The sequence below is a fragment of the Mastacembelus armatus genome, chromosome 6 (assembly GCF_900324485.2).
Source record: "Mastacembelus armatus chromosome 6, fMasArm1.2, whole genome shotgun sequence".
In the NCBI taxonomy this organism is placed as follows: Eukaryota; Metazoa; Chordata; class Actinopteri; order Synbranchiformes; family Mastacembelidae; genus Mastacembelus; species Mastacembelus armatus.
In genome coordinates, this window is record NC_046638.1 from 24,443,378 (window position 1) to 24,515,466 (window position 72,089).

Consider the following 72,089-nt stretch of genomic DNA (forward strand, 5'->3'; position numbering starts at 1 on the left):
TTTACCGTCCCTCACACAAATGCAACAATATGACCTACATTGTCTCTTGCAGGCAAACATGCATTCAGATTCTCGTCCCTCTCTAGTTTTCTTCACTTACACATTCACAAACATGCATGCTTGTGCATAACAAGCAGCAGATGACTGGGTAACCTTCACCATTTTGAGCTCGCAAGAAAAAAAACCCTCATCACCACAATCTCATTACTGACTCTGCGAGCAGGAATCCAGTGGGTGTTTTCACTGTGTCTGAGCTAAACGACTTCTGCTGGAAGGTGGAAATTAGAGAGACCCAGTAGCCCACTGCCTCGCTCATATGAGTGCTGTCACCATTCAAGACTTCTCACATCTGTGCTTGGTTATTACCAGAAACATCATATCTTCATGCAGCTGGTAATAGAGGCAGGAAATGCAGTGGGAGATGGAAGTATAAGATATGGAGAATGAAGCAGTTGATACACAGAGAATAGATGACAAGCAAAGTAAGAAATATAGACTGACTATGGCAGGGAGGTAAAGTACAGACCAGTGTACTAAGGGCTGGTCTGTGAGAGTTCATATTTCTGGACTGTGTAGAATATTAATAAACTTCCTGCAGATCTGTTTGGAAGTCTGATGTGCGTTGTGTAAATCGTGTATGTGTGTATGTTATTGTTTGCGCTCATATGTGCAAGTTTTCATCTGCAGCAAATTAGTTGGACTTCACTGTGACCTTTAATCGTTCCAGCCTCTGTTTCATCCATATGACCTTCTGTACGAGGATGAAGTGGAATGGAAAATTAAAAGAAGGCAGGAAGAGGCGACAGACAGTGTGATACTTTGAGTGAGACAGAAAAAGATAAGGACAATGGAGAGCTGGAGTCAGATTGAGAGACCGTGGAGAGGTGGCCCATCTGTTTCACTCTAACAAGAAAAGAGGGAGGTTTAGTGGGTCTGTGTGTGTGTGTGTGTGTGTGTGTGTGCGTGTGTGCGTGTGCGTGTGTGTGTGTGTGTGTGCGTGTGTTTGTGTGAGGGTGTGTGTGTGTGTGTGTGTGCGTGTGTGTGTGTTCAGTGTTAGCGATGACACTGGTAGGCCTAGATGCTGTAAACACAGATACTGTGTCAAAAGATCCTCCTTTAAATAAACACATACTTCCTGTTGTCACTGCATGTGACTGTAGTCACTGCTCGTAATTGAGATGTGCTGACAGTTACGGGTAACACAAATAAACTACACACACCCGCAATCTGTCTGTGCAAACATTTGCAAAATATGGCTTCACAGATTCTTTATTTATTTTTAAAGTCACATTTCCATTAAATTTGTTTTTGTCAGATTGTGACTGTGAAAGAAAGAGAGCTGGAGGAGAGTGGGCAACAGTCAGAAATACAAAGGTCATTATCATACACATTATTATAAATATAATCAGAGGACCTTATCAGATATAAATCACTCAATATGAGATTGATTTTCTCTCCCATAATTTATTCTATAACATCAAACCACTGTGTTTGTCATTGTCACAGAGAGTATAACGAACTCTATCCATCACTGTAAGCAGACAGTTTAAGATTCAGTAATGATTCTTGTTGGATGTGGTCAATCATTTCAAATCTATCAGAGTTGTCATGTTTGCAGACGCGTCTTGGAAATCGCATAGTATTTTCTTTTCTTTTGCAGAAGTGATTTTGCTTTCCACACAAGAACATTTTGTGAGTAAACCTTGGAAACAATATGCTGAGTCTGCAGGCAGTTTCTCATTTTGCAGCAACTTTTCAAACAGACCTTAACAAGTGCTAGGTTTGGGGATACTGAGTCTCAAGGCACAGTTTCATTCAACACAAAACAACCAGATCACTTGTCATGGTCAAACTGAGCCTTTTGTCTGTCCCTCCTCCTGTGTTTATGGGTGTTGATATAAACGGCTGAGACACAACCTTGGAACAATTCATGCACAAAATGGCTTCGTTAGTTTGTATATCCACACAAATCATAACAGTTTAAATGACACATCCTTTAGCGAGGTGCACATGAAATCACATCAGCATCCTCCACGCACTCTATTGTGCCAGTCCTTTGACTGTAGATGTCAGTCACTCATACGTGCACGACACTGAAACAAACTGGAAAACACACACAAATAGGTCATGTTTACATGCACGGCCTATATTATAAAGGATGGAGTGTTTTGTGCTATTGTCTTGCTTTCACAAACAAGTGTTTCTTTTTTTAACAGCCTTCCTAAAGTCCTAGTGTAATTACTGAAATAATTATTAGATTAGCTACGTGTTCCACCTGAACACAGACTATCCTTTTAAATGAAAATCTAAAAACGCTGTAAGATTCCAGGAATTTATCATTACAAATATTTAACTACAACATGGTCACATAATATAGTCTTCTTCGTTTCCTTTTGGCTGCTCCCTTCAGGGGTCACCACAGCGAATTATCTGCCTCCATTTAACCTTGTCATCTGTATCCTTCACACCGACACCAACTATCCTCGTCCTCCTTCACTCCTTCCTCTAGGCCTTCTTCCTGGCAGCTCTAACCTCAGCATCCTTTTACCAATGTATTCACTGTCCCTCCTCTGAACATGTCCAAACCATCTAATCTGGCTTCCCTGGCTTTTTCTCCAAAACATCTAACATGAGCTGTCCCTCTGATGTCCTCATTCCTGATCCTGTCCATCCTCGTCACTCCCAGAGAGAACCTCACCATCTTCAGCTCTGCTACCTCCAGCTCTGCCTCCTGTCTTTTTCTCAGTGCCACTGTCTCTAAACCAGACAACATTGCTGGTCTCACCACTGTCTTGTCCACCTTTCCTTTCATTCTTGCTGACACTCTTTTATCACACATCACACCTGACACTTTCCTCCACCCGTTCCAACTCGCTTACACAAGTTTCATTTCTTTTCCACACTCTCCGTTGCTCTGGACTGTTGACCCTAGGTACTTAAAATCCTCCACCTTCTTCACCTCTACTCCCTGTAACCTCACCATTCTACTTGAGTCCCTCTCATTTACACACATGTACTCTGTTTTACTGCAGCTAACCTTTATTCCTTCCAGAGCTGTTAAGTAGCCCAGTGAAAAACTCTACTCCCACCTCTCCTAAACACTTCCTTACCTCCACAGGTATGTCGTCAGGACCAACTGCCTTTCCACTCTTCATCCTTTTCAACGCCTTCCTCTCTTCATCGTTACTGAACTTTGCTACTTCCTGCTCCACAACAGTCACCTCTTCTACTATGTAACATTTTCCTCATTCATCAACTCTTCAAAGTATTCCTTCCATCTATACATATATACCTTCACCTTACGCTGTATCTCCCTGTACTCCTGTATGTTCTCTTCTGTCCTCTCAGTGTCCCACTTCTTCTTATCTAACCTTCTTCATTTCTTCATAAACTTCTTCATTCCACCACCAAGTCTCCTTATCTGCTTTCCTCTTTCCAGATGACACACCAAGTACCATCTACCTGTCTCCCTGATCACTTTAGCAGTAGCTGTCCAGTCATCTGGAAGAACCTCCTGATCTCCCGGAGCCTGTTTCAGCTCCTCCCTGAAAGCCACACAACACTCTTCCTTTTTCAACTTCCACCACTTGGTCCTCTGTGCTGCCCTTGTCCTCTTCCTCTTCCTAACCACCAGAGTCATCCTACACACCACCATCCTATGCTGTCTGGCTACACTCTCCCCAGCCACTACTTTGCAGTCACTGATCTCTTTCAGGCTGGAACATCTGCACAAGATGTAATCAACTTCTGTGCTCCTGCCTCCACTCTTATATGTCACCCTGATCTCCTCCATTTTCTGGAAAAATGTGTTCACTACAGCCATTTCCATCCTTTTTGCGAAGTCTACCACCATCTGTCCTTCTGCATTCCAGTCCTGCATACCAAACTTACCCTACCCATCACTTCCTCGTCACCTACAAGTCTGTTAAAGTCTGCCCCAATCACCACTCTCTCACCACTAGGGATACCCTGGATCACCTCATCCATCTCCCTCCAGAATTTCTCCTTCTCTTCTAACTCACATCCTACCTGTGGGGCATAACCACATTCAACATCATACCTTCAACTTCCAGCTTCAGACTCATCACCCTATCTGACACTCTCTTCACCTCCAGAACATTCCTAGCAAAATCCTCCTTCAGGATAACTCTTACTCCATTCCTCTTTCTATCCACACCATGATAAAGCAGCTTGAACCCTGCTCCTAATCTATGAGCCCTGCTATCTTTCCACCTGGTCTCCTGAACACACAACATATATACCTTTCTTCTCTCCATCATATCAGCCAACTCTCTAGTTTTCCCTGACAAAGTCCCTACTCTAAGTCCTACACTCCTGCCCTTCCTTTTCTCTCTTTGCCTACGAACATGCCTTCCTCCTCTCCTTCTTCGACCAACAGTAGTCCAATTTCCACTGGCACCCTGTTGGTAAACAGCGCCAGTGGCGGTCGTTGTTAACCCAGGCCGTGACCGATCGAAATCGTATTTTTGATTCGCATGTTTGATTTGTCTTAAATTTTACGTTGGATGCCCTTCCTGACACAACCCTCTGCATTTATCCGGACTTGGGACCGGCACATGAAGACACTGGATTGTGCCCCTCTGTGGTCACATAATATAGTCATGATAGTGAACCCCATACTGACTGAAGAATAGGGGACTGGAGAGAGCAGGTCTTAAAATAGTGCCTGAACCTGTGTTTCCTCATTTCTTTCACATCTGTTAACAGTCAGCTCGTCCTGTCTGCTGTTCATTGTTAATTTACCCCCACCTGACTGATGCAGAACTGGAGACACACTGGGGAGGGAGGGAGTGTAGTCGGGAAAATTAAAGAAATTGTGGGGTGGTGGTGGAGGGGAGCTGCTTCGGGGCAGCAGGTACATTTCATTCCACATGTGCTTTGTGTCAAACCTCATATGTGTAATTAACGTGTTGGTGGTGAACATGGAGTAAGGCAGGCGGAACAGCATGGAGCCTGGGTCTGCAGAGCCCACCTGAGTGATTATCCAGACATGCACACAGGTAACATGAAGCATTAAACACACATACATGCAAATGTTCTCTGTGAAGTTTAAAATTCATCTCAGGAAAACACTCACCGAAGTGTCTCCAGCCACACTCTGTGACATTTTTTTACTCTCTCTTTCTGTTGATCTGTGATGTATAATATATATGTAATGTGAAATTTGTGAATAATGGCTTTATTAATGAATCAATAGCCCGTTTATTAGTTACTGAATCATTGTTAATACTTTATAAACCAATCATTCACTCAGTCCATTAGTTATAGCCTTATTTGGGTTGCCAAAATTCCCCTTGGCAGGTTCATATCCTCCTGTTTCTTTTAAGAGCAATTTAATTTAGTTAGTGATTTATTGTACATGAATTACCTGTATGAATAACTTAATAATGGTTCTAACTGCAGGCCTAATTGGTTAATTATACAGTGGAAAAAATGTGACCTTTCTTTGAAGTCGTAGTCTCAGTCGTCAAACTGCAGGACTTAATTGGTCAGCACAATGGTGGTTAATTGTCTTTTGAATAGTGGAGGGATTCTTGATAAGCTAAAGAGATAAAATATGCGTGAGCTACAAGTCCACATATTACGGAGTACTTCACAAAAATAGGATAAACAATACAGACAATGGATGGATTTAAAATCTGGACTGGCAAAGTTGCGTTTTTCAATATTTGAAATCCTGCTTTGATGCTTTAGGTTACTGTATTGCTGTGAGCCTTATCATCAGTGACAGGAATAGTCTGTAAATCTAAAATTAAACAGGGACTTGCTCATAAAAAGTTTAGTGCACAATGCTCAAGGTGGTCAAAAAATGCTCAGGGTGCACTGACATTTTTAGTGTTATTATATTTTAGTGTGATTATATGAAGTGATAGAGTTTAAATACCTGATCCCATGCTGAGGACGATGTACACTCAGTGACTGTAACCTTGGTGAGTGTCTGTCCCCCCAAACCCTCCACCAAACAAACACCTCATGTTACAGGTTTATGTGTGTGAGGCCCTACGATAAACAGTGAGAAAACCCACAAAATTAAGCCCCAATCTGGGCAGCAGTGGAACATGCCCCATTGAGCATGTTGACCTGGACAGAGTTTCAGCGTTGCACCTACCAATCATTCATGTGTGTTTGCTGTTCTTTTCTGAGCCTCAGCTTGTCTAACACCGCTTCTCTCTCACTGTTTTGCTAATATATTTAAAGGGTTTGTTTGGCTTATGTGGTTTCCAGATTGGGTAGGGATTTGTAAGGTGCCACCACACAATGCTTAAAGTGTCCTTTTCTGTGGTTAAAAGCTGATTTGATGCTATCTGTATTTAGTTTTTTCAGCAACGAAAGCTCATTTGGAATTCCGAATGGTCAGGAACAAGATAGGAATTATGGACAAAAACTGCTTGATCCAAGCCTGAGGAGAAAGAGTCTCGTACAGGAAAACACAGTTGATAATAGCAGGAAAGACTGAAATCCACTATAGAGCCATAACGACCCTGATGCCACTGCCCTGCTGTGACGCAAAACCTGTGACCTCTCTGTCACTGCTAACAGGAAGTGTATACAGTTTTCAAAATAAAAAAAAATACAAATGGTACTAATTAAAAATGTTGCAGCTAATGTAAACTACATTATAGTTACCAGATTCAGGGAAGTTTATTCAGACGTGGGTTGATTGCCCTGAGAGTGTCGTGACCCAGAGGATAATGAGACCGCTGGGGCTAAAATTAGAGCTCAAAGTGTCATTGAGTTGCAATATTGTTCCAAAAATACCATTCACTGGTAAAAGTCTATGCAAACGGATGTTACATTACCATCAAAATAAAGTTAATGAACTTTAGAGAGGTTTACTAATGCAAAGTTGACTGAGGCAGATCCATTCACGGGTCATGATGTTGATGCAGCATCATGTGTCACTTTCTGAAGTTAGTGGAACAAACCCAAAAAAGCCATTGTCAGACTTTAATTGAACCTCTAGTGAGTCATACGGTTCCAGCTTTGAAGTCTTTAAATTGGATGAAGTACTAAGACTAACAGCAGAAATAGGTGCATTAGAACAGCAGTTGAATAGAAATGCTGTCAGGGCAGAAAAACATCAGCTGCATTTGAAAAGGGGTACTTGGTAAAGAATTTAAAAAACAGTGCTGTCACTCAAATTAAAATGCCTCTAGTCTATCAGTCATTGTTCTGTTTGACATCACATCAATACCAGAACAATAGCATCAACATCTAACAAATCCCAGATTTGTCCCAATTATCTAAACCTTTTATTTAGATGTAAAAACAAAGGTAATTGTCTGTCCTTTGAAGTGTAAATTCGTATGTGCACACATTACGCATGACATACGTGCAGTAGAGTGAGACAGAGTCAAACCAGTAAAAATGATTTTGCACAGGCAGATGAAGTAATGATTTTAATTTTGGCTTTATTTTCTTTTCCAAACTAATGTTGAGCAGGGTAGAAATGTGGAGTTGTTTTGTGTTTGGGAAGCAGAGCTTGATTGTGTCCCGAAACCTCTACTGCACGTCTTTGCTCTCTTAACACATCTCTTGTGCCTTTTCACTCCCAACTATCTAATTCATTAAGAAACAAAACATACAACAAAAAAAATGGCTCATTGAAATTGGTAAATTCTCATAATTAAGAAAACTGATGCAGTTACAGAAAAAAAGGCACAAGTTGTTGAAACACCCCAAAAGTTCATATATGATGGGACTTTTATGTTAAGTGCAGTTTGGTCTTTTATTGTGGTTTTTTGACTTAAGAATTGCTCCAAATTACAAATTGAAAAGAGCTGTAGAACATTTCCCTGCGTCTGTAACTTCTTAAGCCAGGCATGTTAAAGGGTATGACCTCGGCCTCGTTTACAAGAGTATCCTGTTACAGCCTCCACTATATAGAACACATACAGAGATTTCCCAGTCTGACAAATCTCCAAGAAAAACAAATATCCTTATACTCCCTACTCAAAACTGTGGCTATATTGACTCTTAGATTACCATTAGATAAACACAAATACCATCAGGTGAAGCTCAGACTATGTACAACCAGATCAGGTGTTAGACTGTGGCTGTGCATTCCTGCTCCAGGCCTGAGATGGCAGAGCTGTCTGCGTCCATACTGATACCACAGGCATCATGAAATTAGAGGTCCTCAGTCAAGACTCTGCTGTGTTGTGAGTCATCATACATAGAGCAGTTAATTGCTTTTCATTTGGAGCGAGCTTCTGTTTTTCATCTCACTCTGAGTCATATACGCGTGCTTGTAAACTAGTTTGTACTCCTGGATGGAAAGAGGAGGAGGAAATCAGCAAACAGGAAGAAAGCTCATGGATTTTTTAAAGAGAGCAGCTCAGTGTTTTCCTGAGTGGCCTGTACATTAATGTTGGATGTACTGTGTGTGCTCATGTTTGGTCAATTCTTATTTTATATTGAAATTAACTGTTTAAAATTATGCTTATGTTAAACCAATTTAAATGGTGCATTTTGTAACGTACAAACTGGTAATATTTACATATTTACACTCAGGTTATTTTGTAGTGAGATAATGTGCTTAATGGGTTAATAAAACTAACAACCCGTCAGCTCTTTTCATCTTCCTTCAGCTACATGTAAGTGTGTGTCTCTGTGGGCGTCCTTAGGGATGGGACAAAACACACCCTAACATGCATCAGTCCTGTCAGTGACGCTGGGTATGATCAGACGTATGGCAGACTTCAAAAGGTAGTGAAACAAAACATTACAGCCTGATGATAATTTACACTTTAGCCCTGTTTTTAATGATTTGATGATACTAGAAAGTGAAGAGCGTTTTAATGAAGTAACAATCAGCTGTACTTTCACTTCATACAGCAGCTATCTCTGTGTACTTCGTCCAGATGTGACAGAATAAAAAAAAAGAGCTCAGATCATAACAATACAACACTTTTATTGTGAATATATTATATTTGCACAATAATCAACACCATATTATAAACATTTTTCTTTTCTTTCAGTTTCTCTTTTTTACAGTAAATAGTATTAGTGTACAAATGTATACAAAATTTATTCAGGCTAGTCAAGTTCCACAAAAGAGTAATTCATGTACAGTATTAAAGCACAATCAGATATCAGAGGGACACTCACATGCCTGCACATAGACACAGGACCCCCCCAAGGAAAAACACAAGTCAATACGCGACTTTGATAGACAGGCATAACCTGAACACTCAACACCAGCGGGTCACCATGAAGGCGAGATGGAGAGAAATCATCTTTAATTGTTGAAATCATGAAGAAAAAAAAAAAAAAAAAGACGTATTTGTGATTTTTGTGGTAACGTACAGCTATGCTAAATTATCACTGGTAGAACTGTATTCTCTCCAGCAAGCCCTGATTCTGACCATGGGCTTAGACAGCACTCAAACACAAAACAAGCTCATCCCATGACATTGCAGCAATGACACTGAGCCTTCAGTATCTGCTTCACAGCATTTATAGAGCAACACAGGAAACAAGCATAATAGGGAGAAACAGCAACGACAAAAAAACAAAGAAACAGTCATTTTGATATGCTGATCTCATTCAAAAGTCATCTTGGCTCCTGAGTCTGGTGATCCAGAAAGGGAACAGAAACAGGACTAATAAACATTAGGTGTTGGAACGCAAGCTCGAGTCTGGTTTAGATTTTTCACCAGGGAAGAAAATGATATTGCACAGAAGCATACATGGTAAGAATACAATTCTGATGCATCGCTTCATTCAAATAACACACAGGCTGTGCTACTATGTAGGCACTGGGGATTTGATGCATCAAATTGAGGACAACCAAAGCTGTCAGACCAAATACAAACATATCTGAAATTGTAAGATCCTAATAGATTCTGATTCTCTATGACCTCACTTACTGTATTTCTCAGCAAGGTGTCTAAGGCTTATATCTACCTAGCTAATGCTGTAACTTGAATACTGATGTACACCCACATCTGAGGAATCTCTTAAAATAAACTGGCCAGCAGATTCTCTGTAGCTGGTTTGTGTGTACCTGTGGTCCTTGGTTCTGTGTGGAGCTTTGGTGTCAGTGTTGGTGTTGTCTTTAGCTCTGTACTGAGCACATGCTGCTACAATACAACACCTAGCTAGTCATGAAATGATTCTGAGTGCAAAAACAAACCAGAAACAAAGAAATAGCTAAATAGGTAGGTACAGTACATAAAAAAAAACTAACAAAAGGGATATTCTTCATAGTTGCACTGGTTGCTGGAAAAATCAGTTATTACAGCATAATGATTCATACGCTATAAATATAATAAGCAACAAACAATATTAACAATTACACAAATCAACGCTGTCAGTGAACATACAGTCTTTGAAAGATATTGAGTTGGCATAGAGGGACAACGCTTTAACTTCCACTAAATAAATCAGAGAATAAATGATGCAGAATTAAAGGGTTTGGTTAACGCTTCTCTTGCACCATCGGAGAGCATTAAGGACTATATTATAATGGAAATGAGTGCAGCTGACACAGTTAGTTTGTGTCTATTTTTGAAAAAGATGAGGAGGAAATGAATGAGCACCCTTTGGCATTGGAAAATGGAACTGCTGATTCTCTCCATCAGAAATAAAATTGTTGCACATCATCTGCATACATCCTGTATGGCATAACCAGAGTGTCTTCTGGCCTCTTGTGAAATGAGATGACGGTCAGTATATGAGTGTGTGTGTAAGAGTCATGAGTGTGGTAAAGATGGGATGATCCAAAGCAGCAGCACTTGAAGCCCGATCATTGGCCAAAGACATGAGCTCAGGCAGGTCCCACTTCCACAATCAGAATCATCCTCCTGTTGGACAAACCAGTCGTCAGTATATGAATCTCATCATATATCCAGCAGTTTTACTTCAACTACCATCATGAGCATCATCGCTATTTCTGCTACAGACCATAATAAGCATCACAACCGTATTATATCATGTCCTATCATACCCTGCCTATTAATGATCTACACCTACTTGTCACATTAAAGGCATAATTCTGCATTTTTCAAAGTAGCTTTTTTGCTTAATCTCCCAAAACAAGACAAAAAGATTATTACTGCTGTTCGAATTGGCTAACCCAGGATATGGTTAGCTTAGTTCAACACTTCCAGTGAGCACGTTTGGCTTGGTCTAAATGTGACAAACTCTACCTACCAGCACTAGAGAAGCACTCTAATTATATTACATCATATTACATTTGCCTAACTCCTACAAGAACCACGCCACGCTGTGTGGTTCTCAGGGTAGTATGTGCCAGACTAGCTGGATGCTGGCAGCATGTAAATATCGAGTGTGCAGAGCGGGTGGCATCAGTCTTCTCATCTAACTCCATAAGAAAGTAAACAATAATCTTTTCCACATTTAAATTCTCTTTCGCAGTTATGGTCATTCTGTGCTTTTTGTGCAGGTGTGTGTGCACATGCATCTGGCTGTGTTAGTGTGTGGTTTTGTATTTGATGGGAGTATTCAGGATATCTGTGCATGCCAATGGCCTAGACAAAGAGGTGGGAGTCATCTGTACTCAAAGAGCAGGAAAGCCATGTGAAGCTTCCTCTGTTTACTTCAGTGACAAAATGGACTGGCCTGGACACAAACTGTATTCCCATGAGCGGCTCAGCCAAAAGTAATGGGACAGATGGAAAGAGGAAAAGGGACGTGGCTTACTTTTACTCTGTTCATCTACTTCCTGAGCCATTGAACCATTCCTCCCCTTCCCTCTGCCTCCCAACCCAGCCCAGCCCCCCTTACATAAACAGACACATGAATTAGTAGCCTGTTGTGATCTGTGTGTGATCTACGCCTCCACAACACAATGAAAGGTTGTGTTCACAAAAATATGGGAAATATTTTTTCCAAATATTTAGATGTATAAACTATATATAAACTCTTCAAAGTTAAGTGATGATGCAATGGTCTCACACATGATTTATCCACCCTGCTCTTTTGTTTTGCTGAGTTAGCTCAACACATGAACTTCCATTAGCTGTTTGCAACTGTACTTGCTACTGTATCAGGGCTTAATGCTGCATTTCAAACCCCATAACTTTAAAAGACTTCCCAGTCTAAGGTTGTTGCTTCCATATTTCTGCACTAAATTTGGTTAACAAAGCATTTAGGGGTGCTAAATAAAACGATGATGGCCTCAGATATATTTATACACACTTTTGTGATGCTATTATTGAATAGTGGTATTACAATAGAACACACATTTAACTACGAAGATCAAATCTGTTCTCCATCTGTTGGGGTAAAATTTCAGTACAAGATGCTGTTAGTGATGAAACAAAGAACCAAATCCACCTGTTCTTAATGACAGTGTATTATTTAGGTATTATTTCAGGTAGCTTTCTTCTCTAATTATTTTAATGTGAATGAAAAAAATCCAAAGCAATAAATGACACATAAGATATGCAAACATATGTAAGTAATGCATAAATGTAAGCAAATGTACATACGAGAGAGCTGCTGGTGGATTGACTCATATAAGAATTGTTTAATATAAAAAATACATATTATATATATGTGACATTAAAACTAACTGTTAGGATCTGCTGATTTTTGTTCTTGCCAAGCACAATGCAGTAGCTCAGGAAAAGTGTGTCAGGCCAGAAAACAGTTAAGCTTTTAGAGACACTAACCCTGAACTCAGAATCAGAAACAAGAAGAGAAGTGCGGGGCTCAATGCTGAACCTCTGCTGATTGGGCACAAGGGCTCATCCTACCAGACAAGAGCAGCAGTCATTGGGATGCAAAATCATAAAACAAAAAGGACAGATGATAAGTGAAAAGATCACATAAATCAAGAAAACTAAAAGAGAGTGATAGGAGAAGAGATAATTGGATGCAGATTTCATAGGTAGAAAAATGATAGTGAACTAGACAGAAAACTCAGGTATGGATCAGACTGGAATAGCAGGCGGCCAACAGTTCTTTGAATGCATGCAGAAAACACAGTTCTGATGAAAACCAGACAGAAATTGACAGAGACAGGGAACAACTGTTAAGCCTCACTAACAGAGTCGTTTCCAGCAATTTTCGCCGCACAAAGCCACATGTGTGGTTGTGTCTTACGTTTTCATTGTTGTCAAAACACACATCCGGCCCTTTGCGGTATCTGGGGTTCTGAGCCAGCTCGCATGGATCTGGACCTTCAGCTGAACAGACACTTTGAGGAAAACACGATTTACCGTCAGCAGCATACATTAGCAGCAAAAAAATTATATGATTTGCTGACACTTCATTTCCCTGCCAAGATCCTTACAGTTCCAACTCATCAGCCTTGGCTGGAAGTCCTGTAATCTATTCCAGATATTTGCTGATCTTCTATTAGAGAGAGATTTAAATAAAAGAATTCAGAAATGTTCCTCTGAATACTCATACATGCTACTTTATGTGGGCAGGCAATAATATGGATTTTTTTTTTTTTTTTGCTATTGTATCCCTAATAAAAAAAAAAACTTTTTATATGAAGGCATTTAAATTATTTTTAAGCCAATGACATATGTGTGTTGAGTGTTAATATTATTATTAGCAACCAGAGGATCCTATTCTGACCTCATGGCAACCTCTGATGATGACACCTTTACTGTTACACCAGCAGCTACATAAAAGACATCAGTCAAACGTATCCTGAATACACACACACACACACACACACACACACACAACGCACACTATAAATACACACATCCTCTGCATGTACACAAACACACCCCTGCTGTTACCCTTAATTCAACCTGATGGCAGCATGCAGCCAAGATGCATTTAAACAAAGAAATGCAATCTGGGAGTAATGTGAGACCGACTTTCATATGCTGTGCACCTGGTTTACTGGTCACCCGTGAACATTCAGGGGAGACCTCCTGCTATATCCTTAGGTGTGTATCTTTGTATTCAGATCTTAAAGCTATGGTGTCACACGGGTGATGGATGGCAGGCTGAGAGTAAAAAGAACAGTTTAACTTTGATGTAAGTGTTCGATTTGTACGAGCTGAGTAAAAGGATACAGGGTTGTTCGGCCTGTCGTAGCGGCCTGGGGTCACATGACAAACATGTTGCCTTGGCATCAGCGATCAGGAACACAAGGTTGGTGTTTGGCAGCTTCTCAGCACGATACATCCTGGAAAGCAATACGACTGTGGTGTAAAAATAACATGCAGCTCATATTTACATGACATATTAAATCCCCTACAACTGTCCTCATGTAGCATTTCAATTATTCTGTATGCATTGCAATCGCATACAGGGATGTGTGCAGTACAACTTCATACTTGCCATCCTTTTGGGCTTTTTATGGTAGTCATGAACATTTTTGTGTCTGCAGTCGTTAACATTGGAGAGTAAAGTCCCAGACACGTGGGACTCGTAATGCCGAGTAATTACAGTCATATTTAACCCCCTTAGACAGCCCAAATTGACACAAAAAGAGGTTAGAGCAAAATAAATGTGCTGTGGTCCGTGAATGTGTGTAATAGTGAGTTTAAAGTTTAGTCAGAGAGTGAGGGAAGAAAGACAGATAAAGGAGCTTTTGTGCCTCCTCTGCAATTCCGGTTGCTGACAGATCAAGGTAATGTGAGTCTAATCAGAAGTCATCAGAAAACAGCTGCCTGAAATCAGACTGGAAAACAGACGAGGCCAGGAAAGTAACACTATTCAGGGCCCATCCGCACAGACCAATAAACAGAAAGAAGGAAGAAGATACAGCAAAAGATGGAGAATCTTTAATAACACAACTCAGAGTACAAATGAACCACTGAAATTATAGCGTGTTTACAATTATTCACCAACATGAAGGAAACCTGCACGTACCTGGAACAGTTTCCACAGTCCAGGACACCTGCGTAGGATCTTTCATCATTGTCAAAGAAGTACTGAGTCTGCTCTGTGATACAGCTCTCCTTAAACATGGCATCTGGTATGTCTTCATCTGCTGACTCCACTGAAAACAGGAGACCAATTAAATACAGAAAATATGAAATAAATAAAGAAATAGGAGGCGACTGGTGTTTTAAAATGAGAAATACGTAGCCCAATAGTATATTTTTAATCTAAATAAGGCTGATAGTTATATTTTACACAGTCACAGCTTATGCTGCTCACCTGCTTCTAGAAGGTTGGGAAACATGAGACCAAGGAAAAGCTGCTGGAGTATTGACCTAGACACAAAAAATGAAAAAAAGGACATGTATGAGTCAACAGACCATCTTTAACTTATTTACATTGAGCAACCAAATGCTGCCTAATAACAGCCACACATCTGCCTAAGGCTAGAGCCACTGGTGATGTAAATGCCATGGGAAGTATCACTCATTCTATTTTAAAAAGCTGATTATACTGAAGTTGGCCAGTCATGCAGGTAGTGATGCAGTATAATATTGTGTAACTGCCCTTGTCCTGCAATGACCCATCCTGCCTCATCCCTCAATAACATGTGAGCCCACTCCCATACAAACTCCTGCCCCAAAGCACTGATGTACTCCCACTCTAGAGGCACTCACAAGCAATCACAAAAAGTAGAAAACACAAATCACACACAATCTGTACACTCACCAGGCAGCACTAGAGGCCCACCAGCCAATACTGAGCAAGTCTGCAACTGTAGGCTAGAGACGGACAGGGATCAAAAGTAATGCAGAGTAAACTTAACAAGGCATGTAGAGATGGAAAAACATCAATTCAGTCATGAATTTTCAGTATTATTAAAAAAATAAATCACATCAAATTATCTGTGAGCTTGTGTGAGCGAGTATCTGACCACGTAGATGGAGCGGGGTCCTGCTGCAGCTTTGCTGTCTTTCTCTGGGTCACAGACAGACTGGTAGTCATAGGTCTTGTTGAAGGCATACAGGGAGGTGTTAACCAGGTTGATCATCAGCACTGGGTCCACCTCGCCAAAGAACTGACCTATCTAGATGAGTTCACACATACACAGAAAACAAAACAATCAGTAAAAAATAGTAGACGTACAAATAAAACATATTTTATGGCATTTTCAGTGCTATATATCTTCAGCTGGTTCAGATACACCAATTAGGCTGTTTTGTTGCAGCCCCTGTCACTTTTACACTTTGCCTCTACAGCCAGTCATGCTAATGTCATGGATTGCTGTCATGCTGCCTGCATGGTCTTTTTACCCTGTAATCAAGCTAAAATAGGCGGAGAGAGGTTTTGTGCTCCTGTGTTGTCTGTTGTTGATGTTGCAGTATGTTCTTGTTGTTTGTCACCACAGGTTTTGTGTGACAGTGGTCAGACTTGTTTGCAGAAACCAGAGAGCAGTTTAAAGGTTAAGTCCAAGAAAAACAGAATGAAGGTGGCTTATTTACATCATAATGCTATGATGACAATAAAGCCAGGTCATTGTAGAGTTTCACTTACAGTCTAAATACAGTATCTGAAAACCTGATGGATGAGCAATCAGCTTATTGATCTTCTTTCAGGTGGCAGCCTTCACAGGGATGAATACGCTTATTGTAACTGGCTAAGTATTTAAAGTGCGTGACAATGTTTGATAAGCTGATATGCACATATAATATATAATGATGAATGGCCTATAGAGTACTCGTAAATGCATGTGGCTCCAAAAGTATGATAACAATATTTACTGTTCTTCAATGGCCAAAAGGCCAAACACAAATTCTGCATGATCCCAAAGGACCCTATATTTATCACCAGCCGTGAAAACGAGATCGGAGGGTGCTTACTCAAGTGCTTGAAGACCATGAACTATATGCCAGACATTGTGATGCTAGAATGGATCAGCAAATGTCCTGTCATGACTGACATGAAATGTTTCGAAACCCATTGACACACAGAGGGCCTATAGCAGCCTGCAGGAGTGGAGTTAACACAGCAGAGCTGACGTCTTGCATACACAGGGGACTCACTTCACAACAGCTTCCATTACTGACTAAAGCCCACCAGAACCTTCCCTTTGATATGGATGTACTGCTGTCCTGCAGGAGCTTTCAACCAGCTCAGAGCTACCAGGCCATTTTCATAACTTAGCTGAGTCACAAGCCCTTTATTTGAACTGCATTAGATTGACATAGGTAAGAAAAGTCAGAGCTAGAAAACAAAGTAGGAAATATTAATGCTGAAAAAGTCTTTGATTTGAACTTATCTGGCTGTGTGACTAGATATGACTAGAATTTACTGTTTTATCAGCGACTCATTATTTGGAGAGAGGCAACAGTTAAAGTTAAACATACACTCACAATAAGGTGAAGACAAGTGCTAATGGTCACTTACCAGGGTGATATACTCATCCTGATTGGACATGAGAAGAAATCCTCCATCATCCAGAATCACACAGTCCACATGCTGTTGGGCAAAAAGATTAAAAACGCTAAACGCACAATTCAAATTGTGGTAATGTGGAAACTGAAAATCATCTGTTTTAAGAAGAGATACTGATCAAACTTAAACCATAAAAACATTAGGGAAAGCTATTCTCATGGAGGGTTTCTCTTGAAAGGTAACTTAAGATTCATATCATAGGTGAACAATATGTTTAAAGCAAAAACACACTCAGATAAAACTGCGACACATTACACATTTCTTTATTAATTTCTGTACCTTGTCATTCCTCAGACAGCCACAAATCTCATCCTTGCACTGAAAGATAAACAGTGAGCCAAACAAGAAATTACTACTGTACACCAACAGTTGAATGTGTCGGTGTATACAATAATAATAAACTTACATTCTGTTTCATAGTAGCATTCATGAAACTGTTCATCCAGAATGAGACGTTGAGTTTCACTCCCACCACTACAGAACAAACCATAGAGCAGACAGAGGTCCATCTTTGGTGAACAGTCTTTTCATTTGTGTTGTAATTAATCTGATATTAGCAAGACTGACCCGCTGGTTTGAGTGTGACTTCATCAATGGTGAGGTCCACTGCTTTGCTCACTAGAATACCTGAGTCAGAAACAGGCTCCCTGCCCTCTGCTGCAATTGAGAGGAGGATACACAAGGGAGGAGAAACAGTAATCGCCGCAATTTTACTGAAATCTGGTGCGCGGACAGAATGTGAACCACAGTTAAAATGGGAATAATCATTATCCACTGTGGGAAATTCCATGCATTTTAGCTGTTTGTAATTTATAAGATTGGAGTGGAGTCTGTGAAGCTCGTACATGTGTTAATCCAGTCAAGTGTAGCTGTAAGCATGGCTCCATTACACTGATATTTGCCTGCCCTTATGTCTGTTAGAGAGATCAGTGGAGGTATAGAGGGAGGGAATGAGCACTGAAAGACACAGCGGGAAAAGGAGAAGGATAAAGAGAGCGATATCAGAGGCCTGAGAGTGATCTTTGCCAGTAGGGCTGGGCATGACATCCAAAAGCAGAGAGCAGGATAGGCTCAGTGCCAGACCACACTGAAGATCTCCATGCATAGAAAAGTGTACACACATACATATATTTGTACCTTTCAGAAAACCTACTGTTGAAAGATGGAGCTGTGAAAATATAAATTTCATTGTCCAGGGTCCTCTTGTAGAAGCTGGACTCATATGTCTCAGGACTCTCAATCCACTCTTCCCCAGCACTGAAAGAATGAATAGAGTCACGAAATGTTATACATGGACCACTACATGCATCTGTCTGAACAATGTGCCTCATCCACAGTCAAGAGTCACACCAGGAGTGATAGATATATGACAAGGACATGATGCAGTAAAAGCAATAAGTGACTGTATTTCATATTTTGTAGGCAGTAGGAATGTGCATTCAGCTTCAGTTACATTGTTATATTCTGACATGTAGTTCAGAAAAAAGTGGCAGTGAGGAAACAGAGTAAAACAAGCAGCATTTGGCCGCTGGCTCTTTGAATTTGACCCAGCTCAAACTGTCTAATCTGCCATGTTTTGGAAAATAACCCAGTGGAGCAGGTGAGCAAAGCAGCCAAAAGTGCTCAGAGTCGGAATCCATTTTCTTCTCACACATTTACACCACCAGAGTTTTGGGCAAAGCCTGATGCTGTTTCACAATCCCAGAGTTAATGCCATGAGTGAAACTGTGGGGAGAGCAGGGAGAGTACCTTCTTGGATAGACTCTCGTGATTCCTCCATCTGTGGCTACAAACTTGGCCACTATCCCATCCCTGAGAACATGGAAACAACCGATCAGACATCAAAGTCAATCACACTTTTAATTACAGGAAAAAGTGTTTGTGAACAAGCTACACACATTTCTTAATTTTTTCCACAGTCACTTGTCTCTGTATGTCTTAATGTTAAACAGATACTCTGCAGACTGAGCATTCGCATTATTACAGACGAGGGCACCCCAGGAAAGGAAACACCATGGTGTAATTATTTTATTTTCTTCACACAGCATGTGTGGCAGAGCTGAGTATGGTTGGGTGTGATATACATTTTGTTCTTTGTTTTGGTCATGTTTCCATAGTTAGACAGGATCAGATCACCCAGAGTAGAAAGGAAAAGAAACAAAACTCTGGCTCAGTCAGTAAGTAAATTGAGTGTGAAATAAGCATCAGTTATGGTAGCACAGAGCAATGGTGTACACATGCAACATGGATCTCCAACTTATTTTTTAAAGACATATTGAATCTACAAGTTAAAGAAGAAGACTGAAGGTTTGGCACTCACTCTGTCTGCTCATTCCACAGTCTAACCAGTTCGGCTGTCAGGCCTGCATCCAGGATTAATCGACTCACAAGGGACGCGTTACCTTAAGGACCATTTTAAATATTGTGCCCATTACAACAGTACAATGCTTAGTACAGAAATATGATAATAGAAGCAATGACACACAGTTGTTTACAAATCATATGCTTTTGGCTTGTAGAAGAATTAGAGGCATTAGATCTGTTCACTGACTGTGGGAATGCAGGGAAAACTGGTGATTAAGTGTATGAAGGTGAAACTCGGGCTGAAAAAGAGCAGGTGTGTTCAGCCAAATCCTCTCCCTGGATAAATGAAGGGGAAAAATTTATCTTATGGCACTTGTCAGCAAATCATCCAGGGGGACATGTTTTTGTAGGTCATCTCTGAGTGACCATTAGACATTCAGACAGCAGGAAGTGCTTTGTGAAGGATTGGTTGTTGTGGCTTAGGGGGGAGGTGATCTTAAGGTACTAAGTTTAAACCCTGTAGTCAGAAAAGTACTTTTGAAATCATGTGAAGTTGTTTGAGCAAGTATCCACACAGTTTCCACACAGCATCTCCTGAGTGCCATTATAAATCATGTTCAACTCAACATGTTGTACAAACAGCAGCACACCAGGAGATCTTACGTTCATACACTTAAGAATTAATCTCCAGGAGACCCCAGTCCTGACTTTGGGTTAAAATGGATCAAGGACACCTAAATCCATTAGCTCCATAATGGTGGTATGGCACACAAGGGGTGAGATCCATTAGATAATGACAAATCAAACAACATGAGTCACTGTGTAGCATGACAGCATCAGGCTTCTAGGAAGCTGATGTCAGCCTGCTCAGACGATGCCAATCTAATAACCAAAGTCATACTCTGACCTTCAAGTGCTGACCATCATGAGATCAGAGTGGAAACTCCCATTGCGACTAACAGTAAAAAATATCAAGACAGACTTACAGTCATTACTGCACACATCAGAATACTGCAGGCTTTTATTGATTAGGTGCTGTTTTGTGGGACAGGGGGATGTTGATACTTATATGAACACAAACGGTGCGGAAAACTGACACCACAACCAATGTGCCAACTGAAAAGATGCATGACTCACATGCATCAGGGGTGTTTTTATCAATGTACTGGTTGAAGTTGTGGAGAAACTCGGTATTGTTGAGTGACAGGTTCAGCTCTTTGCAGTACTCCCTGGAGAAACAGTGCTGATCAGTTTCAATCTTAAAGCCTCATTTGTTCCCATACAGTGAAAATGTATCGGACAGTACTAAGAGGATCACTCACCTAGGAGCGATGTAGGTGTAACCAAACTCATCGAACCTCTCCAGTTGTATTGTCTCCATAGCTTTTTAAAAACATAAGATTTGGTTTAGGCTCTTCATATGTATCCTACTATATATTATCACAGTATCACATTAGGTAGATTAAGGGCATATTGTCTGTATTTGTGAAAAGTACTGATCTGATTTCATGAATACAGATAGACTCTGCAAGTGGATGGCTGTATCAGATCTTATGACATGCTGGTGGGCATTGTGCACATACTCTAGTTAAAGGCTGCAGATATGCCTACACACATGCACAGACACTTTGTGTGTGTGTGGACAGAATGGAGGTGATGGAGCAAGGTGGAGAGTGTGGATAGAGGTGCTGTGGGTGGAGACATGAGAGAATAACTGATTGAAAAATACTTGCCTCCTTGCCCTGTTGTGACCCCATGGAGACAGGGATGAAAAGAGGAGAAAGTAGGAAAGACAAAAACTCATTCATCAGCTGTTATACTGTTCCATGGAAAATATGCCGATAAGCTACTACGCTGCCATTAGATCAAGTGCACTTTATAGAAACACAGAGCCTAAAATGATCGGTAGGGGATGACAACATTGGCATGCCATATGTAAATATAGGCAGTAATAAAATTCCTTCCACTCTGTGCTCTGCCTGCCCTGCCCCTGGCTTTCATTTAAAAATCTGTCTGGTAATCCTTATCTCATAAATGACATGACAGGCATCAATGGCCATCATTCACTAGTCTCTTAAAATGAAGACATTTAGACATTGCTTTTAAAATATATTGAGTCGTGTGGTGCAGTCTGCAAAAACAATTACTGGGTGCTGAGCTTCCTTGGGGTCATGGAAATCTGGTGCAGGATGAAACAATAAAACATAACAGGCAGATTCATTGTCCCACTGTCTCTGTAGACTGAGCAGGGTGTCTCTATGTCCAGTCGCATTTCTTTTCTCTTTTTTACTTCTTTGTCACCATCTCTTCACCCTCAGTATTAGGTCATTTATTTAACAAGTACAGCCTCCCTGCTACATGGATGAAATATTAGTTCATCACTCATGGCTCTGGCCGGAAATTCACCCTGGGGTATTAGGGTGGCTGCAGGAAGCACCTACTGCAGGAAAGTGGTAAAATGGATCAAGGTATTGGTATTGGCCCCAGTGTGAAATGCTATACTGCTGTACAGAGAAGTTTAGAGTCCCAGACTCACTATCGGAGTGGCCTGTGGCAGCAAGGCATGGTGTGTTCCTTTCTTTAACAGGCCTGTAAATATTCTGACAGCCTTTATGGCACCATTACAGACTCGTTATGGCAGAGAGGGAGAGATACAGAGACCGAAAGACTTCGTCAAAATCTCATCTGTTGGATTAACTGTGTCATTAGCAGTTTATGCTTTGTGGCCTCACATCAAAGTTATTGAAATATCCCCTGAAGTTGGGTGGTTATATGCTGAAACAGATGTTTTTTCTACTAATTATATTGTTTGATCAAAGTGACCTTCCATCCATAAGTCTATAAATGAACCCTCCTCTATCCGTTTGTCTAACCATACCAATGCACATATTAGCTAAATATTGTTTGAAATGTAATCATGCAATCATGTGGAGGAAAAACATGTTTATGCAGTAATAGAGCACATGGACACAGAACAGTGTGTACTTGCCCCAAGCAGAAGCTGTAAAATCCCAGTGTCAAAGCAGGACAGGAGAGAATAAGTTGCATCAGAATTAGAGTGAACTGACAAAGACTTATAGCTGAAAATACAATGTGTGTATACGAATAAGTTTAGTCCTTATGAAACTATTAACTACACTATGTTCTGAGCATTTAGGAGAAAGAGAGTGTATTATACTGCGAGACAGCCTTGACAGCATACACAGAGGAAGAAAATAAGAGAAATGAAGGAGGGGAGAGGGATGTTAGCAGGAACAAGATGAGAACAGGTTTACAGATTAAATATATAGAGAGAAAAACAGCTAGAGATAACAATTCAGATCAGTGTGTCTCCTTTGTATAGCCCCATGAAAAATAGGAGCGAGACAGAATTAGCTGCTGAAATATGTTGCAGAAAAAGTAAAAGTTTGGTAGGGGAGTTTATAGCAGGAAGAAGAGCTGATGGAAGTTTAATCTTCTGCTGAACCAGAAGGAGGGCCAGATGAGGGGAATGAAGAAGGAGAGAAGAGCAAAATGTACACAAGATCAAAAGAGCCAGTGCTTTGGGCTGGGCCTGGGAGAGAGAAACATGTGGTTGAGTGTGTGTGGGAGTGCAGGGCGACTGACCAGTGAGTCACTACAAAGGAAAAGCACCATGGGGATCCACTGATCTGAGCAGAAACACAAAGGAGTGGTTGTGGTTCCAGCTTAGAGATAGTGAACGGTGTAACCCAAAGAAAGTATGCATGGGACTTGGTTGTGAGGCTCTAGAAAAAATGATATGCGATTGGTTTGTTTGTGCACTGTTTATACTCACACATAGCTTGTTTCATGTCATCTCCCATTTTAGCTTGAATGAAGTGTTCACTGTATTTAGGCAGAACAAGTGCCAGGCTGCAGAAAAGACAGGTCCGAGTCACGATAATGGAAATTTTCAGTTACAGGTCAGGAACTAATTTCCTGCTGTATTTTCTGCTGGAGCCTATCCCAGCTCTCTCTGGGTGAAAGGCAGGGGTCCACCCTGGACAGGTCACCAGTCCATCACAGGGCCACATAGAGACAAACAACCTCACACACTCACACTCACTCCTATGGGCAATTTAGAGCCACCAATCAACCTAACATGCATGTTTTTTGGACCGTGGGAGGAAACCAGAGTACCTGGAGTAAACAGGAACTAATTTGTTTTGCAAAATTAAAAGTGCTCTAAATTCCAATTCAAACGTCATCCAGTGCATTTTCTGTTGAAACACCTTCACAAGCTTCACTTTCATTTGACTATAGGGAATTTCTGTTAAGAGAAAACAACAACATTGATGTTGTGTAGAAACACATGCGTTTCTGATTGAGTGAAATGCAAAAATCACCTCTGAAAAGTATTTCCCATCAACCACACACAGCCTGATGTTAGAAACAAGAGAGTGACCCCTGTTGGTTTAAGAGAGTCCTCCAGCACATGGAGTGCTCTCAGTAGTTAACTGCAGTGAATTATGTCTTAAATGACATAGAGTAATCTCCATGAACCAGAACAAAAAATAAATACCCAGTTACCTGTAATCAGTTCCATTGACAGGTGCCCAGGTGTACGTCCTCACTCCTCTATCTATATACCTCTGTCAAAGATGGTACACACAGGAAAAGCTGTTCAGAACAGCTTCATAGTTATTGCTCAAAGAGTATTAAAGTTGGACATATGCAGTTTTAAATACTAAAAATATGCAAATATCAGATCATTTCAAAATCTGTATACTGTCCAGGTAAAAATTAGACTAAATAAACAAATATTATCTCAGTCAAAAAGGTCTGGCACATAATCAGCAGCTCATTTGTATTTTGTGTTGGTATTTCTTCTTCACTTTGCATCACTGGTTCTATTTCATCCTTCCTGACCGCCAGAGGGTGGTGCTGCAAGCACTGAATGTTCCCTTCGCACATGCGCAGTTCGAGTAAGAGCTGCGACTGGGGATTTGTGGATTTCACGCTGTAACGTTAACCATGAGGTGGGTGAAACGCAGCAGAAAAGTTGTTTACTGTTTGAAGTAACTAAGTTGTTGGTGACGGGACCGTTCTCGCTCCCCTCTCCCAGTTTTGCTGCGTTGGACGCATTGATGGTTGCGGCGGTCAAAATGCCGTGGTGGGTTTTTTTTTTTTTTTTTTTTTTTTTGTTAGTAGTGATTTGAGTACTTGTTGGTGATGGCAGCATTCCCGCTCCCCTCTCCCACTTGTTGTTTGTGGCAGGGTTCGATTACTGTGGTCAGGGCGCAATAGTGGCGTCTCTGATTATCAGCCTCGCCCCCACTTAGGTGACTAACTCATCGTTTTTTCGCTGCGGTAGAAGCACCGTAGTTGTTTTTGGCTGGGTAGTGAGCTGACCATATACTGGTGACGGCAGCGTTTGCGCTCCCCTCTCCCACTTTGCTTTTGACGCATCGTTTTTTCGCTGTGGTTGAAACGCTGCAGTTGATTTCTTTAAAAAAATAAAAAATAAAAAAAAGGATACAGCCGGCGCCTGAAGCCTCTACTGGTGTAGAGTTAGCGTTTGCGCTCCCCGCCCCCACTTAGGTGACTAACGCATTGTTTTTTTCGCTGCGGTAGAAGCGCCGTAGTTGTTTTCTGTTTGGAAGTGACCTGATCACCTATTGGTGACGGCAGCGTTCGCGCTCCCTGCTCCCAGTTTTCGGCAGTTGGATTGTTCCCTTCGGCTGCGGATGCAGTGACGGAAGTACTGGCCACCTTGGACTGGGGCAGACAGTGGAGCCTCTCAGCATGGAGGGGGCTCACTGCTGTGTGACCTGTGGTGACATACTTCAGCCAGATGATGGGCACAACCTCTGAACGGCCTGCATCAGTCTGGATCACCTGAGGGAAGGATTGTCTGACAACCCATGCATGAATTGCAGCTACTTGCCTTGTGCACGGAGATTAGCCAGGTTGGCACTGCTGTCACCGGCGGATGAGGGTGACCTCCCGCCCTCGGGACGAGAGGCATTAGGGCCACCTCGGCGGTCAAGGCGCCTGGCTGAGCCCATGGTTACAACACCCTCCCCTAAGAAGAGCACAAAAGCCAGACGTGAATGTTCCTCGAGGGTTGACCGGCTGTCAGCGGAATTAGCTGAGATGAGATCTGTTCTCAAGCTCAACACCCTGACCCTCCAGCAGCGGCAGCATTGTCATCCTCTCTGCCTATGCCTGGTTGGGCCCCGGAGGACAATGTCCTTTCGTTGGCCGCCTCAGCTTCCCAGTTTATGGAGGATGTTGGGGAGAGGGCCTCTCGGGCTTCAGACATGAGTTCGGTGTCCTCTGGTCGCAGCTCACTGAGTGACACAGGTGACAATGAGGTCCCACTGCAGGCTGACTCGACCCCGCAGAGCACCTTCTTCAGACGTGGACAGCTCCCTACGGCCTTTGTTGTTCTCCCTTCCAGAGAATATCTGAAGGAGCTACATGCCTGCTGGAGGGACCTGGGAGCCAGGTCTTGGCTTTCAGCAGATGGTCGAGTCCTGGCATCCATGCACAATGCAGCGGAGGCTGGCTTGGCACACATGTCGGCAGTGGAGCCAGCTGTTGCCTCCCTCAATGTGACACCTGAGGAGGCCCTGCGCCCCACTGTCTGGTGCCCGCGGCCCCAATGCCCCAATGAGTCACGGATGACCTGGTGACAAGGGCCTATAACGCCGCTTGTGCTGGCCATCTGGGAAATTCACTGGCGCACTTGACGTTTGCCTTATCAGCCTACTTGCCGGACAGCACTGATGCGGCTTCCGCTACAGTGTTCAGTGATGCAGCATTGCAGGCTTTTGCCCTCTTAACCCGTGAACTTGGTAGGATGATGTCGTTTCTAGTCCAGACTCGCCGTCAGATATGGCTGGCACAGTCGGCACTGACAGAGCAGTGTCGCAAATTCCCCAGTAGTGTCCCTGTGGAACCGGGAGAATTATTTGGAGCGCTGGAGCGAATCATTCGTGCTCGGGAGACCAGACAGCAGCTGTCAAGCCTCAGTAGACCCATGGCTCCCCCACCCACTTTCAGAGTTCAGACAACAGCTCCCAGGACTCGGCTGCCGCGTAGAACCCACCCTGCTACTGGTCCTTATCAGCATCAGTGGGCGCGGAGGGCGAGCATGGGCTTTCAGGATCAAGCCTGTCCTTCGCCGGAACAGCTTTGGGCCCAGTGTCCTCCCCGTCGCCCCTCCAAGGCCCCTAAGGGCAGTGGGGGCAGGGGATGAAACTTCCGGGCCGGCGGTCGGGGGCTTCACCCAACAGCACCTCAGTTTTTGGGCTGCTCTCACTTCAGACCCATGGGTGGTTGCCACCTTGACTCATGGGTACAAGTTGCAATTCTGACGCCGGCCCCCTATTTCGAACTGGGTCAAAATGACCATCATCAGAGACTCGAAAAGCCCTGGCGCTGGATCAGGAGCTATCTGCCCTCCTCGCCAGGGGTGGCAGTAGACCCTCTGTTGCAACCCAGAGGGTACTATTCCCCATACCTCCTCATTCCTAAAAAGACTGGCGGATTCCGCCTGATATTAGACTTACAAAGGCTCAACAGGTACTTGAAAGTTTTACCGTTCCATATGCTGACCACGACAGAGGTATTGCAGACTGTCGCCAGCGGGGACTAGTTCACCTCTAAAGACCTCAGGGACCGCTTACTTCCACGTCCCCATTTCACCACTGCACGGGCGATTTCTCCGCTTCGCATACCAGGGACACCACTGGCAATTCAGGGTGCTCCCATTCTGGCTGTCGCTTTCACCATGGGTGTTCACTCGTTGTGTAAAGGCAGCTCTTGCTCCCTTGCAAGCCCAAAGTGTGAAGCTGTTGCCGTACCTGGACGATTGGCTGGTCTGCGCCAAGTCCCAGGATCAGGCAACTCGGGACACAGCTCGTCTGCTGTCCCATGTGGCCAGGTTAGGATTCCGGGTCAATCTGGAGAAGAGCTGCCTGATCCCCTCTGACTACGACTTTCATCAGGATGTCCTTGGACACAATCTCCATGATGGCTCGCCCAGCTCCGTATCGGGTGGGCAACATCCTTCGCCTGCTCTGTCGCTTCAGATGGGGCAGGTCGCTGCCCAACATCACATTTCTGCGTCTTCTGGGCAAACTAACCTCTGTCTCACATGTTGTCCCTCTGGGCTTGCTGTACCTACGCCCCCTTCAAAGACAGCTGAACAGCTTCCGCCTGGATGCCAAGCTTCACAGGCGTCAGAAGCTGCGGGTATTAGGACAGTGTCTTCGTGCCTTAGCTCCTTGGTGGAGATGGACCTACATGTCCAGGGGGGTTCCCATGGGCACTGTGGTGTCGCGGAGGGAAATTGGAAATTGTCACTACAGATGCCTGCCCCACAGGATGGGGAGCAGTGTGGCAACACAGGACAGCACAGGGGCTGTGGCCCGTAAGGGAACGCACTGACCACATCATTGTGTTGGAACTGCGGGCTGTGCATCTAGCTCTCAAGCATTTTATGCCATATCTGAGGTGAAGACACGTGCTTGTACGGTCGGACAACACTTCGACCGTCTATCACATCGATCCTCAAGGCACCTGTCCAGCCTGCGGGCAATGTATCTACCAGGAGAGTGGAACTAGCTCGCAGACTACCTCTCTTGGCAGGTACCTCTTCCAGGAGAGTGGCGTCTCCACCCAGTGGTGGTACACAAGATCTGGAGCCTCTACGGCAGGGCAGAGGTGGATCTGTTTGCCTCACAGGAGTCAACGCACTGTCCCCTCTGGTTTTCCCTGGTGGGGCCGACCGGCCCCCTGCGCCAGGATGCTCTAGCCCATCACTGGCCTCGAGGTCTCTTGTATGCCTTCCCACCGCTATCCCTAGTTGTTCCAACACTCCAGAGGTTTCTTCGAGAGGGTCACAGACTGTTATTGGTGGCCCCCTTCTGACTGAACTCTGTCGCGGCAGGCCATGGTGCCTTCCATACAGGGAAGACCTTCTGTCCTAGCTGGGTGGGAGGATCTGGCACCCCAGTCCTCGACGTCTCCAGCTGTGGGTTTGGCCGTTGGACGTTCCAAACTGCAGCAGACAGTTCTGTCAAACCCTGTCTGGCAGACCGTTCTGAACGCGAGGGCACTGTCCACTCGTGCCCACATGCCCCGGCATGGGACCTGCCTCTGGTGCTGGAGGCCATTTGCGGGCCCCCTTTCGAGCCATTGTTACAGGCAGAACTGAAGTGGGTATCACGTAAAGCTGCGTTTTTGCTGGCCATTACCTCTGCAAAACGCATCGACGAGCTGCATGCCCTGTCAGTCAGTGACACGTGCCTGAGATGGAGTCCAGACGACTCAGGCGTTACACTTTGGCCGAACACAACCTTCCTCCCGAAGGTACTGTCTCGTTTGCACTGCAACCAACCCATAAGGCTTGCACGGTTTGACCCCCCACCAGAATCAGGGGGGACAGGCTGAGATTGTTGTGCCCAGTACGTGCACTGAGGGCATACATTGCAGCTATAGCGGCGGTAAGAACGTCTGACCAGTTGTTCTTGTGCTATGAGGGTCCTAAGAGGGGTGGCGCTCTTTCTAAGCAATGCCTCTTCCACCGGATTGTTGATGTCATCTCTCATTCCTACAAGGCAGGCAATCGCTCCCCGCCACAGAGTGTAAAGGGTCACTCCACTAGAGGTGTCGCAACATCACGGGCGGCTTTGAGAGGTGTACCCTTGGACGATATACTGTATATGCTGCTGCTTCATGGACATCGCCCAGCACATTTTCCAGATTCTATAGGCTGAATGTGGTAACCCCTCAGCCACTGGATGTCGTCCTCCGGCCAGAGGTGGATACTCTGGATTCTTCGTGACACATTCAGTGCCTGCAGCCAGAGGGCGGTCAGGAAGGATGAAATAGAACGAGAGTTATGCATGTAACTGCGGTTCTATGAATTCTGAATGAACACCAGAGCTCTCTTGTCCCTCAGAATCCTTGCGTTCCCGCGAGAAGATTCTGTAGGAAAAGAGCCTCGGATGACGCCGGAATATATCACCTCTGGGGGTCATCCGGGGTCACACGTGACATTGTTGCTATAATTACTCGAACTGCGCATGCGCGAAGGGCACATTCAGTGCTTGCAGCACCGCCCTCTGGCGGTCATTCAGGATTCATAGAATCGCAGTTACATGCGTAACTCTCAGTTTATATCGTGAGCTATAGAACATAACTGCTACACAACAAGAGATAAATACTTGATAATGCCATATGCATTCATATGTTCGTGAATTAATGAATGAAATAATTTTATTATTGTGACAAAACTATAATGATATTACTGTAACACAGGTCATATATACTGTCAGCCACAGTTAGTATGTTTTTCTATAGTGAAGAACAGTTTTACAGTTTTAGAGCAGAAGCATTGAGGGGATCCCAACAAAAATGTTAAACTCCTTCAGTATTTTCTCTTACCTCGTCCTGCGTTTTCACTAGAGTGTGAATGGTGCGTTCACCTGTCTCACCATTGATCATCATTTTTCTGATCTACAGGAGAGACGAGGAGACACAGTGTGCATGTAGTCTCAGTGTCAATGGGTCTGACTCACTGAGCATCAGCTGGAAAACATTCTGCATGATTTAGGGAAACTAAGTAAATCACTTGCAGGGGCTGCTAATGATAGCTTTATGATGTGACATCTGGTTTCTGGATACCTGCCTCTATGTGTATCCAACTCTTTATTTCTGCTTGAATTTGTGCGTGTGTGTTTGTAGATATGTTGGGGGCATTTCTACATATCTGCATATTTCACCTCCACTTTGATGTCATTTTCCAGCTCAGCATCTAGAAAGTCGAGGGTAACAGGTTCCTGGAATTTAGGGTTCTGTGGAAAGGACGATAGAAGAGAAGTGAAATGCTAAACTCAAAGAAATGTCACATAGTGACCAAAACAAAGCTACAGCAGGCTGCAAGCTATTTTTAATTATGTAATAACCCACATTCATAGCACTTCACCTAAATACTATTGACACAATACAGTAAAGTTATGAAACACAATGGGCTGTTTCAGAGAGGGATTCTTACCAACTCTCTCTGTATCTCCGTACTGCCACTACAATAGTAACTAACATGTACTGGCCTCTTCATTCTTTTGTGTTTCAATCAGGAGAAATTATTTTCTTTAAGACATGAATCTAATGAAATCCAGGACATAATAAATAGAAGGCACCAAATACCGTATCTATGACAGCAGACCCAGCTGTATCAGGTCTGATCCAAAGTGACATGGGAACCCTATTAATGCCCGTCTTAAAAACCCTATATGTCTGAGTGGCTTTATGGTGGTATTAAATGGTAGCAGTAATCGAGCGCTTCTCTATAAAGCAGCAGTACATGGAATCTGATACCAGTGTGTCCCCCCACAGCCTTATCAAAATGTGGGGTGAGAGTGTTTTCTAAGTATTCTTGTTTTTATGTTGACATATGACACAATTATTTTATCTTAAAGAGAGCAGGAGAATGTGGAATAAAACATTACTCTTGTCACATCAAAGTTTCAATTAAAAAAAAGCTACCTGAATTATGGTACAAAACAAAATGCAGTGAAAATGAAATAGTCCATTAAACAACATGAGTTCCTTACATGTGATGGCAAATGAAATGAAATGGAGCAGCAAAGGAAGATGGACATGAAGCAGCTCAACATGAAAATGAGAAAAGAAAGAATAAAAGATCAAGAGATACAACATGGGGTAATTCAGAATGAAACAAACATACACAAGAAAGACAGGAGAGAATATAAAATGGTGTGAACAGCAAAATGAAAGATCAAATATGAAATAATGAGTATGAAAAGGAGCAACACGATTAAAACAAAACAAAAAAACAATGACAGAGCGTGAGAGAGATAATACTGTATGTTGGCAAGGGATGAGCTAGAGTGTGAGATCAAAATAAAAACACCACTGCAACAAGGCAGATTTGTAAGATGAAAATGTAGTTTAGTACAAACAGTCAAAACACAGTCACTGCTGAGAGAAAGAAGGAAGAGAAATGTTCAAAGGTCACCATCAATAGTCACACCATCTCCCACTCGCTGCTTAAACAAGACAGAGTGACGGACAGACAGTTGTCCCCCCCAAGCCTTTAACAGCTGAATAAAATATAGAAACTGATTAAACTTTAGTAAGAAAACCAGCACATCTTGTTGATTTGCACAAAACATTTGTTCTCAGACAAATCTCTGATAATATGCTTGTAAGAAATGAAAACAGCACCTACTGTATGGGACTACAGTACAGACAACTACATGACTACCTTCAGAAAGTACTACTTCAACCTATAGTACTGCACCTCTACTTTGTCTCACCTCGTGAAATGTGATGGTATATTTATTACTGAGCCTGAGTTTCCTGTTATGAATCCTTTTCTGAGAAAGTTATAGAGAGATGCATTTGAAAACAGTTTCACATGGTGGTTGTGGAAAAATCTCACATTATCACAGTTGTCTAGAGTTCACTAAAGTCCACATTTTTACTGTAATACATATGTTGTGTCGCTTCCAGCTGTAAGTCAAAGCCATTCTGACAAGTATTTTTACACAAACACACACACACGCACGCACGCACGCACACACACACACACACACACACACACCCTCACACACACACACACACACACACACACACACACGCGCAGCTTTGTCCAGAGTTAAGTGCTCCAGTCTGAGTAAATGTTTGGGAGGGGACAAAAAGCAAGAGGGAAATCCCCTTTAATCCAGGAGGAAAGAAGGGAAGAAAGACTCTACACTACTGATTTATACACAATGTGTCTTGTCAGTGAATGAATAGAGGAAAGCGGGACATACACATGTACATGTGCATGTAAAGAACAATGCTGCACACCCATAATACAACATTCATAGCAGCACTGCCTTATTTTTCTCTTCTTTATCATTTATATGTTTCACCTCTGTAAAAAACAACTAATTTCACATTACAGTACTTACAGAAGGCTAGAGTCTTAGGTATACATAGTACACTACCCTGACTTAATGAGCTTGGACAACATGTTAATTACCACGCCAATAAAACCTAGTGAGAGTAAATAACTGGATCTGTAAGTGTCTTGATGGATTAGACTGTGGAAAGTTGTAGATTTATAGATTGGATGTGAGAGTGTGTCCAGTGCTTCAGATACAGGGAGGTGCTCTGACACTATGACTCCAAACACAGAGCTCAGTCCTGGACGCTGAGGAGCCTTTCAAAGCTTGCTGGCCTCAGGCTGAAGGTACCGGAGCTGTGGTGTGCTGTACCGAGAGGAGTGTTGGAACCTCTTACGGAGTCATGGCTAATATTTTCTGGGTCGCATTTTAATACCGACCAGTGGTTAAAAGTCCTGCTGCATTTACATGATAGGTAAACACATTTAGGACCTTTGGCAGGTATGTGCCCCCTGTGACATATCATCCTAACATTTAATGTTTTTATTAGAACAGAATGAAAAAAAATCTGATCTATAAGAAACATGTCACTTATTTTATCTTATAAAACCTCATCTACTGAAGTGAGAAAATATAAGCAGTAGTAACATGACATATTCACATATGTCAGTGGAGGGTCAGTGGAGCGAATTAAATTCTAAATAAACACATTATCTCTACTATATGTCACAGTGCTTCTTTATAATCTTTCGTTATTAGACACAGATGCCAGTTCCCTAAACAACATTACTTATCTATTTTATCCACATGGTAAGAAGTGACCTTCTATCTGAGGACTGATGATACCAAGTCATATTCTGCCTGGGGAATGGATTCTCCTCATGAAGACTGATGAGGTGACAGCACATGGAAAAGTTTGTAAAGAGCCTGTGCCGTCTGCTAGCCTGTGTGTTATTCAAGCTGTTATTGTGCGAACGTGGAAAAAACATAGGTTCAAATGTGAAACTGTACCTTTGGCTGGAGATTGGGATGCAGCAGGACGTATCCATTGGGATCAATGGCAAAGTAGTACCCGTTTGGACCGATCTGTTGCAAATGACAGTATTCTGAACATACAGTACATGTACAGCCTAATGGCAAGACAGCAGCAAATCTGTCTGTTTAAAACTATAGAAGGACCATGGCAGAGTGTAAAATATAACAAAGGGGCTGTAATTAATGACAATATTATTTCAGGATGACTTTATATGGAGCAAGAAAAACACAACACAACACATCTAATTGAATCACATTTACTTACTAATTGAGGGAAAAGTCTGAGCAAGTGAGTGAGGACTTTTGTTGGAAAAGTGTATTTGTCTGTGTGTGAGTGTTAAACTCACTGTGAAGCGTGGTGTGAGCTTTTTGATGTCATCCAAGGACACGTCAATCCCCATGACGCCAAGAATCAACTGATTCTGGTGCTGAGAGTATGAGAAAGTAAAAAGATACGGAAAATATAATTAAGTCCTGTTGCTGCTGCTGACTAACACACATGATGTGTTACAGCAAATTTTTGTCACTGGACCTTGCCATTCCTGTCATCTTTGGTCTTGGTTTTATTGAAAACAGGGAGTGTTCCTGTGATGACCAGACCCAGTTCCTGTTGGAAACACAAGTAGACACATTCTCCAACTCAGGAATCTTGACATGTTAACACCAACACAGCAATAACAATATTTTTATGTAATTTAACTGTAAGTTATAGGACAGATAAAGTGACCTCATACCAGAGCATCAAGGTACACATTAGTCCATTGGACCTGTTTGGCCTGCTTGTCTGCCAGAACCATGGGTCTTCCCAGAACATCCAGGTACTCCTAAATTGGTTAAACAAGTCAATTCATTCCCAGATGAATGTTTCCGTATTGACAGGACATACACTGTTCTAGATGAATGTGGAAAATACTAACTCACCTGTGTGTTTATTCTGATGGCACCAATGGAAGGAATTTCATAGAAGTAACCTGCAGTAACAATCAGACATCCTTAAGTCACTGTTTAATCGACTGTATAACTTATTATAAGAACGTGATGATGCTCAGTATGGACGTCTGTTATGATTGGTGCTGTACCTTTGTTGGAACAGGCCATCCATTGAATGGGTCCTTTATCATAGTTGTGTTGTCCTACGGAGAAGGTGAAGATCCTCACCTGTAGCACCCGATTAAAGAAATATTTACCATGATATTGTCTGTAACAGTTAAAAAATATTCTCTGTATATATTCATTTTTTATATTACTTTAACATAATGTCTTATGATTAATAGACAATTTAAATCGGTGAAATTGTTAAATTACATTGATTAATTAGTATTATTCAAATTATCACAGTTGAAATGTGAGACATTACAATTTTTGTATTTGCTGTTTTTTCAGTGATGTTGAAGTGTGTCCAACCTGCATGTGTCTCACACAATATGCTAATTTGCCTTCTGCATTAATTTTTGGGTAAGGAGGACGTACACACAGAAGTGACAGCCCAAAGGGAACTCCCAAAAGCTGAGTCTAATAAAAACTACAATGGCAGCACAGAGAAAAACAACCCATTCATGCATGGCCCTGTGTGTGTGTGTGTGTGTTTTGTCTACATGCCTTTTTGTCAGCATTGTATTTCTCCAGTATGGCCTGAGCTCTTTCCTCTCCTCCATCAGTGAACAGCATGATGATCTTGTTGCAGTTTGCTCTGCTCACATTTGTCTAGTCAAAGGAAATCCACAGCAAGTTAATGATTATTGTGTAATTGATTTTCATCCCTGGCCTAAGGATGACACCCTCAAGTATTTAACTGTTTGTTTCAAGCTCCAAATCTGGGCCAGAGAAATATCTGTAATCTGCACTTGACCAACACAAACAGTCAAGATGTTAATAAAAATCTAGCGATGCAAAACAACATTCACAGGTGAAGCCTGGTAAAGAAAGCCGACATAATCGCTAATAGCTAATGAAAGACCAGGTTCAGAAGTGATCAGACATACTCTTAAGTGTCATTATATGATATTATATGATATGATATTATATTATATTATATTATTGCTATTTCATAGGGGTCCTTCCTTTTGTTCCTTTCTAGCATTTCTGATATTGCCTGGGCAGTTAAGTGGAGATAACACCTTCAACCAGCAGATGGCACTGAAAGACAGTGCTCTGCTACTAGGTCATCAAAGGAAATGTCCATTCAAAACTTGTTTTAAGTCTCTTGTGCTCTCAGTTAGGCTTAAGATAGAAAAATAACGTGCTTTTTTCATTCAAAAACAGGAAACTAGACAGATCCTACCGCAGAGAGCTGCTCAAAAGCAAACTCAAAGCCTTTTGTGTAGTTGGTAATTCCTTTAGCTGTGATATTCTGCACAGCGTCCTTCAGCACCTTCTTGTTCCTCACATTGGCTTGAACCAGATGGTCAAAGCACGCCGTCTTCTTCACCCTGGTGTTAAACTGAGAAAAAGCAGCCGGGAGTTATGACCTGTAAATTATTCATACAATTACATGTGCACACATGTAAAAAATGGTTCAAATGCAGCAGGCACATACAAAGACTCCCACCCAGCCTTGACTGTTATCAGGCAGTGGTAAACAGACACATTCATCAAGTCACACTAATTGCTTCACATCCTTGGAGCTCAACGATTTGGTACCCATGGAAACAAGATTCTGCTATATAAGAACGAGGTTAGACAGCAACACCATCTTTTTTTAAAGGTGAGACCTGCTCGTTTCCAACTGGCAGCACACGTCTCCTGCAGTATGCTGAGCTGTGCTACACGTAGAACAAGTGGTCTGTATTTTCGATGTTAAACATACTGTTTGAGCTGAACTGTCTAGATTGGCCCAAGTGAACAGAAAGGACATTTTCTCACAATGTGCAAATGTATGTAAGAATAAATGATTTAACAGAAAAAAATATATAATAATAGAGCATGAAGGACATGGGACAGCAGAGTAATACAGCAGCACATCCAGTATGTTCCAGAACTCTTCTAAAACGATACTGCATCTCATTGATCTCAACTAATCAATGTGTCTCTGTGCGATGGCCAATAGGGAGGCTGAAAACACTGATTTACACAGACTAGCTGGAGGCACAAAGAGCCCTGACCATATGCGTGCATGGGTGTGTGTGTGTGTGTGTGTGTGTGTGCATTTCAAATGAGCCGACAGCCTTGAAGTTCTTTTTAGACTGACAGTAACAGACATACATATTTCTATTGGACTGGAAGGCAAGATGACGCTGACTGTGGTTTGACAAAAAAACAGCAGTATCAACACAAGCAAACATACACAGCCAAAAAACAATGAAAGTTCACATAATTGCCCACGCAGACAGAGATCTTTTATCACATGAGCTATTAAAAGGAGAAGTGAAGACGGTGAGATGGAAAGAGCAGAAAGCGATAGGAAGAGGACAAAAAAGAGAAGAGGGAAGGTGTGAACAGGAAAGTGAAACGCGTATCTCAGAAAATCACATAATACATGTGACACATCTATCACACAATATACCGCTTCTAGAGATACTATTATTGTAGAAGAAAAAACATATTGTGTGATTGCTGAAAAAGAACTTCTAAGATTTATGAGACAGATTAATGTGAACACAATTTGCTGCAAATGCTTCTCCTCCCTCGTGATCCCATTACAACAGCTCTTTTATCTGTGTGTGTGATGGTCCAAACCTTGGGAATGGATTAGTGGTGACACAACAGAGACAGCTAATCTTCAAACCCTAATCCCACTAGACTCTGGTCTGGTACTGGCATGCTCACTGGACTGATGCCTGCTAACAGCACTGACACCGGCTAACACGGCTGAGCGGGCTGGATAAAAGTGACGACCGAGACTCAGTGAGGTTGGAGGGAGAGGAAAAGTGAGAACACAAGTGAGAAAAAAAATGGAGAGGATGAGGACAGACAGAGAAAGAAAGAGTGGAAAGGAACAGCCTCCAGCTTCCCTCTGACCTACAGCAGCTGCTGAGGAAGTGTGCGAGCATCTTCCATGACCAAATGCCAACTTAGTCCCAGGGCAACTGTTAATGAGGAGGGATTTATGGGTTATATCAGAGATTAATGATTTAGTGTCAGGTTACAACACCCTCAGGACGAGACACAGGGTGCTGTGTGTGGGTGTGTATGAGTAAGCGAGTCGGAAGGAAACAGGGCGAGTGTGACGGAGAGCAAGAATCATGAGTTTTGGTGGAGCAGGACGACAAATTGGCAGGAAGAACGCAGTTAATGACTGACAATATTTATTGTTGTACTTATGGGTATCCCTCCTATTGCTTACAATACCAGGGGACACACCAAATTATATTTCTGAAAGCTAAAAATATTATGCTGCTTCTAACCAAACCCATATTTGGGGAAAAAATTATATAAATTATGAAATATTATGAAATTGTAGCCTAGAGCAAGCTGTCTATTGAAAAAGTCATTGTGTCCAAGACAAAGGGTCCCCGCGGAGAGGAAACACAGTCTGAATTGCTGTCTTTGAGCTAGTAGAATGACAACAGCTAAAATCTCTATAAAGACCCATCTCAATAAACACCTCCACAGGCACCCATCTACGCATCAAACAGCCTCCTCCTGATTGGCTCCTTCTGAGTGTAATCACAGGCATGGTAGGTCTAGAAAAGTTGGTCAAGGAATGAAAAGGTGGACAGGGAGAGAGGTGGAAATGCTAGGTGAGAAAAGTTAAACTGAAGGGAAAGAAATTGGGAGCAATGAACAGAGGAGGTTGCAGTATTGTGGAGAGAAGAGGACAGGATCATTCACTGAGACCGAGAGAGTGATAATGGAGGTAGGGAGGAATGTGCAGAGGAATTGCATGACCTGAAAGGAAAAAGTGATGGAGAGATGCGGGTGAGGAATGAGTGTTTCCTAGAGTTTGGCTCAGTCAGAGGTGCAGCTTTAATTCCTTTAGGAGCAGTGGGAATACACACACATGATCACATGATGAAGGAGGTGGGGTGGGGGCATGGAGTGTAGGGTTTTAATCCTGCACACCAAATAGAGCAGTGGGTATTTCATTAAAGATTTGTTTCAGGGTGGCCAGACTTGAGAGAAATACATATTTTATTACTTCATCCATTTCTCTGTGCCTCTTGTGTGTGTGTGTGTGTGTGGGCATGTGTTATGCATGTGTGTGGGCATGTGTGTGCTTTTATTTAAATGTACCTGAATATACCTGCAAAGAGCACAAGCCCCATTATACATGTTCAATCCATCTGTTACTCTCGCTCTCATCTCAGCATGTGTCCTGCTCTCCATCCCTGCTCTCCAAGTAGAGGGTTTAATAATACTCACGTAAACTACATTGACGTAGTCGTCATCAGACAGAGTCTCCAGCATCTCACTGACTGAGGTTCTGATCAGTTTGAGAGTTAAGCCAGATACACTCCCACTCCTGCAAGGGAAAAAGTAATACCAGCTTATCGCCACAGTCTGTCTGTTCAGTTCCTGTCCTGTGAGAGTTTACTCAGTGTAATTAGAAATGCTTCTGCCTTGGGAAATGCATTGCATTATGTGGAAGAGCATGCATTGTAATCAGATGAAATCATGACTGATGAGAGAAGGTTCTGAATCACTAAGGTCATAATGTAACTCACGCGTCCACGAGGATCAGCATATCTTTGGGAGAGGCGGCTCCTTGAATGTACCTAGACGACCATTAAAAACCGCATAAAAATGTGATGAAGGCCAGTCATTTACAGAATTTTGACTAACATAGTAATCATTTTGAATCCTATGTTTTAGAGTGTTACATATAAGAGGCTGAGTAATACTGCTGATTATACCATAACAATATTGATAAGAATACTATTCTATATCAGTACTGTGTATCTCATGGCAAATGTCCAATACATTAAACCATGTTCCATTTCTTCTTAAAAACTCTAAAGCCTAAATACTCCATAGCTTACTACTTAGTAGTAAGATAGAAATCAGTTACAGACACCTGCAGCCAAACAACCTTGAATACTGACAAACACTAAGCAAGTTATGTCTTCATCTGTGTTTGCACCAGTTTTCTTACCATGGCCTTCTGCGGACATCATACAGGTCAATTTTACTGGGGGTCTTACGAGCATCCATCCAGGGAGAAGCTTTGGAAAGAGGTCGTGTGTTGATGATAGTTAATTAATAATGAAAATATATGGTAATGAATACAGCTATGCAGTGTCCATCCAGCCATTATCTACCACTTATATAGGAAGAGCTCAGGCAGACACAGGCAGACTCCACACAGAAAGGGCCCAGAGTTAAACAGGATTCGAACCCAGAACCTTCTTACTGTGCCAACCACTGCTGCACCATGCCACCACAGCGTGTAACTCCTGTCATATATTGACCACTGTCATTTATTTTGTAGATAGGAAAGGCAACATGGGGCAGCACAGTGGCTGAGCTGGTTAGCACTGTTGCCTCTCAACAAGAAGGTTCCTGGTTTGAAACCCATCAGGGACCTTTCTGTGTGGAGTTTGCATGTTCTCCCTGTGCTTGTGTGGGTTTTCTCCAGGTACTCTGGTTTCCTCCCACAGTCCAAAAACATGTATGTCAGGTTGATTGGTGACTCTAAATTGCCCATAGGAGTGAGTGTGAGTGTGTGAGGTTGCTTGTCTCTATGTGGCCCTGTGATGGACTGGTGACCTGTCCAGGGTGGACCCCTGCCTTTCACCCAAAGAGGGCTGGGATAGGCTCCAGCAGATCCCTGTGACCCTGGTTAGGAATAAGGGGGTATAGATGATGGATAGAATGCCATAACAGCATTGGCTTGTGGGAGAGATCTTACATTTCTTATACTATTTACATTATAACATGTTTTATGCTCCTTAAAATTATGAAAAGCAGGGAAATAACAGAAAATATTTATCTGAGATGCAAAGCATAGAATGCTGGATTCACTTGCTTTGACAATGAGCAGTTGTTTTCTATCTGTATGCTCTTAGTGATGGCACCATGAAAACAAGCCAGTATGAGATTAGGTTGCTGCCTATACTGCATGCTAAGAACTCAGAAAAGGAACAAAGATGAATAAATTCAGGGCCAATGAAAATTCATGAATATTAGACATAAACTTTTCCCATAAAGCTATACAGTCAATGATGACAGGGAATCTCATGAATAGAAATTGCTTTGCTTGGGAAAGATAAGACTCACAGTAGACAGCAGCACTAGACTAATGCAGTTAAAAGATAGTGGGGTACTATCTATTTCATCACATATAAAATCAGAGAGAAATGAAATACCGACTAACTGCAAGTTAAGCAATAGAAACTATTTGTTAATCATTGTCAAGTGATGTGTGAATATATTTTCCTGGTTTTTTGTAGCTATGATTAAAAGCTACATTCTGTGTCTTGGGTCAACCAAATGGTAATTATCAGCTTTAGTGTGCTATGAACAGATACACAAACTCTTTATTATTGTTGTTGTTGTTGTTGTTTTTCTTTACCTGGGTAGTAGCGAGCCAGGCCTGTTGCGCTACCAAACACCTGCCAGAGAAGGGTCGGGTCATCTTCCCTGTTCTTTTTAAACACATCGTCCAATGCCTCTGTCCAGTTCAGCTCATTCAGGACAATGGTGGCTGGAAATCCACACAGACACACAAAGACACATGTCAAAAAAACAAAGTACACAAGAAAGGTAGTGTCCGTCTGGGTCACAGTTTGTCTACGTGTGTATTTCTTCATAATGCTTAAAGCACATGTAGACTGCCAAACATATGCAGATATCCAAGACTAACACATTCATTAGGATTCACACACAGGTCACACAGTGGCAGCCCACTCACCCAGTGGAATACATGAGTAAATATTAAGGTAACACATCTGGCTAGTGCCACTACTGAGCAACAAATACAGAGGAATGATGCTCTGACAAGTAATGGGTTTGCGATGACAAAATTAAACGGTGTTAATTGTTACCTGAAATACCCAATAACCTTTATGAGTGTGTATGTGTGTGTGATGTGTGTGATTGATAGTGTATGTTGTGAGAGGCAATGGGCATTATGGATGTAATAACACACCACCCAGACAGCTCAGAGCCACATAACACTCAATATGATGGATGGAGACACAGCACATGCTGCTCCAACCCTGTCTTTGCTATGTCTGTGTCTCTTCTACGCTTCTTTTTCCCCTTCAGTTGTTTATTCTTCTTTCTCTGTACTTATGCAGTACTGCATGCACTGTGGACCTGTACATCCGTATGCATATATGTCTGTGTGCATGTTTGTGAGATAGATTGGTATCCTGTATTGAGTGTGGCATGCCTCATTGGTGTGCAAAGCAAACACTGTTCATTTCAGGCATGCCTCTAGAGGGGAGAGTTAATGAAGCCTTGGTTGCCAGGAGTGCCTGTTTTTTATTACCGAAAGAGAGAGAGAACATGTGTGTGCACAGCAAAGTAATGTATTTCCCTCATTAATTGTAGAATTTGAAAAGGAAAATGGAGAGAAAACCACACCACAGCCCATGTTAGATAATGAGAAAATTACAAACTGGATGTGTGATGAAAACTGGTACATAGATAGGGGTAGATGGATGGCTAAGTATTTACAGCATCACTAATCACTATTTAGTCATTTAGACAGCAAAATACTACACATGCACACACTATCAAAATATCTTGCTTTTTACTACTTCCACTGGTTTTGAGTGTTCATGAGTTAGTCAAAATATTGAATAAACTAAACTCCACTGCTGGTTCATAAGGGATATCCTGTAGTGGCACATATTGCCACTGACACTAATGAATTCCCAGGGTGCACTCAGCATGGCTTTGATGCCACACTAAATCTACACCCAGTGATGGCTCCATCTCAGTGGGATATCAGGGGTGCAGAGTAATTCGCTAACAAATATAACATGGATTAGCTTTTCTTCAACATTAAAAAAGACATTATTTACACCCCTTTAAATAACGATCAGGCTGGAGACACACTAGACTATTTTATGCTCGATTTCATGTCCAATTTGCCCCCTCCACTGATCGTGGGGGCGTGGCCACTTCGAAGCTTGTCGCAACCGATAATTAGTCTCATCAGTCCTCAGGTGTGTGGTGTCCACACGATTATTTTACTGCTCCAGATCAGGTCAGAGCCTCAATCGTGAATGTCAAACATGTTTGATCTGAGAGCAAGCAGCCCAGAAAACATTACCAGCCGGATGTTACGTATTTTTACGCCTCACAAATATGCTAACAAATCAAAACAAAACCATCATTTGAAACTGTCTATTTCTGTGGTGGCCCATGTTTTTAAAATTGGTGAAGATTTTAAAATCGTGTAGTGTGCCCCAAGCCTTAGCAGTCCATCCCCTGTACACCAAGACAATTATTGTATTCTTATTTGGAAAAGAAGCTCCACTCTGGAAAACTCCCTTTGACGTAGGGATATGTTTCATCCAGAAGTTACAGAGTTCAACAACAGAAAGTTTTTGCTGAGAATTGCATGAGAAAAACCTTTTCTAGCCTGAGCTAGCTGCCTAATGGCTTAGCTGAGCGCTGGAAATGAAACACGCCTGGCTAGTCTATCCAGCACCGTTTTAAGCTCATAATTTCCATGTTGCAGCTGGTTTGTTTAATCCATACATAAGAAGCTGATTGTGATGGGCAGGTCACAAAATGAAACAAAAGAAGGCAGTTGATATTGAAGGTGAGGCAGAGTAGTGGCAAAACACACAAAGCGCAGGTGTACTGGGCCATAGCCTAGAGATACAGGGCTGTCAATACTTTATTTTCATTTTAATAATGGGATTTCCAGCACACCATATTGGCATGATTAAAAAAATATTTTTTTCTGTAAATTACATTACAAAACGGTACTTTTCCTACAGTAAAAGTCAGAACATAAAACATGAATGTCATTATTTGCCTTTGTGTTGAAGTCTGTTTCTGTCATGGTCTCTGACTGCTGCTGTTTTTTATTCTATCCTTCTAGGAGAGAAAACCTGAAGTTACTATACTTTTTAAAATGTGTCTAGCCCTGGGGTGTTATTTATATTGTATACATAAATGTTTAGCCTCTGCATGCACAACAACACCACTGAGTTAAAGCATCTTCTTGTCACACTCTCCCACACACTCAGTCCTTCACTGGACCAACAGATGTGGATTTTGTGGTGGTCTTTACATCATCTGAGCGTCTGTTTTCTATCCCGCGCTCTGCTCATACATGTGATGTGCTGCTGCCTATAGAAGGCGATTTCATAAACTTGCCTCCCACTTTAACCAGAAAATCTAATTTTCTCCAGCTGAGCAAAGGCTATTCCTGGAACATTCATCGGGCGGAGACCAAATTGAAGAGTTGAAACCTCAATAATGTATAAATCCTCTGTCTCTTTTCCCCAGGCATACAAAATACATACCCCTGCATGTGTATCCATATCTAACACAGTATGAGAGTGTCTTCACTGTTGATAACTGTCTGATCTTAGCTCTTCTCCTAAACCTAGCTTAAATAATCTTTACCTAAAACATTTACTCACATTCAAAATGAATATATGGGGGCTGTTTTTTCAGGACCCATTACAGAACCGGTTCCCCATAGTGTGAATGTATTAGCAGCCTTGGGTTCACACACACATAGACACACAAAGTTTCTTTCATCTCGCTCAGATCAGACTTCAGTCCTTGATAGCTCCCAGTGGCTCTGCATATCTATGCATACTCATTACAAGATACCAATAAAAAGCATTCTTAAGAGAAAGGGAGAGTGAGAAGTTCTGGCACCCAGCCCAGATTATGGTCAGACAAAAAAAAGTCACAACAAGTTCAAAAGCATACTAATAAACCAGGCTTGCACTTTTGCAGATAACAGACTCTGCCCATCCCCAACCCTCGTCTGAGCCCCTGTGTCTGGGGTCAGCAGAAAGGTGAAGTGCTTAACCTTGGGGCCAGCCGGTTCCCCAGCAGGCCGACGGCCATGCTGCAGAAGTCACTCCACTTCTATTGTACCTCTAAGTTACTGCTGATGCACTGCATCCCACTGCACACTAATTACTGAATATCTAAACAGATACACACAAATAGCCAGACTCACACAAAAGCCAAAAATACACAAGCACAAGCCAAACAGCCACAGTGAAGCCTGGTGTTTGCAGAAACCATCCTGTAATCGGATGCATCAAACTCATCATGACCCACGGGTCATAGTGAAGTATGCTTGAGGAAAACTCCACTCACTGTAAGTCACGTTATGATGACGGCATGAACCAATTGCTTCAAATGTACAAAAATAGAAGAAAAGAAAGCTGTTCAAATGTAATACATAATTCAGACCACAGTTAAGATATTCAACAGACCATTCTTAAATCATTGACATTCAACTTGAGCTGTGCTAATGCCAGAGGGACTCTAGGGAATCAAATCATTCTGAACCACTCAAGGTAAATGTCACCACATGATAATGAAATGATCAGAGATGAACTTTTTAAAAAAATAGCCCAAACACTGACGCACGTTTCAATTTTTGTGCTAAATTTATATTCATGTGACTACGCCAGTGAAAATATGACTTAAACATATAATGCCTCAGATTCTGTGTCATGGCAGTACAGTGGAATAACACTTTCTTAGTTATAAAAACATTAATGGAGTAAGAAGGTTGATTTATTTCACAACAGGGAAAATGTTGTACCGCCACGTACATAATTTTACAGTATTGATAAGTATAATAATTGGTACATTTCTATTGCTATATGTAAGACATCCATCCATCCATCCATCCATCCATCCATCCATCCATCCATCCATCCTCTTCCGCTTATCTGGGTTGCGGGGGCAGTAACCTAATCAGGGATACCCAGACTTCCTTCTCCCTGGACAGATCCTCCAGGCCAGCCGGGAGACATAGTCCCTCCAGTGTGTCCTAGGTCTTCCCTGGGGCCTCCTCCCGGTGGGACATGCCCGGAACATCTCCCCAGGGAGGCGCCCGGGAGGCATCCAAAACAGATGCCCGAGCCACATCAACTGACTCCTCTCGATGTGGAGGAGCAGTGGCTCTACTCCGAGCTCCTCCCGAGTGACCGAGCTCCTCACCCTATCTCTAAGGGAGCGCCCGGCCACCCTGCAGAGGAAGCTCATTTCAGCCGCTTGTATCCAAGATCTTGTCCTTTCGGTCATGACTCATGGCTCATTACCATAGATGAGAGTAGGAACGTAGATTGACCGGTAAATCGAGAGCTTTGCCTTCCGGCTTAGCTCCTTCTTAGCTTAGTAACCTATGTAAGACATATTTATCCAAATAAAACATTAAATATTCTACTCTCAAAAGATTTGTAGAAATTATATTGTACATGTATCATATTATATATAGTGTCAATTATGAATGGGATTCATATCAATGAAAACTCTTACTTATGACTGTATTATGCTTCATTCATTGATTCATCCATTATCTATACCCACTTATTCCTATTTAGGGTCACAGGGGTCTGCTGGAGCCTGTTCCAGCTCTCTTTGAGTGAAAGGCAGGGGTTGTATTATTTATTCAAGGTAATAAATAAAAACAGAAGAAATGAGCAGATTGAATCAAAACAGTCATTAGCAAAACATTCCTGGAAAAAAAAAACTGACCACTCATATTTAGAGTTTGGTCAGACAAGGTTGAAAGCTCGAATCAATTCATGTCCATTAGACGGCCCAGCACAGACTGACCCTATTTTGCTGCATCACTTTTTTTAAAACAGGTATTTAACTACGACCTAATGGATAGAGAGTAGGCCTTGTAACCCAAAAGTTGCGGGTTGTGACCCGAAAGCTGCGGGTTTGAGTGTCAGGACCGGTAGGAATTGTCGGTGGGGCAGACAGAATATGAATATGGGGCAGAGTGAATAGCCAGGGTTCTCTCTACCTTCAGTACCATGACTGAGGTGAGACCCTGGAACCCCAACTGCTCCCCGGGCCGCAGCAATAGCTGCCCACTGCTCCGGGTGTGTGTGTGCACTTCAGGTGGGTTAAATGAGGAGGGGAATTTTGAGTATGGGTCACCATACTTGACAAAAATAAATAGTAAATAATAATTCATAATGGATTGGTGTGTCAGTTGTATCCATGGTTATCACAGGTTTTGTTAGTGTGTGACAAATGACTTGGTTTAAAGTTAGGTGAGGTTAAGGGTTTAGGGTTAAGGTTAGGCAGGTAGGTAAGGTATGTTCAGGGCAAGTCTCCAGGAAATGAATGTAAGTCAATGTAATGTCCCATGAGGAATAAAAAGAAGTCTGTGTGTGTGTGTGTGTGTGTGTGTGTGTGTGTGTGTGTGTGCGTGCGTGCGTGCGTGCGTGCGTGTGTGTGTGTACTCACAGCCATCATAGATGTCAGTTGGGATGTGAACAGCTGTGTGGTTGTGATCGGTGTAGCGTTTAAATGACGGATCGTATTTAAAATCTGGTCGAATCCTGTATTTTCTCCCCTCTGTCTCATTTGCATCCAGCTGTGTGGGAAAGAATCAAGATGCAGACAGACAGATCGCAGGTTCAAGATATCACAACAAGTCTTTTTATTTCATTTGCTGAACCATCACAGCCTGGTTTATTTAAGAATGAAGGACAGTCTGACTTATCCTCTTCAATGCCTGTCTGACGTGACTCTCCCCACTCATTTAAGGAAATACAGCATCATCACCTGTATGTTTGATAATATCTTGCTTTTTTTCTCTTCTCATCATGTTCACTTGGGAGGTGAAGCAGGAGACAGCCAGATTGTCCCTTGTGGAGATTTATAACTCCTATGGTGCATTCACCAATTTACATCAATGAGAGCAATCCAGACAAGGAGATGTATGAAAAAAAAAAACATGATGAGGTATGGAGAAAAGAATGCAGGGTAAGAAAGTGAGATGGAAAAGGAGAGAAAAAAGCTTGTGGGGGAGGGATAGAGAGTGCGAACAATTGCTTCCTAATAAAGCAACAGTGCAGCCAGCTCATACATCTTATCTGTCAATTAGAGGAGAAACATGGCAGAAACCTCTTCACCTGAGAGAGGCTGGGAGGAAGGATGAAGCTTGGAGAAGAGGGAAAAGAGGGAGATTTCAGTAAAAGGCTGAGGCAATGATAGAAACCAGGAGTGGAAAGAAAAAAACATGAATGTGGTCTGAGTAGAAAGAGGAAAATGGGTAAGAACAGGGAACACGAGGTGAAAGAGAAGGATAAGAAAAGCTGGATGCTGTTTAGCAAAGCCGTATTACTGGCCCATGTTGAGAGTGACCTGTGTGTTTTCGGGGATTTAAATTGAAGGAGACCAAATAGGCAGAAGGAAAAAACACACTCACATTGTCCTTGGCGTTGTAGTAAGCGATTTCATCATCCTGTAAACAAGTCACACAGAAGCACAAACATTACTTTGAGGGTTTAGCACAAAGCATAACATTTATGCAATCATGGAATAGTTGATCAATTTCTAAATTGTTCTTTATTTTTTAGGATGGCAACTCCATCAGGTAATTCTCCAGTTTTCTGTTAAAGAAAACAATGGCCTGTGCTACCAACTGAATGAATACTGTATGAGTCAAGCTGAGTTTGCTGAGCGGTCCTCTTTTTGCATCTGTGTGTGTGTGTGTGTGTGTGTGTGTGTGAGTGTGTGCGTGCCTACAGACATTTTCTTGCAATCGAAAAAAAACAATATGGCAATTCATAGCTCAGGCACATGTACAGTACAGCTGTGTTACGCCCCAGCCTAGGGGTTGCCGGAGCGTAACACGATTGTGGAGTTTTCCTCCAAACCTCTTCCACTCTCAACAAACACGAACTAGACGAACTACAATTAACAAGAATATTTATTCTGTCAAAATACAGAATACAATACAGAATGTACAAAACAAACAAAACGCTAATTTAGCCCCACTCAAACCAAAACGCTCCTTGAGCCCTACGAAATCAAACAAACGAAAATCAATAACAGAAACGCTACAATAGCCCTACGATCTCAAACAAAAGAAACAACACTAAATCACAGGTCGCTAGCCTGGAAACTCCTAAAACAAACAGGAGAAAACAAAACACAAACGTAACCTAAATCTCTAAGTATTTCTAATCTAAATAACGAAAATCCTATCAATACTAAGCCTACAAAATCGAAACAAAAATCTAATCACTAACTAATTGCGAAAACGAAGTCTTTATCAAAATGCTTTGGAAGTGGCAAAGGTGGGAGAAATAGCTCTCTTGAGCAGCAGTCCGTGGGCTTCTTATAGTCCTTCCGGGAAGTGTTGGACCAATCCCGGAAGTCCAATCCACGGTCCTCGAGTCCACGCCCACTCCAGCATCCGATACACACACATACATACACACACTCGAAATGGGGAGGGGAGAGCCAACAACACCCCAACACACATAATGACCCCTAGGGTCATAACAAGCTGTGACTATGACAAGTGTTTTTCCTGACCACTGCCTTACACTCTGTTATAATTGTCTGGTGGTTCTTAGAAAGCAGAGTCTGTCATCTGCAGTGAGAGGTATAATGAGTCATAACAGTGTATAATGTGCAATAAACACATTTAATAATGGAACAGTAATCCCTGCTAACTACACAGACACAAATAGATTTAAACTATTCAATCAAATGACAGTAAATACTGCAGGATCATTAATGTTTGTGTATCTGTGTGTCTACTTGTGTTTTAAACATGCCGCTATATGGTACACACGTATATAAAACATACGCATGCAATATATAATACATGTGTTTAAAGTGTGTGTGTCTGTATTATTATGTTGTTCTGTTACCTCAAACTCGTCTTTCCACTGATGCTCCACCTGGAAGTTCTCAGCAGCTGTAGCCAGTTTCTGGTGAGTGAAATATGACAGGGATTTAGACTGGAAACTGGCTCCATTACAGCGTCAGTCTAATTATAGAAAACCTGAGCAAAGGAGAGTACATTAAAAAGCACAAGGGAGACCATCTCAGAGACAGAGAAATGGTTGCAATCTCACTCAGAGCTCGAACCACAGGGCTATCATGATCTTACAGCACTGTCCGCTAAAGGCCACACCAATGGGTGTCGTAATGTCAGAATGAAAAGGTTATGCCATGGGAGAGTAGAGTGTGTGAGTGTGTTTGAGTGTGTGTGTGTGTGTACGAGTGTGTGTGTGTGTGTGAGTGTGAAGACAGACAAAGTTAAAAAGGGGGTTCAACAGTGTAAGAACTGGCAGATCACTGAATAAAGAGCAAATGGATTAACAACTGAGAGACTGTCAATCAGATTGAATCCCATTAAATAACAGGGAGATAGAAACATAATTAACCTTATTAATATCGCTACACACCTACGGTACCCATATACACATACCTACACTCAGAGCAAAAGAGTTCTTCGTTCTTAGACTAGAACACAGGACACGATACAGTGAACAAAATGTCAAAAACAAACTGCATAGAATTTAACATAACAAATGATGAAGTTGACTTATCTGTAGCGATTCAGGGAGAAATGTATTTATGGAATAGGTTTGGCATTGCACTTAGACGTCTAGAAGGATACAGTGATATATTTAGACATTGCTTTCCAATTGCACAATACAGTCAGTGGTTCATCTAAGTTTCACTACCAGTTTTTACTTTTTGATTCCACCAGCTTTCTTTGCTTTGTACTGACATAGAGCAAAACATGTTGACGCGTGGAAAAGGGGGAAGAGGCAGAGATCAGATGTTAATATTTTGACATATTTAGCAATTGTTGCGTACAAAAAAGATTGTGCTCAAAGTTTAGCTGGTAGTTCCAAAAACAATGACATTAAAAAGATAAAGGGTTTGAATAGTGGAGCAGTGAGTAACCAAGCCAGACAGCAAGCAGGGAATGAAACCAAAACAGATTTTTTGTATAAATCTGTGTTCATGTATACTAAAGCAAATTCACATTGATCAAAGCTTGTCCAAGCTGTTGTCCATCCTGCTCAGTCTCTACTGGATAATGACAGTCCACCTGACCTACTTCACAACATTCAGGTTACAGTGCTATCATAGAAACTACACTATTTTAATCAAAACAATTAAAAGTGATGGCAGTAGACTGTATTTGCAGCTGACTGGCCCTCTGATAGCTGTTGTACTGTAAGAACGTACAATGTCAGGCGTGTTTGTGGGATCTGTGTGCAAGCAATAACTCGATGAGATGCTGATACTATGCTGTATGTCATCCTGTGCTTTTACTGAGTGTGGGGATAAATGCGTACGTGTGTGACTATAACCATGCTGTCGGTGATGGTTACATTTTTGATCAACAGTCCCATCCCTTTGGCCTCCTGTCCTGAGCTCTGTTTCAGACCTTTGTCCACCTCCTCTGCACTGGCTGTCAGCAGCTAGAGGTACACCCTATTCCAGTCATAAACACCCATTTACACACACACACCAACACAAATTAGTGATCATGATGTTATTAACACCATGTTCATCTTGTACAATAATAGGATGTTCTATCACTGCATCACGTACTGAATCATATGCTTTCCATTTATAAACTGTGTCCATCAAATGCTCCGCACTGATGCTTAATTTTACCACACACTGACAGTGAGTTTGTCTGCAAATTCTTCTCAATGGCTCTAATTTTACTTTGCAACTTTTGAATTAATATAGTTTAGTGTATACTGTGCCATTTGTATCTTCAATATGGCTATTTCTTTTTCTTTATACTACTTATTTTATCTCTGTTTAAGTCTAATTTTATAACATACAGCATTTCGATTCCCCTGTATGTCCCATACATATAGATAAATTGATAATAAAAGATCTTTGATCTAATTAATAGGAAATTAAATATAGAATAGGAATTAAAATAGGAATTAATAGAAAAGTTTCTGATCTATAATGCCTCTATTTATTTGGTGTATTTTTATCCATAAGAATCTCCAGAGATGCTCCAGCTTGAAATCATCTGTTGACCTGTTACTGATACCTTTGCACCAACAAGATCTAACCCTGCAAAAACAGGTATAGATATATAAATCTGAGTACAAGACTGATTTTCCAGTGTTTTCTAGTGCATTTAGTGTATTTTTATGTTATTAATAAAAATCAGTGACTCCTAAGCAGCAAATAAACAGAGGAAAAAGCCAAGGACTGACAGTTTTATAAAGATAATAGTTGTTTATCATATGCTTAATCAAGTCTCATCAAAAAATAAAAGATTTAAAACTGTAATAATGGGCCACCTTTTGTTAATGGCATGCCATTGAGCTGAGATTTAGTACTTAAATATACAGTGGGTACGGAAAGTATTCAGACCCCTTTAAATTTTTCACTCTTGGTGTCATTGCAGCCATTTGCCAAAATCAAAAAAGTTCATTTTATTTCTCATTAATGTACACTCAGCACCCCGTCTTGACAGAAAAAAACAGAAATGTAGAAATTTTTGCAAATTTATTAAAAAAGAAAACCTGAAATATCACATGGTCATAAGTATTCAGACCCTGTGCTCAGTATTGAGTAGAAGCACCCTTTTGAGCTAGTACAGCCATGAGTCTTCTTGGGAATGATGCAACAAGTTTTTCACACCTGGATTTGGGGATCCTCTGCCATTCTTCCTTGCAGATCCTCTCCAGTTCTGTCAGGTTGGATGGTGAACGTTGGTGGGGAGCCATTTTCAGGTCTCTCCAGAGATGCTCAATTGGGTTTAGGTCAGGGCTCTGGCTGGGCCAGTCAAGAACGGTCACAGAGTTCAGGATCGCCCCCTGTTGGTGTTGCTCTCCGGGTAAGCGAATCACTTTTGTCTTGCAAGCGTATCGTGTTGTGTGTGTTGTATAGTTCGTCTACAGACTAGCAACAGACTAGCTATAGTTTAACACACCTAAAATGAACTAAACTCTAAACAATTCATTAACTGCTACATTCCGGTACTAGTCAAGTACCTTTCTATTTTGACCGGTATTTATTGCTATTTCCTGACTTAGCGCTCGTTAGCCTACCGGTTAGCTTAGCTAGCTAGTTAGCTTAGCTAACATGGCCTCTCCCTCTCTCTCTCTTTCTTGCTCGGTGTGCCACATGTTTAGTTATTCCTCTGCCTCCTTTAGCGATAATGATACCTGTAATAAGTGTAAGGTTCTGTTAGCCTTGGAGGCGAGGATCACTGATTTGGAAGCGCGGCTCCGCACCTTCGAACAAAAGCCAGCTAGCCTAGCCCCGTTAGCTGGTGTGGAGCCACCGAGCTCAGGGTCTGTTAGCGTTCCAAATTAGCCTGGGCGACGGTCCGACGGAAACGTACTCCTAAGCAGAAGCCCACGGCTCATCACCTGCCTGTTCACGTTTCTAATAGATTTTCCCCGCTCAGCGACACACTCGCTGAGAAACCGACTCTGATAATTGGCGATTCCATAGTCAGGAACGTGAAAATAGAGACACCAGCGACCATAGTCAAATGTTTCCTGGGGCCAGAGCGGGCGACATCGAGTCAAATCTGAAGCTGCTGGCTAAGGCTAATCGTAAATATGGAAAAATTATTATTCACGTCGGCAGCAATGACACCCCATTACGCCAATCGGAGATCACTAAAATTAATGTTGAGTCGGTGTGTAATTTCGCTAAATTAATGTCGGACTCCGTAGTTTTCTCTGGACCCCTCCCCAATCTGACCAGCGATGACATGTTTAGCCGCATGTCGTCGTTCCGTCGCTGGCTGTCTAGGTGGTGTCCAGCAAACGATGTGGGCTTCATAGACAATTGGGCCACTTTCTGGGGAAAACCCGGTCTGGTAGCGAGAGACGGCATCCATCCCACTTTGAATGGTGCAGCTCTCATCTCTAGAAATTTGGCCGAGTTTATTAGCCGACCTAAAGCCTGACAATCCAGGGTGGGGACCGGGGCGCAGAGACTCAGTCTAAAACGCCTCTCTGCAGTTTCCTTAGAGCCGCCGCCCCCGTCAAACCACATAGAGACTGTGTCTGCCCCTCGAACATATAAATCAAATAAATCAGAAGTTAACAGAAGAGGAGTTATTCATAAAAACTTAATAAAAATTAAGACCACTCCTCTTATTGAACAGAAAAACAGAACTGTCAAATGTGGACTATTAAATATTAGGTCCCTTTCATCTAAATCTTCGTTAGTAAATGATTTGATAACTGATCACCAAATTGATCTACTTTATCTTACTGAAACCTGGTTACAGCAGGATGAATATGTCAGTCTGAATGAATCAACCCCCCTCAGTCATAAAAATTATCATGTTCCTCGAAGCACAGGTTGAGGTGGAGGAGTAGCTACAATCTTCCAATCAAACTTATTATTAAACTTTCATCCTCAGAACAATTTTAACTCATTTGAGAGCCTCACTCTTAGTCTCTCACATCCAAACTGGAAAACACAAAAACCAGTTCTACTTGTCACTGTGTACCGTCCACCTGTCCCTTACTCAGAGTTTTTAACTGAATTTCCAGACTTCCTGTCTGATCTAGTGCTTAGATCAGATAAAGTTATTATAGTGGGAGATTTTAACATTCATGTAGATGTTGAAAATAACGGCCTCAGCATTGGGAAGGGAATTGTTGGGTTTTTAGTTTTAGTTTTTGTAAAGTGACTTGAGATGATTTGTATTGTGATTTGGCGCTATACAAATAAAATTGAATTGAATTGAATTGAATTGCATTTAATTCTATATTAGATTCAATTGGTTTCATTCAAAAAGTTAATAAACCCACCCACTGTTTCAATCACACCCTTGATCTTGTTCTGACCTATGGCATCGAAATTGAACATCTAATAGTTTTTCCCCCAAATCCTGTTTTGTCAGATCATTCTTTAATAACTTTTGAATATAAAATGATGGATCATGCAGCGTTTGGAAGAAAATTCCACTACAGCAGATGTTTATCCGACAACGCTGTTAATAAATTTAAGAAAATGATTCCATCTTTATTTACGTCTATGCCAAGTATAAACATAGTGGAGGGCAGATGCTTCAATCCCACTCCCTACCAAATTGATCATATTGTTGACAGCGCTGTAACCTCACTGCGTGAAATGCTTGATTCTGTAGCCCCTCTGAAAAAGAAGTTAGTGAATCAGAGAAGACTAGCCCCATGGTATAATTTACATATTCGTACCTTAAAGCAGGCATCACAAAGGCTGGAAAGGAAGTGGCGTTCCACAAACTTAGAGGAAATTTTTCTAGCCTGGAAAAACAGTCTACTAACATATAAAAAAGCTCTCCGTAAAGCCAGAACTGCATACTATTCATCACTAATAGAGGAAAATAAGAACAATCCCAGGTTTCTTTTCAGCACTGTAGCCAGGCTGACAAAAAGTCACAGCTCTGTTGAGCCCAGTGTTCCCTTAGCTCTCAGCAGTGATAAATTTATGAGTTTCTTTGCAAATAAAATCACAACTATTAGAGATAAAATTCAGCAGATGCTTCCTATACCTGCAATAAATGAATCTTCTACTACAGTAGCTCTTGAATCATCTGTAGGACCTCAGTTATGTTTAGACTGCTTCTCTCCCATAGATCTCTCTGAATTTACATCAGTAGTTGCTTCATCGAAATCATCACTGTGTCTCTTAGACCCCATCCCGACTAGACTGCTTAAAGACACCCTGCCATTAATTAACTCATCTTTATTAGCCTTTATCTCTAGTATCAGGCTACGTACCACAGGCCTTTAAGACTGCAGTAATCAACCCCTTACTCAAAAAGCCTAGTCTTGATCCAGGAGTCTTGGCTAATTATAGACCAATATCCAACCTGCCATTTTTTTCTAAAATCCTAGAAAAAGCTGTTGCTAAGCAGCTATCAGACCACTTACACAAGAATGTGTTAGGATTTTGCCAAGATCGTTCGGAGCTCATAAATACTGACAACGAGTGAGGTAGAGAACAATTAACGTTTATTGAAAATAACGAAGGATGGAATCTGGTGGAAGAGCTGGGAATAACTCTGACGGGATCTAGGCTGCTCCCTAGATTCCTCGGGAGCTAGTGTAATCATCTACCACAGCAAAAACTAAGGCGATCAGGGACACAGATGAATGGGGAGAACTAAAACACTTAACTTCCTTTAGCTGTGGTCTTCTTATTTTCGGACACCCTGCCATTAATAAACTCATCTTCATTGGACTTGGTAAATTTATCTCTAGTATCAGGCTACGTACCACAGGCCTTTAAGACTGCAGTAATCAAACCTTTACTCAAAAACCCTAGTCTTGATCCAGGAGTCTTGGCTAATTATAGACCAATATCCAACCTGCCATTTATTTCTAAAATCCTAGAAAAAGCTGTTGCTAAGCAGCTATCAGACCACTTACACAGGAATGAACTATTTGAAGATTTTCGATCAGGATTTAGAGCACATCATAGTACAGAAACAGCACTGTTGAAAGTTACCAACGATCTTCTCTTAGCCTCAGATAATGGACTTGTTTCAATACTTGTCCTCCTAGACCTTAGTGCAGCATTCAACACTATTGACCACAACATCTTATTACAGAGACTGGAGCATGTGATTGGTATCAGAGGAACAGCGTTAAAGTGGTTCCAATCCTATTTATCGGACAGATTCCAGTTTGTTCATGTCCATGATGAATCTTCCACACAAACAAAAGTTAGTTATGGAGTTCCACAAGGCTCTGTGCTAGGACCGATTCTGTTCACCCTGTACATGCTTCCTTTAGGATATGTCATTAGGAAGCACTCTATTAATTACCACTGCTATGCAGATGACACTCAGTTATATCTATCTATTAAACCTGTTAACACAAACCAGTTAACCAGACTTCAAGCCTGTCTAACTGACATAAAGGCCTGGATGACCAGTAACTTTTTACTTTTATACTCGGAGAAAACAGAAGTCATTATATTTGGGCCAAAAAATCTCAGAAATAGCTTTTCTCAAATTATAGCTACTCTAGATGGCATAACCCTGGCCTCTAGCACTACTGTAAAAAACCTTGGAGTTATCTTTGACCTGGAAATGTCCTTTAACTCACACATAAAACAAATCTCTAGAACTGCATTCTTTCACCTGCGCAACATTTCCAAATTTAGGAACATCCTGTCTCAAAATGATGCAGAAAAACTAGTCCATGCATTTGTTACCTCAAGGCTAGATTACTGTAACTCATTACTATCTGGATGTCCCAATATCTCCATAAAAAGCCTCCAATTAATCCAGAATGCCGCAGCCAGAGTCCTGATAGGAACTAGCAAGAGAGGTCATATTTCTCCTATATTGGCTTCTCTTCATTGGCTCCCTGTAAAATATAGAATAGAATTTAAAATCCTTCTTCTCACATACAAATCCCTTCATAATCAAGCTCCTTCATACCTCAAAGACCTCATAGTACCATATTATCCCAATAGACCACTTCGCTCTCAGAGTGCAGGTCTACTTGTGGTTCCCAGAGTTTCCAAAAGCAGAATGGGAGGCAGAGCTTTTAGTTATCAAGCTCCTCTCCTATGGAACCAGCTCCCAGCCTGGGTTCAGGAGGCAGACACTCTCTATACTTTTAAGGCTAGACTTAAAACCTTCCTCTTTGACAAAGCATATAGTTAGGGCTGGCTTCAGGCAACCCTGAACCATCCCTTAGTTATGCTGCTATAGGCCTTGTTGCTGTTCTTTTCTCTCTGCTCTATCCACTCACCCCAACCGGTTGAGGCAGATGGCCGCCCAAACTGAGCCCGGTTCTGCTGGAGGTTTTTTCTTCCGTTAAAGGGAGTTTTTCCTCTCCACTGTCGCCAAGTGCTTGCTCATAAGGGAATTGTTGGGTTTTTAGTTTTAGTTTTTGTAAAGTGCCTTGAGATGATTTGTATTGTGATTTGGCGCTATACAAATAAAAAAAAATTGAAAAAAAAAAATTGAAATTGAGAGTTGTTCCGAAGCCACTCCTTTGTTATTTTAGCTGTGTACTTAGGGTCATTGTCCTGTTGAAAGGTGAACCTTCGGCCCAGTCTGAGGTCCTGAGCACTATGGAAGAGGTTTTCTTCCAGGATATCTCTGTACTTGGCCGCATTCATCTTTCCTTCAATTGCAACCAGAGTGCAGGTCTACTTGAATTGTACTGTACCACTGCAAATACATGCTGAAAAACACCCCCACAACATGATGCTCCCACCACCATGTTTCACTGTAGGGATTGTATTGGGCAGGTGATGAGCAGTGCCTGGTTTTCTCCACACATACTGCTTAGAATTAATGCCAAAAAGTTCAATCTTGGTCTCATCAGACTAGAGAATCTTATTTCTCATAGTCTGGGAGTTCTTCATGTGGTTTTTGGCAAACTCTATGCCGGCTTTCATGTGTCTTGCACTGAGGAGAGGCTTCCGTTGGGCCACTCTGCCATAAAGCCCCGACTGGTGGAGGGCTGCAGTGATAGTTGACTTTGTGGAACTTTCTCCCAACTCCCTGCTGCATCTCGGGAGCTCAGCCACAGTGATCTTTGGGTTCTTCTCTACCTCTCTCACTAAGACTCTTCTCCCACGATTGCTCAGTTTGGCTGGATGGCCAGGTCTAGGAAGAGTTCTGGTCGTCCCAAACTTTTTCCATTTGAGGATTATGGAGGCCACTGTGCTCTTAGGAACCTTGAGTGCTGCAGAAATTATTTTGTAACCTTGGCCAGATCTGTGCCTTGCCACAATTGTCTCTGAGCTCCTTGGGCAGTTCCTTCGACCTCATGATTCTCATTTGCTCTGACATGCACTGTGAACTGTAAGGTCTTATATAGACAGGTGTGTGCCTTTCCTAATCAAGTCCAATCAGTTTAATTAAACACAGCTGGACTCCAATGAAGGAGCAGAACCATCTCAAGGAGGATCAGAAGAAATGGACAGCATGTGAGTTAAATATGTGAGTGTCACTGCAAAGGGTCTCAATACTTATGGCCATGTGATATTTCAGTTTTTCTTTTTTAATAAATTTGCAAAAATTTCTACATTTCTGTTTTTTTCTGTCAAGATGGGGTGCTGAGTGTACATTAATGAGAAATAAAAGGAACTTTTTTGATTTTGGCAAATGGCTGCAATGACACCAAGAGTGAAAAATTTAAAGGGGTCTGAATACTTTCCGTACCCACTGTAAATGCAGACCAAGATATGTTATGCGTATTGTACTGTACCACTGCAAATACATGCAGAAATATACATATACAGCTGTGCATGGATATTCTTTACAAATCTCTATGATGGTCCTGGATTATTTTCTTGATAACACTTGTAACACTTAATATGTCATATTTCACCAACAGAAAATATACAACTACAGTATTTTGCAGCAAAATGTCTTTTTCCCTCATACTTTCTGTGTATGAACATGCAATTGCAAATCCACACACAGCTCCGAAGAGAGCAGACCGACAGGGTTGTTAAAAATTCATGACAGGGCTTTGACTAGGCTCCACGCTCTTCTGGGAATTGTGGAAGAGGGTGAAGGGCTGTGTGAGCAAGGGTACCTAATTACCCCTCTCTTTTCCACTATATCTCTCTCTATCTCTGTCTTTGCCCAACACACACACACACACACACACACATAGAGGATTATCAGGCTATGCAAAGAAAGCAACTACACAATCAAATCTGCTCTACTACAGAGGCTTGATTTGATGAGACCAGTCCCTGAGTGACAGCTAACCTCTTTAAACTACCAATTGATTAGAAGCAAACTTTATTATATTGATTGACACAAATTTAACACTACAACATTTTAGTTAATCTCAGTGCATAACACACTCCCCATAGCGTACTGGATCTAACCACTCAATTGTCTCTCTACTCTACTACTTGTAGTAGTTTAGATACCCCAGCTCCACACCATAATAAGTCCACTCTGTCACTGGGTGACCACTGGAGACCTAAGGAGAGCCACTGCTCCCCTGCAGCCTTAATGGGAAAAGAAGGCTGCGTGTACAACACTGGGAATTGGTTATATGGAATTAGGTAGAATTGTTTAAGGCATCAGGTGTTTCAGTTTGAAAAAACAACACAGAGGCAAAGAAATTCCTACAAAAAAAAAAAAAAACAAACTAATATGAGGTGGCAAAAATATTTGATTCTATCTGCAAGCATTTGTTATACATGTTAGCCATATCTTAATCCCACTTGAACATAAAAATGACCTGCAATGACTGCTGTGACTATCAATATTCTAACAGTCAAACAGCCAACATAATATAGTATAGTCTCATTTCATTCACCTTCCACTGTTCATGCATACTACTGATCCACCCTGATGTATGAACTCAAGACCCTGTAGCCATTAAGTGCAAAGAAATGTTCTGAGTGTTGGATGGCACTGACGTCCTACCTGCTGGTCCCACAGAGACAATTCTGCCCTTCTCTCACCAGTCTTAGTTGTCATTCTGCCAGGGCAGCCCAGCAGTCCACCATGCATTTAGTGAGAAAGCACAGCACAGCTTAAAGGATAGACAGGGAAGATGAGACAGGCTCTGCTAAACCTCACAGAGCCTCCCAGTTTTCCTATGTGTGTGTGTGTGTGTGTCTAAAGGCTGAAATTAATGGGCCATGATAAACACACTGCTTTCTCCTGCACCTTGGATGCAGGAAGAAAAAGGAAAAGGCAATACTCACAAGAGTCATAAGATCATTAACACCCACATCCAGCCTTTCCCTTCCTTGTATCTGACAAGTCTACACTCACAAACACTGGTTATGTATCGCCATAAATCCGTCCAACTCAAAGGGATTGAACAAAGGAGAAAATAGTGGAGGTGTGAAGGGTTGGAGTCTGAAAAGGGGAGAAGGAAAAGCATAAATTATGAGAAGATGGATTAACAGAAAGGACAGTCCAAAGACAAGACAAGAAACAGTTCTCTGACTCAGCATGATTAAACCATTCTCATGAGAATGAGCAGGAGGATGATAAAAGTATAGATATATGTATACACACACACACACACCACACACACACATATATATATATGGGTCTGTGGGGTTTGTACAGTTTGTTTCTGAGGAAAAGGACTAATGACAGCATCCTGTGTGTGTGTGTGTGTGTGTGTGTGGAGAAATTGAAATAAAAAAACATAGCATAGGGAAGATGGACAGTCAAACAGAATAACAGAGGAGACAGAAGGAAGTGTAAGAGGTGTAATACAAACTATAATAATAAAGAATAAAGAGGCTGTTGCAGACGGATGGAAGACACATTCAATGGGAAAAAGGAAGGTGCACAGGAAGAGAGACAGAGGTCAGGAGAGATAAAGAAAGGCTGATTTCAAATTCCAATTTGACATAGAACTGTGGCAAAAGGACAGGAGCTTGACACAGGAGAGATCCAGTAGACTCCAGGAGGATGGTGACAGTAAGAAAGGGATGCAAGGATTGAAAGCGGGGAGGTAAGTGGAAGCAGAATGATAGTATGAGACAGCGAGTGAAAGAGCAGAGGTGTCTACAGCTGTGAGAGCCCATGGGAGAGCCGCACTGCTCCGCATGGCTTCTCTTGGAGGCCATATCCTCTGATGGGATCAGTAAATCTTCAGCTGCTCCCTGTCCTATTCCCTCTCTTTGACTCTTTTGCTCTCATGTACATCAGAGATGTGTGTATCTGTCCACACAGCAGTTTATAGAGTATGTCACTGTCACAGACCAGACTTCTTCTGATGTAAAACACAAAAACATAAAAGGGCCGCTTTGCAAAAAGGCATTCTTTGTGAGATAATTGTTTTATCCCAGTTCTCTGCAGTTGTTTTTCAAAAAAATAGTGGTCAACCAATGATCTAACCAATCAAAGGGAATTTTCCCAACTTGGCAGTTTAAAACCTGTTGCTAATAATAGATTTTAACTAATCGTTGGACCATTAGAAATTATTTTGTTAATCACTATTAAAACAATTAGTTACAATTTAGAAATCTTCTGGGTACACCTTTAGAATCAAGATAAACAGAAAACAAATAAAACAGGAGTGGAAAATCTCTCACCCAACATGATTGTCATGATTTCTGTTAAGAAATAAAGGAAAAGCAAGCATATGAAGACACATGTCCTAAGTGTCTAGCAACAGACAAAAACACTATTTCAAACTGGTGAGAAACTACTAATTATCTTGTCACACCCCAATTACTGTAATTATAGCAAAGGATATACAGTACATACTGTCATGATCCGCATTTTGTGACTTCCTGTTTCTTTTATTTTGAAGGATCATGACAGGAACTGGTTTTGTTTGATTTTATTTCACTTTACTTTGCCCCATTTAGTTAGTTGTTTTCACCTGTGTCTTGTTTTGTTCCTTTGGTTTATTAACTCCTTGCTTAGCTACAGTCTTTGCTAGGTTGTCTGCCCACAACTGCTGATAACTGCTTTGAATGGCCAAAGCCGGACTAGAGAGTTTTTTGTTTGCCATGCCTGCCTTGCTTTTTCCCTTTTAGATTTATGTTCATGGATACCTTGTTTTAAGTTAAGTAGTCCTGCTTTGTTCTTGTCTTTTGTAGCCCTGCTTTGTTCCTGTTCTGTCTATGTCTCCTGTAGCCCTGCTTTCCTCATGTTCTCTGTGTGGTCTGGTGCGTCTCCCTAGTGTGTGTGACCCAGACCCTCATGCCTTGTCCCTGTATTTCTTGTTTACATTTCCCTGTGAGTCTGGTGTGTCCCCCAAGTAAGTGTGTGAACCAGACCCTCCTGTCCTGTCTCCCGTGTTCATGTTTATGTCCTGTCCCCGTAATTCATGTGCTTTGTTCCGTGTTCAGATTCCCATGCCCTTGTGTTCCTCTAGTTTCCTGCATTCTTGTTTTCTGGTTTTTCTTGCTTTGTTCTGGCCTTTGGTTAAAATAAAGTCTTGTTAAACCCTGAGTACCAGAGTGGGCAAATCATTGGTCTGAACTTTAGTTAACCCCGACACATGACGACTGAAAAATGCTACATGCTGCATTTAACGGATGTTGATTATTAGATTTGTAAAGCTGCATCTGTCTCCAAATGAAGTATCCAAATGTAATTGTTAGCATGTTCTCGTCCCTATCACAGTTTGGATTATTCTCAGTGTTTGCATTAGACACTTGTCCCTGATCGAGCTACGGTCAGTATGCAGATCTCTTGAGACTGGAATATCTTATTCCAGCTGCTCATAACACACTGTTCCCATTGATTTGTTTTGGTCAGTATTAAAACCACAATCATTTAACAAAAGTACTCTAACTCTTGACAGGCTGTTATAAAGGTACAGGCACCACCATGTACCAAATAATATAACACAATATGTTGTTGATCCTTGTCGGAGTCCTCAAATCCAAACTGCTCCCAGAAAAAGGGATGTGTTCTCTCTGTTTTTGCTCCTTCTGCCATTTTTACTTGTGCTGGTTTTTAAATACCATATAGTTGGTGATGTGGTTAGAAAAGACAAAATACTATGTTAATATGATCCTCTACTCTGAATGGTGTCTGAGAAATAGTTTAAGTGTAAGATATAAAATTATTCTCTAAAGTTAGATGAGTTGCATTAAGTCACACAGAACCACAAGACACATTTTTTTATGTTTGCAAAATAAATGAGAGCAGATTTTTCACCTTATGTTCCTCTTTAATGTAGACTTCAAGGTGAAATCATCAATGGAAATCCTACTTGTGCAAGGTGTGGTGCAAAGAATACAAATAACTCATGTTTTGACAATACTGACATAGATAATAAATACTGTATATGTGGGGTTATGCCATGCAACATGTATATAAGGCAAAGTCCTGATGATAAAACAGATTGTGTTGTATTGAAGAGCTGGTAGCTGGGACATGTTGTGAATGTAAAACATGTAGTTGACAAAGGTTGCTGCAGTAAGCCTGAACTCTTTACACAAAAATGTTTGATGAAGCTGGGGAATCAGCTGCTGTTCTTAGTGAAGGTTGAGTATCTACAGGAGAGACACTGTCTGAGAATATAAAGTATGATAAAACTGTTAATGTTGTAAGATTGAATGTTAACTAGGGCAGTCACTTTGGGATTATCTGGTATTTAATAGACAAATGCTGAATGACTAATTTAAGTGTAATGATAAAATTTGTATAAAATAATGAGAGATTTCATTGCAGATATTTTGTCATTAAGCCATTCAACACAATTTTATTACAATGACATAACCATTCTCATAAACATTTTATACTGTATATATTTTGTGTATATTTGTATAGACTGTGCACTCCATAAGACCTGTGAAACAATATTACTATTTACTGACTTATTAGACAATACGCCATATACCTTCCTACAACAGCTGCTTTATCTACTGAAGCTAAAAATATTCCATGATGAGAGAATCAAATATAACAGGCTGACATTTCAAATCGAACAGAGGTTCCTAGATGATCCTTTTGCCAAGATGCAAATTGTGAAACTGTACAACTTTCAACTGAAGACATGGTTGGTCTATGTTGTGGAACATGGAACTAAAGGCTTTTATACAGTAAATGTAAAAACAAAGTGCTGAAGAACAAGTGGCTGAACTAGAATAACTGGAAAAATTGTTGTTGTGGGTTGAGACTGATGGTACTTTGTTGAAACTAATATGTTGTAATGTTGTTTAGCTTTGCCTCAGCTCATAATTGACAATGCTGAAGCAGGACAGTGATGCCTTAAGTGTCTGAAGCTATTAAAAACAAGATGAGGCATAAACCGTACAAGTTTGATTCTTTTTCCTTTGTTATAGAGCCTGAAATAAACAAAACTGAATTGAATTGAACTATCAAATCGCTGCAGCCTCACTGCGTGAAACGCTTAATACTGTGGCCCCTCTGAAAAAGAAGTTAGTGAATCAGAAGAGATTAGCCCCATGATATAATTTACATATTACGTACATACATTACATTTACATATTATAACATATAAAAAAGCTCTCCGTAAAGCCAGGACTGCATACTATTCATCACTAATAGAGGAAAATAAGAACAATCCCAGGTTTCTTTTCAGCACTGTAGCCAGGCTGACAAAAAGTCACAGCTCTGTTGAGCCCAGTGTTCCCTTAGCTCTCAGCAGTGATGAATTTATGAGTTTCTTTACAAATAAAATCACAACTATTAGAGATAAAATTCAGCAGATGCTTCCTATACCTGCAATAAATGAATCTTCTACTACAGTAGCTCTTGAATCATCTGTAGGACCTCAGTTATGTTTAGACTGCTTCTCTCCCATAGATCTCTCTGAATTTAATTCAGTAGTTGCTTCATCGAAATCATCAACGTGTCTCTTAGACCCCATCCCGACTAGACTGTTTAAAGGTACCCTGCCATTAATGAACTCATCTTTATTGGACTTGGTAAATTTATCTCTAGTATCAGGCTACGTACCACAGGCCTTTAAGACTGCAGTAATCAAACCTTTACTCAAAAAGCCTAGTCTTGATCCAGGAGTCTTGGCTAATTATAGACCAATATCCAACCTGCCATTTATTTCTAAAATCCTAGAAAAAGCTGTTGCTAAGCAGCTATCAGACCACTTACACAGGAGTGAACTATTTGAAGATTTTCAATCAGGATTTAGAGTAGATCATAGTACAAAAACAGCACTGTTAAAAGTTACCAACGATCTTCTCTTAGCCTCAGATAATGGACTTGTTTCTATACTTGTCCTCCTAGACCTTAGTGCTGCATTCGACACTATTGACCACAACATCTTATTACAGAGACTGGAGCATGTGATTGGTATCAGAGGAACAGTGTTAAAATAGTTCCAATCCTATTTAACGCACATATTCCAGTTTGTTCATGTCCATGATGAACCTTCCACACGAACAAAAGTTAGTTATGGAGTTCCACAAGGCTCTGTGCTAGGACCGATTCTGTTCACCCTGTACATGCTTCCTTTAAGCTATGTCATTAGGAAGCACTCTATTAATTACCACTGCTATGCAGATGACACTCAGTTGTATCTATCTATTAAACCTGTTAACACAAACCAGTTAACCAGACTTCAAGCCTGTCTAACTGACATAAAGGCCTGGATGACCAGTAACTTTCTACTTTTAAATTCAGAGAAAACAGAAGTTACTTAATTTGGGCCTAAAAACCTCAGAAATAACTTTTCTAAAAATATAGCTACTTTAGATGGCATAGTCCTGGCCTCCAGCACTACTTCGCTCCTTCATACCTTAAAGACCTCATAGTACCATATTATCCTAATAGACCACTTCGTTCTCAGAGTGCAGGTCTACTTGTGGTTCCCAGAGTTTCCAAAAGCAGAATGGGAGGCAGAGCCTTTAGCTATCAACCTCCTCTCCTGTGGAACCAGCTCCCAGCCTGGGTTCAGGAGGCAGACACTCTCTGTACTTTTAAGGCTAGACTTAAAACCTTCCTCTTTGACAAAGCATATAGTTAGGGCAATCAGGCAACCCTGAACCATCCCTTAGTTATGCTTGTGGAATGCAGATGCACCCATGGGGACTTCATATAAGATAAAGGAAGTAACTGACCTTAGCTTGCTCAGTGACCACCGCCCAGACCACAAAAAAGACAAAAGGGAATAACAACTCCATATATGGTAATACAATAAATTCCTTTTGGTGGAAAACTACTGGTATGGTAGGGTGGGCAACTGCTATAATAGTGTATAGTTTTCACCTATAGATTCAGATCTCTCTGCCTGCTTGTGTGAGCTGATCTCCGGAGACGTCTCTGTACTTTTATAAGAAACCAGTGTGCCGATTCCTAACTTCCACTCCGTCCTCTTTTATCCCTCCATTAATGAACTCGGGTGAAGGTCTCAAGGTCTGACTTTTCAACAATTTGGGGGCTCGTCCGTCTTGGAGGGGGGGAATTGGACTGAAAAACCGTCCGAAGGATCACATTGACAGTTTCTGAGGCGCCAAACAAAAGGTAAGGCAGAAACCTATTATATTAAATTCTGCTGAATTGAATACCACTAAAATTGATACTGTCGATGTGTATTTCGGATTGGTTACAAATTGTGACGGATTAAAAGTTATAAATCGAAAGTGAAATATACAAAGAAAATACAATAAAAGAGAAAGTAAAATCCGTGCGTGTTCGATCGGTGGAGTATTTAACTTTCGGATTGTCGTAGATCCTACCAGTTCTCGACGGGGGGCTGGGTGAACTGGGTTGAAAGACCCGGGGGAGCTGGGGAGACCCCCGAAAAAGAAATTAATAAAAAGACCTGAGCTGTGTACGATCGGCAGGCCACAGTTGAATAATACCTCAGCCGTGTACAATCGGGAGGGAAACTGTGAGTGTATATCTCAGCCGTGTACGGAGAATTTGATCGCAAGATGAATGATGACAGATGGGGCCCACCAGAAAAATGGATCAATCTGGGGATTCAAGTTGAATCTATTTTAAAGGCAGGAAGACTGACATGTAGGGAAAAGGATGCCCAGGCAGAGATGGACAAGTATAAGGAGATGCTGATGCAGCTCATAAAGGATAAAGGTAAGACACCAACGGTCACACTGCCCTCATCCCATGGCTATGGGCGAGGGCAGAACAGCACAGGCGTTATGCCGAGGAGGCTAAGAAGGATGCTGACAAGGCCTCTCCTTTCCACCGGAGTAAACTGAGACAGAGAGCAACAGAAGAGGAAACTGAAGCACACCGATAGACCAATCTAGCCCTCTGGTGGCAGGGGACTCAGCACATGCACAAGAACAAAGAATGGAAGAAAACAGTGGAAACAGAAGTGAAGCAGTCACCACCGCCTTATTCTGCGAGTAGGCCGAATGCACCCCCTCCAGCAGGACTATATCCGGTGATTGACATCTCCAAGGGAGAATTACCGGTGTCGGATATGCCTCCTGTGCCCAAAACCTCCTCCCCGGATCACCGGAATGGGGACTGCAGAGGAGGGGAACAGCCCCCTCGTGACAAGAAGCCTGCCTATGACAGCGGAGAGGACAGTCACCCATTTCAGGATAGGGCCAGACGTGAACAGCCTTCCAGACAACCTATACCGCAACTATAGGTAGAGAAACCTGCACGAAGAGAGAGAGACAGAGGCGAGCGAGAAGTGCTGTTAAGGTTCACACCACAGGAGGGTTCTCGACCCCCTGGGTCCATACTGTTATGGGCGGAAGGAAAATGGAGACCTGAGGAGGAACCTCTGGACACAGATGAACACGATACGCTGTCTTGGTCTCCATACAGGGAGTGTGAGTCTCCAGGACAAGAGAACAGGAAGAAACCGGTAAGGACAGGCAAGGAATGGAGACTACAGCGCTCACCTCCGCCGAGCCAGACACTAACAGTAAGATCTGAGGAGGAGGAAGACTGGGATGTGAAGAACGGAGGACCGAGCTGTGCGGGACCGAGATCCCAGAATGATGTGTTGATGTTCACCTCGATGGCCACCGGAGGTGGGTTTAAATACCGGCCCTACGGGTTGGGGGATGTGCAGGCTTTGGTGGACCAACTTCCCCCAGTGGCAGAGGGGGGAGGCCTGTGGCTCGGCAAATTGAACTCGCTGACCACAGGACAGAGACTAGCTATTGGGGATTTTAGAGCCGTGATTCAGATATGCCTGACCAGCATGGATGCAAGAGATATAGAGAAGGCTGCGGGCACCCTCCGCAGACCAGTTCGCCCGGTGGGCTGGTGACCTGAGCAAGGCAATCCGCGAGAAATATCCGCTGCCAAATTCAGCAGCGGTCCCAAAGGTGACTTGGAACGTTAAAGACAACCCCAGAGTCTTCTTAGACCAGAGTAAAGAGTTGTGGATCTGACAGATAAAGGTAAATCGGGTCCCCAAAGGGAGTGGTACCAACAGGCGGTATTGGAGGGGGTCCCAGAAAAGGTCAAAACGGCTATGATTGACAATCCAGATTTGCAGGGGGCTGATTCGGTGGTGTGGGAGAGACATTTGGTGCATCACCTCACCCGTGTCCAGCAGCAGATGCTGAAGGAAGGGGAGCAAAATCAGGAGCTCCAGACTCAGCTGCTGAAGTTCCAGTTGGCAGAAGTAGGGGGGGCCGTGGGTGGAGAGGACACGGTGGTCGTGGGGGCCCACTTAGTAGGGACTCAGCCCTATGTTTCCTCTGCAACGGAAACAATCATTGGATTAAGGACTGCCCATACAGGGGCTGTATGGCTCGGGGCCGAGCTCGAGGGCGGCAGGGAGTGCAACCGCAACGTGGTAAGGGTGGCCCGCCACTGGCTCACAATATGCCTGTGATGGATTGGGGTCCTCCATCCAGTTGGGAGGACTCCTACCAAGAATGACACATCCCACCGAGAGATCTGGACAGCGGAACGAACACGGCAGAACCACCGCTGTCCATGAAGGTGAACCATATGAATCTGTCGTTTTTGGTCGACACAGGGGCTACATGTTCTACTCTCAACACCACCCCTGCCTCCACTTTGTCGAACCATAAGACCACCGTCATGGACTTCTCGGGGGGGAAACGGACTCTGCCAGTAACTCGACCTCTGCTCACCCAAGTGGGCAGCCAGCAGATACGCCACCCCTACATTTATTCACCTGGCACTCCTGTCAACCTCCTCAGCCGGGACTTTTTGATTAAGCTTGGGGCCACTATTTTGTGTGCCCCCAAAGGACTTACTGTCACTCTGCAAGATGGCCTGCGACTACCATGTCGGACACATTTAGACGGGACACGAAAACAATGCTTGTTGAAGCCGCTGGCGGACGAGGTAGCCGACATCTACTGGGCTAGGTTGTGCCCGGAGAGTCCGGGACACAAGGGAATATGGTCCGCGTATCAGTCTTGGCGCCCCTGGATCTCGCTCCTCGAGCCCTACATACCTCCCCCAGACCCTCTCCATGTTACCCTCTTCTATGATAAGCTCCAAACTGATTGGTACAAGGAGGCGTTTGAACAGGTGGAGGGGGACTCCTGGAGCATCGACGCCTTGAATATCTATGTCGCCCCCGAGGGGGTGGTGGCGGGAGTGCAGCTTCTCCCGGCCCAACAAGATTGGTTTTGCATGAGTGAGGACAGTGCACCACATGTGTCTCTCGCCCTACATCCTGACCATGAGGCCAAAGTGCTGGGGGGTATTCTCAAGAGGGCGTTGGCCCACAAAGACTGGCAGACCACCCCCATACCTCAGGTCTGGTATGCTCCCCAGATTAAAACTTTTTGCATTCAGCTGACAGCTACAGACCCTGCTATATTAGAACACAGGGAGGTGTCTAGGTACCATGACATGGCACGCACTGACCATCACCTAGCCACAGACATGTTATCTCAGCTGCCGGACTTTTTATGGGCTCAGTCTCCCACGGACGTGGGCTTAACGGACTGTGCCCCGGTCACCTTCTAGGTCCAAGGGGGGCTTCCCCTTTGGATCCGCCAATACCCACATAAACCTCAGGCAGAGGAGGGGATTAGGGATACTATTGAAGGCCTAATATGAGCGGGGGTGCTAGGACCCTCCTCGTCACGGTGGAACACACCCATTCTACCGCTTGAGAAAAAGGGTACAGGTAAGTTCCGTATGGCACATGATCTTAGGGCCATCAATGACATATTAGTAACTTCCACCGTTCCGGTTCCCAACCCATATGTGGCTCTGGCTAACCTGGATCCTAGCCAGACTTGGTTTTTTTGTATTGATCTGGCCAATGCCTTCTTCTGCCTCCCATTTGCAGAGGAGTGTCGTGACATTTTCTCTTTCACTTATCGGGGACGCCAGCTCAGGTACACCAGACTCCCTCAGGGCTTCGCTCTCTCGCCCGGTATTTTCAATCAGGTTTTGAAACAGGTGCTACATTCCTGCGCTTTGCCAGAAGGCACCACTTTAATCCAGTATGTTGACGACCTTCTGCTCGACGCACCCTCCATCGCGACCTGTCTCCAGGCCACGGAGTCCGTGCTGCGTCATCTAGCCGAGAGGGGCTTTAACCCTCTGAGGTCTGAGGGGGTTTTTGGGGCCTGGACAAATTTTGACATGTCCTGACATTTGTGCTTTTTTCAGTGTTTTTTAAACATATTAATGTCTAAAGTCTAATAACACTGTAATCAGCACAAAATTGGCTACAATAATATGTGAGCTTCACGTTTATACATTATTGTGTTTTTGAGAAAAAAGTGTTTATGCATGGCTAGTGAAAAACTACAATTTTTTACTCACTGAAATAAGACCATAAAACACAAACAGAACATTGGTTCACAAGACTTTGGAGACCTGTTTACTTCAGAGTGCTGTGAATGTCATCTTGTTCACACATTCACAGTAAACAATACACTGATTTAAATTTTCTAAGACACTTTTTGTCCAGAAAGGCCATATGCAAGAGGGTGTGTCTGAGGATGAATAGTCATGTGATTTACCTGAGAACACAAAAGACGCACTGAACGTCCAGACAAAGGCGTGCATAATGAGCCTTTCAGTCAATGTAGATGGGACGGATTAGTGCAGCACAATACAACACAATGAGGAGCAAACGATCCTCATTTGAGTTAAAGTCAGTGTTTTTACTCTGAGGACAAACTAAACTGTTTGTCTCTGTGTGGAATGTAAGGAGCGCCGCTTCACGTGCGTAACGCGCCATCATCCAAACGGGCCGAAAAAGTGAGTAAATTCTATGATGAAGTTTGATATTTTGTGTCATTTCTCGGGGGCGTGCACATATTTACCTGGTTCACCTGAGATTATTTACATGTGAACAGTGGACAGTGTACAAGGCGGGACCGCATTACCTGTAATGAGGTGAGACAGAAAAAAACGGACTTCTCCTTACGTTCATACGGATTAAATAAAAAGTGATGATTTGTTTTTGACTTGAATTGTTTCACTCAAAAGAAAACATTTCAAGCTTTCTAGCCATATAATTCTTATTTTTATGAGCCAAGTATTCGCTGAGATTCTGGTTGTTTTATTTACGCGTCTGTAAAGAGAAATGGCAGAGACAGAAAAGTCCGAGAGCGCACCCTGTCGGCTTTCTTTATTTAAAAAAAGCACAACGTTTTGTTGTTATTATGATGGTATACCACTAAAACTAGACCCTTTACAGATTTGAATGATATACTTCTTTTATCTGTACGATCAGAATTGACGGAGTAATTTCAGTTTGTTTCGGCCTTATCAGAAAAAGATGCGTCAAAACGCGCCGGCGCGTGCGTCGACCCCAGAGGGTTAAGGTCAGCAAATCTAAACTACAAGTGTGCCGTAAACAAGTTGCCTTTTTGGGCCGACTGATCTCGCAAGCAAGGGCGGGATTATCACCTGCTCACAGGTCTACCATCCTGCACCACCCTCGGCCGGTACTGGTCAAAGATATGCTCTCCTTTCTGGGGCTCACGGGCTACAGCCGCTCTTACATTCCCGACTATGCCAACCTTACCACTCCACTTCGACAGCTAGTCAAGGAACAGGGCATGCGGAATCTTTCAGCACCGCTCGTTTGGACAACTGAGGCATAACGGAACTTCATCTCCCTCAAGCAAGCTCTGGCAACGGCTGCAGATCTGGCCGTTCCTGATTATACTCAGCCCTTCTTCTTGGATGTTTCTGTAAAGGACGCAGTTGCCAACGGCGTCCTGTTCCAGAAAAAAAGGGGGAGTCAGGAGAGTGCTGATGTACACAAGCGCTGCATTGGACACCATGGAAAGAAGACATCACGCCTGCACACAGCATGCTGCAGCAGTGGCGAGGATCTTACAGAAGATAGCCCACATTGTCATGGGACACCCACTCAGGGTGCTCACCACTCACAGTGTGGTGGCTTATGTAAA

The 72,089-nt window shown here is 42.3% G+C and overlaps 1 protein-coding gene across 2 annotated transcripts; it reads right to left on the reverse strand.

Annotated features, from left to right (window-relative positions):
* Positions 1-9,052: 9,052 nt before the first annotated feature.
* On the reverse strand, positions 9,053-59,865 carry LOC113133257 (voltage-dependent calcium channel subunit alpha-2/delta-1). Of its 2 annotated transcripts, XM_026311940.1 has the most exons (36): positions 59,746-59,865; positions 49,250-49,309; positions 47,794-47,829; positions 46,827-46,956; positions 40,975-41,106; positions 39,556-39,625; positions 39,128-39,178; positions 38,826-38,925; positions 35,806-35,964; positions 35,124-35,228; positions 34,604-34,682; positions 34,446-34,495; positions 34,259-34,348; positions 34,057-34,131; positions 33,872-33,952; positions 33,501-33,575; positions 30,360-30,431; positions 30,022-30,093; positions 24,154-24,215; positions 23,420-23,496; positions 20,946-21,006; positions 20,761-20,852; positions 19,640-19,721; positions 19,069-19,131; positions 18,473-18,576; positions 17,887-17,976; positions 17,726-17,793; positions 17,599-17,637; positions 17,272-17,343; positions 15,779-15,931; positions 15,574-15,626; positions 15,124-15,179; positions 14,833-14,962; positions 14,031-14,143; positions 13,096-13,178; positions 9,053-10,829 (listed from the first exon to the last, which is right to left on the reverse strand). In XM_026311940.1, exons 1-36 carry the CDS (start codon positions 59,830-59,832, stop codon positions 10,719-10,721), a joined length of 3,033 nt encoding a protein of 1,010 aa, XP_026167725.1. In that variant the 5' UTR covers positions 59,833-59,865; the 3' UTR covers positions 9,053-10,718. The 2 variants fall into 2 exon arrangements, with proteins under 2 accessions (XP_026167725.1, XP_026167726.1); XM_026311941.1 differs by lacking the exons at positions 9,053-10,829; positions 13,096-13,178; positions 14,031-14,143; positions 14,833-14,962; positions 15,124-15,179 and having other exon boundaries at positions 15,614-15,626; positions 15,740-15,931.
* Between the last annotated feature and the right edge of the window lie 12,224 nt (positions 59,866-72,089).

Coding starts and splice junctions, on each gene's coding strand:
- LOC113133257 (XM_026311940.1), bottom strand. CDS start 59,832: ATGCATGGTGGACTGCTGGGCTGCCCTGGCAGAATGACAACTAAGACT. Junction 34,349..34,445: donor CCATCAGAATAAACACACAG/GTGAGTTAGTAT, acceptor TAACCAATTTAG/GAGTACCTGGATGTTCTGGG. Junction 15,932..17,271: donor AGGATGAGTATATCACCCTG/GTAAGTGACCAT, acceptor GAACTCATCTAG/ATAGGTCAGTTCTTTGGCGA.